This window comes from Anopheles coustani, unplaced genomic scaffold (genome assembly GCF_943734705.1).
Source record: "Anopheles coustani unplaced genomic scaffold, idAnoCousDA_361_x.2 scaffold_48_ctg1, whole genome shotgun sequence".
Classification (NCBI taxonomy): Eukaryota; Metazoa; Arthropoda; class Insecta; order Diptera; family Culicidae; genus Anopheles; species Anopheles coustani.
This window is the reverse complement of record NW_026525432.1, coordinates 268,389-340,477: the sequence shown is the minus strand read 5'-3', so window position 1 is coordinate 340,477 and position 72,089 is coordinate 268,389. Positions and strand designations below refer to the sequence as shown.

At 39.9% G+C, this 72,089-nt stretch overlaps 1 protein-coding gene across 1 annotated transcript; it reads right to left on the bottom strand.

The window, feature by feature from the left end:
- Window positions 1-19,100: 19,100 nt before the first annotated feature.
- On the bottom strand, window positions 19,101-34,160 carry LOC131271304 (uncharacterized). The gene is made up of 5 exons (XM_058272705.1): window positions 34,121-34,160; window positions 32,258-32,401; window positions 31,469-31,666; window positions 30,824-31,021; window positions 19,101-19,141 (listed from the first exon to the last, which is right to left on the bottom strand). Exons 1-5 carry the CDS (start codon window positions 34,158-34,160, stop codon window positions 19,101-19,103), a joined length of 621 nt encoding a protein of 206 aa, XP_058128688.1.
- Between the last annotated feature and the right edge of the window lie 37,929 nt (window positions 34,161-72,089).

Below are 72,089 nucleotides of genomic sequence, written 5' to 3'. Positions count from 1 at the left end.
TACAGTGGGAGCTGGCTCTTCTTGTTTGTTTGTTGTTTAACTCGGACGCGTCTTTTTCTGGTGGAGCGTCGCGTGCAACCTGGGCATCTCCAACTTGCCATGTATTGCTTGCTTTTTTTTAATAACAATTAATCAGTTCTTACAAATGGGTTAGTTGACATCATTCGGGTTCCTGATTGGATAGTTTTGAATTGCCCTACTTGCACTCCGGGTGCGTCGGATTATGTTCACTGTCTTGTGGTTCCTGGTTCCTGGTTCCTGAATTGCTGATAAATTTCCGTATGGGGTTTTCTAACTTGTCTGCAAAAGCATTTTCCTTGTCGCATCAATATGCGCTCGATTTCGCCTGGCGGTTCTTCCGCTTTCTGTTTATGTTATTCAAAAATCTTCCGCTTGAAGCATTTGCGGTGGTCACGCTGTTTTGTTATTGTTTGATCGTGGCTTTGCCTTTGCGCGTCGCGATGCGCTTGCGAGTTGCGCTGTTTCGGTTTCATGCATTGGCCAAAATCTGCTTGCGTGTCGTCTACGAATATATAGGTCAACTTGAATCGAGTATGGTTGAATTGACATTGTGATACAAAATTTGTTCGGTTTGAATCGTTCCGATTCTTCTTGTGACATCGGCATATTTTTTAGACTATATAGCATGAGCAGGCTTTATAAGTTTGCAACGCAAATCAATGTTTTTTTTAAACATATATAGTGTGTCTGTTAAATCGAAAAATTGTTCATAAGCTTAAGTGTGACCATTGAACGAAAAGCACATAGGCTTAAGTGTCGATTCTATATAATAACTGTCCGATGCGTTGTGCTCTTCGTAACCATGAAACTTTGGAGTGTAACTGTGTTTTACACAGTATTCGTCCATGCCCCTCTTGCACAATAATACAACGCATACTGAATCACAAAACAAAGAAGAAAGGTGCCACAAGGTATCTTCACATGGGTTTTTATAATCCCGCGACAATTATCATGAAATTCTAAAGTTGAATAACAACTGTTCCTGCTCAACTTCAAGTTTTGTTTCACCAATTTATTTAAAACCTTTAGTGCGAGCGCAGTTTTTTAAAAGTTTTTTTGGTATTGCTTCATTACGAAATAACTTTCTTCGATGCCTGACGGACATGAATGTACTCGGATCACGGAAACTTTTGTTCATAAACATGCCAACGCGTCTTGCTTGAGATAAATTGGTACATCAAATAAAGTTGTTAAGAACATGACACTTGAAAGATATGAGTTTAAAGTAGAAAAATGCTGTTTTTGTCCCGAAGAACAATCTGAAGCAATCAAAGCAAACCAAGCAAAATTCAACTCTTCTCTATTGAAGCAAAGTCGTTCCGGATTCACTGTAAGTATTACCCCAACCATGTTTCAAAATTTGATGATACAATCATTGAAATACTTTTCATCAAATGAAAATTTCAGACACTACTTGCACATACCATGTTAATGCATACTGCTTGATGGAGACACCAAGTACGTGAAAAACTACCTAAGAAGTAAAAAACCCTGCTATTTGTGGAGTTTTGTACCTCTCAGTTGAATTCGAACTAATGATCACAACCCACTCGACCAGCAGCGCTTATTCGAACTGTCTGCAGTCAAAATTTTTTATCTTCTCTGGCAGCACTGTATGAAAAATGGAAAAAAAAGGATTGACAGCTCCAACTTCCTACTTTTTTCCATCGTATGTAACCGTCGGCTATTATCAGATGGGCTATGATGTACAAATGTGTGTGTTGCTACTGAAAAGTGGCCTAAGTTAGTTATAACTTAAATTTTTTTTACTTGTAAGTGTTTCATACCTACCGGAGCAGGATTAGAACCCATTACTGCAGGCTGCATTGTGATCTGTTGAACCGTCGAGTTTCCGTAAGAAGCTAAGCCGACTTTACTGACGGGCTATAGTAAAACTGTGTTTTCTGTTACCATCTGTGCCATGGATCAATTTCCCCACAAACGAGTTTTATCTGAAGTAAACGCAAAGCAAAGTCATTCGCAAGGAATTACAGTTTCGGATTCTTCAAAACCAAGAAGTTATTCGAAGCGATTAAAAAAACATACAAACAGAATGTGTGCAAGTGATGTTATAAATTTATATTTAAGGGTCCTCAACATCAACGGCGATGAAACCACCAGTTGCACCAAAACCTGCATTTGTGATCAAGTAAAGCCAATTGTGTTTACTGAATTTAAAGGGTCATTCAGCAGCAAGTGGTTACTGGAAGCATTAAAAAGGTACGGTCACACGACACGAACCTTTCATGGCGAACCTTTCGCACACTATTACCAACGAATGCCAAAAAAAGGTTCGCCGAACCTATCAGCGTTCACACGTAACGAACCTTTGAAGTTGTTTTTTTGACAGTTGGTAAGAATGTTAACACCAGAACGTAGGAATGGCAGTTGTTAATCAAAGTAAGCGTTTCACAGTCCATAATCACCGTTTCATAACTTGTAGTTTGCTGTATCTCCATAAGTTTCGAAAATATGGACTCGAACAACATTGCTATTTCAAGAATAGCGCTTAAGCTTGCAAATACATTAAGATTATTTGTAGCATCCCGGAATGCACGACCAAAAGGAGTAAATCGTCGCTTTTGGATGCGCGAGTTATTCCTCAAACGTGAAAACATGGCGGAAAGGCTGGTAGAAGATATGAGAAATAATGGCATAGACGATACCATAAAAAAGTACATAAGGTTGCACAGGGAAGATTTTAACCATCTTCTAGATTTAGTCGCAGCGCGTATTACAAGAAAAAAATCGAATATGCGCGAGTCAATATTAGCCCTGGAGAGACTATGTATCACTTTACGGTTTCTTGCTACAGGTGACTCTTATGAATCACTTTCAGTATTGATTCCGTTAAGTGTGGTAATATTATTTATTATTTTGAACTATATTTGTGATTTTATCTATTTGTTTTTCAGGTGTCCAAACCATCATTATCAAAAATAGTACCTGAAGTATGCGAAGCAATAATTGATGTACTACAAGACTTTATTGGGGTAATGTATTGTATTTATTTTTAATTACACAAACGGTGCACGATGGTGTCTTTAAGGCTGCACTGGTCAACGTAAAGAACTTTATCTACACTGCGTCCCAAAATGATAGCCTCACGCAGTGTTTTCGCTCATATGATATTTTAAATGATCGCAAGGTAAAATAAACGACAGAAACATATTCCTTAATCTAAAAGAAATGTGTTTCACTTCTAATTTATCAGGAAAAAAATTTAATTATAACATTTTGGTCAAAAATTTAAAAAATGGAGTGTCCCATAATGATAGCCTCGCTTCAAAAATCAATCAAATTAACAAAGCAACCCAGTTCCTAGCTACGTTATCAGTTGTCAAAAGTAATTTTTAAGTTCTCTTGCTTCAATTTGTAATTTATTTTGAACATTGGAAGCAGAAAACAACTCTAGGAACGAGAAAAAAGTCAAATTAATGCTTATCGCTTTAATGGCTTGTCAAATCATGAGATTGTTGTGCTAATAAATAGATTCACAAACGACATTAACGATTATGTAAAATAATCCTGTTAAAATGGGCTTCAGAAGTCTTCTGGTCGTCTTCAAAATCTTTCCTCGCGTGATAATCGGAGGTTTTTTTAAGTTGCTTTCAATGCAACCAAAGGTTGCCGTAGGACAAAAAACGATTTCTGGTTTAATGTGCACAATAATGCTGTGTTGCGAGCTTTGAATTCATGTTCTGATATTGTAAGAGAGTCCATGAAGAAAGTTTCTGCCCTCAAACTTCACCAAAAAGTCGCTAGATTGGAGTTTGCTACAGAACATATGACATGGAAGAATGAGTGGAGAAACGTAAGTTGTCACTTTGTAGTCTTGTTCAAATTTTATATTATTAATTCATGTAAGGTGGTTTATAATGCTGAAAAAATGTTAAATCTTGATGGATCGGATGGAAACATCCATTACCGGAGAGATTTGAGACGAAAGCGCGATTTTTCTACCGTCGCAATTTTGAAGGTGAATCAGTCATGATTTGGGCTGCGTTCAGTGATCTTAGTAGAAGTGAATTGGCCATTATACCAATACGTATGAACAGCGATATGTTTATCGACATCCTGGACAATCATTTAAAGCCTTATTTGGAAAATCACAACACTCAACAGCTCATTTTTGAGCAAAAAAAATGCTGCCGAGCACACAACCAAGACAACAAGAACTCACCATGCACGATCGAGTATCGAAACAATGTCTTAGCCAGCCGTTTCCCCAGACCTTAATCCAATAGAGAATGTTTGTTTAAGGCTTGTCCAAGAGATTTATGAAGATGCGAGACATTACGAGACCCTAAATGACCTTAAACTTGCTATCCGAAATGCTTGGCGTTCCTTATCAGTAAGTACGTTAGAAAAATTATCGGAGAGTATACCATCAAGCATTTTTCAAGCAATATATCGTATTGGAGAACCAATTGATAACTAAATCATGGCTTTTTAGTCCATTTATGCTATTTTTGTTGATAATTCGATCAAAATCCTAAGTGAGGCTATCATTTTGGGACACCACTGATTTTAGTTTTTTGGACCGAAAGGTATTGTTCATTCGTTTTTTTCAACAATTTTTATACAAAGTAGTCGTTTTATACTTACAAATATTTGTGATTTTTTTGGAAAAATTTATTTGCTCGGTATTCGCCCTGCACAGAAAAAACTAGGTGAGGCTATCATTTTGGGACGCAGTCTATACACTGGAGGAAACAAGAATAGCACCACCCTGTTTTTTGACAATATTTTTTATATTTCCATAAAATTGGTGCTTTTTCGAGTTTGGTACGTTATTACAATCAGTTTCACAACTTTTAAGTGGATTACGGTCGCATGAATGAGGGCTAACAACGTTAAAACCCAATAATTTATGAAAACGGGGAGGAAATAAAAATAGCACCACTTTGGTTTTCTGTTCAGCAATTGAAGATATTCTAACAAAACCTGAATTAAAATATAGTTTAATGATTTTATTAGTAAATATAAGAGTATTTGCATCTAATCCCTTCAATACGCGGTGATTTGCAGGTACATAATACATTTTTTCATAGAGTTCTGCTCATGACGCTCCCAGCATTCACGAATACGAATTAGCACGTGAATGTTGCCTCAATTTTTTTTGCATTTGAAGTCAACCACGATGACCATGAAAAGGCCAAAGGTTTTTTATGAGATTAGGATACAAAGACCCTGCTGGCCACCTTGATTGCTCCATTCTTATGTAAGGAATCCAACCTGTAGTTTACATCAACTCATGGAATCCGGTATATTTTTATTAGAAAACGAAGTCTAAGCTCATCCAAGTTTAATTTTTTTCAATTAATCTTGTTTCTAGTACATCAAACTTCATTCTCAGTCAGATGCATGGCAAGGTAAGCTTTCGTTGCAGCGAGAGAGCTCCCCATAGGAATGGTTTAACACCACCAACTTTCCAGCAACCATTTCCAGAAATAAACATAGCAACCATGGAAACGGCAACACCATTTAAATTATTTTTTTGACTTATTACACTTAAACAAATAATCAGACGGATCGCCCTCTTAAATTACTGTTACACCATGCCATGAGCTTAGATAGCAATAGCGTGGAAAGCGAGCGAAGCGAGTACTAAAGTGAGATTCAGACAATTTCTACCTTGAGCTTCGATAGCAATAGCACAGTTGACCGAGCGAAGCGAGCACGCAAGAGAGATGCACAATTTCGACAATTTCTACCTTGACCTTAGATAGCAATAGCACAGTTGAACGAGCGAAGCGAGCACGCAAGCGAGATGCACAATTTCGACGTTCCGGTTATCCCACGCACTTGACGGTTTCCCCACCCGCTGTGCTTTCGCTAAGGATACTATGGATGTAGGATGGTAGGGGAAATTTTTCTTGCGCTCAACGAGTTTTTGGTAGTCGATGGTTACTTTCGCGAAATAAAACAAAGTAAAACGTGAACTTGCTACACAGGTTCTTTCATTCAAAGAGTTCGAAAGGAAGGGATTGAAACATTTTTCTGATGCGTTAAGAATATATTTCTGCGCATCGCCAAATACTTTCCAGCACTTCACATTGCAAACTGCGCGTGATGGTATTGCAGGATAACGTTTTCCTGCATACGACATCATGGTTACAATCGTACAGTTGTGTACTTTTATCGCAATCATTTAACGAGATTTATAGAAAAAGCTTCTTTTTTCCCACATTGACAATAAAATAGTGCATCACAATTAAAAAAATCTGAACTGACAAATAAATGACACTAATCCAAGCCACTATCAGGAACATTTTTTCTCTTCTTCAAATCGTTCTCCCGCACCTATATGCTTCCTGAAGGATTCCAAAGATTCCAAACCAAATCGATTGTTGTGGACTCTGAAATACTTTCCAGCTATTCAAATTTATATAAATTAAGAACTTGAAAGATTTTACTTGGTAAGAGTGCTACAGTTACCAATCGACAAATGCTCCATAGATCCCATTCACTCTCAGGTGGTGCTGATGCGGGGTGAAAATAACCGACGCAGAGCAAAACGACAACACAAATGCAATGTTTGCGCAACTGGCGCTTGCACCCTGGTATCAGGACTGACCAAGATAAGGACCAAAAATAAGAAATAAAACAAAAGAAAATAGTGTACTTTTTGAAGTTGATTGACCATTTACCATCTACTTAAGAGATCTATTTAAAGTAAAACTATTTAACAAGAATATTTTCGCTTAATTACATTTGAATATTTATTCAACCTCACATCCTTAGAAAACTACAAGAAAATACTAAAATGGTACCGGTAGACATTGCTTGCACTTCGCCACCTGTTTCCACGCCACCTTCGGGATTTCGGGGCTTAGGGATTTGCGCAGCTCCAAATACTTTTCAGTACTATCGCTAAACTGGAAGCTCTTCGTAATGGTGCTATATGACAACGTACTTCTAAGCACAATAACCAATACAGTATCGGTGTCCAGTTGGCTTCAAAGTATTCAAACCTGGTAACGAAGTTCACCGAACCCTATTTTACTTGAACAAATTTCGACCACCAATAAACGGTTTCTTCACAATCACCAAATTTCTGAGCATATAAGTACCGAACAGACATCTAAACACTGCAATGCACATTCCCTTTCCATTATACCCGCGCTTACATGCATCCTGTCCAGCCGCTATCATCAAATAAATTCACCACGGAATCAACAATCGTTTACATCGAAATACTTCCCAGCTGAACCTTTTAATTCAAAGATATCTATAACGGGCCGATCTGCTTTAATAGAATGTTCGCGAAATTGGTGCAAAAGGAATCAAAATCGCAATAATCAAATGTAATTGGTGTGCTTGCTGAAGTTGGTTGGTAAAGTAAGGACTTTAGTCAGGAGATCTGTCCTTTATTTTTGACTAATCATTTGAGTTAACCTCCTTTGATTCAGTGTTCTTGCAACCTCAATAAAAACTCAAATTTTGCAATAGAAGACGTTAGTAGCTTATTGCACTCAAGCCAGTATCTAAATTAAGGAACGTAGAACATTCAAAAAAGATTTTGTTTTGCAAAAGAAATTATTAGACTTTGACATTTACTCTGTGTCGCTAACCGTTCCTTATGCAGGTTGTCATAGTAGAAATCAACGATACATAAAACAAATGCGATTTCTACATTGAGTTATACTTCTGTTCAGTATCAGATCTGGACAGAACCTTTATTTATAGTTTTGAAAAGGTTCTCTTTTAGGCCAATTATTGCCATTTATCAAAAATCAAAAGAAAATATAAAATGCTTCGCGACTGTTGTATATTACACAATAATGGATAGGGAATAATAGATCATTGGTAACATTTTTCATGATTTTTTTAAGATATTTAATAGAGAACGTGCTTGCAGGTTATTATACTAATACCATATTAAAACATGCCCGAATTGAGTCGGACAAAGCACAAGCTAAAGAATGCCCTTTGCTGTGCCAAAACAAGCTGGCAATGTTGAACTGGCATAGGTACTGTTAAAGGTTTATAATTGGGTGTTCAAAACAGTATTTTCAAAAACATGGTGAGAAAAAGAAAAAAATTAAGATTTAATTTTATTCCGTTAGTAAAATGTTATACTAAACACAAAAATTTTGTTCTACCCTGACATCACCATTAACATTCCACCACCAATTTTATTTGCCTCCTTTTGTGCGCTAAAAATAAATCGCAATATGGCGTTTCTTACCCAATGCTATTACCGCGTGTTTGAAACAGTCATTTTAACAACCGGTGGGACTAAGTCTCAAGGTATTGTTTGCTTGGAATAGTTGTGTCGCGAACCTGTTATGTATCAACAAATAATTGACATGGAATAATTCTCATGGATTTAAAAACTGTGGTATCGAATTGTGCAACATGCAAGATGATGAATGAATATTTTCAAATGAAAGTGTTGGTAAAATAGTCTGGGCACTGCATACAAAAATCAAATATAACAGACGCGAAAATACGGTACATCCACAATTGACCGATCTTATGCAAAACAATGATCGTTAAATTGGTACAGGCTAAATCCATGGATCCCATTTACTCTCAGATGGTGGTTCTGTGGGATAAAAATATATAAATTTAATTTTTAATTGTGTAATTGATAATTGTCTATGGAAGTTTGCACTCTGGTAGCAGGATTGGCCAGGATGACGACTCAAAATTGCAAAAAAAAACAAAATAAAATAGTATGCTTGCTGCAGTTGTTTGGCAAAATCAAGTACCATCTACTAAAGAGATCTATCTAAAGGAAGAATATTTAACATGAATATTTATGTTTGACCTATAATTAAACTCAACAGCCTGCGTGCCAGTGTTCTTCCCAACCTCCACGCCATATGAAGTATTTGGAATAAAATACTGCAACAAAGCCAAACACCAAGAAAGATGTTTTTTACTGTCTGTTGCAAATCGATCCTATTGCCCATTATCATTGCAGAAAATATAACGGGAATTAGAAATCTAACAGAAAATCCTAAAATGGTACCGGTTTACTATGCTGGCATTTCTAAAAATACAAAAGTATGCTCCGCCACCAGCTAAATTATCATTGACGTAAACAAAAAAGTGTGGCCATTAGTTTTTCAACTAAAACCAGTGATTGTACTAATTTCGGGGCTTAGGGATTTGCGCAGCTCCAAACACTTTTCAGTACTATTACTAAACCGGATATATCGGTTACCGGAAGCTGCGAGCGTGATCGTGCTTCAGGACTATGCTCTCCTTCGCACAACCAATACAGTATCGGTGTCCAGTTGGCTCCAAAGTATTCAAACCTGGTAACAAAGTTTATCAAATTGTATTTTGTTTGAGCAAATTTCGACCGCTAACGAGCGTATGACAGTTTCTTCACAATCACATAATTCTGAATATATAAACGCAGAATAGGCATCCAAACACTGCAATGGATAATTTTCCCTTTCCATCAACATTATACCCGGCCCTGTTCGACCGCATCATGAGATAGATTAACCACGGAATCAACTGTCGTTCATCCCGAAATACACAAACTTATAAATTAAAATACATGTATATCTAGAACGGGTCTACCATAATAGAGTCATCGCGGCATTGATGTCAAAGGAATCAAAATTGCAACAATCAAATGGAAATGGTGTACTTGCTAAAGTTGATTGGTAAAGTAAGGTTCCAACCACTCAAGAGCTATCCCCGGTGTACAAAAACTTGCGTGCAATCACTGAACGCCATACATTAGAATTACTGAACGCCATATACTTGAATCACTGAACGCCAAGCAATAGGAGTCTTTTTGATATCTGGCGTTCAGTAATTCGAAAAATGAGGGGAAGGCACTCACTCCCCCTTCTGTTATGGGTTACCCCTCCTCGTTCCTCCCTTCTCACATTTTTCCCCATACCCTCCAGGTCTCCCAATGCCCACGAGGGAAATGTCATCCGAAAATGTAAACAACTATTTTGGAATTTACCTTTAGGTTATGTTACCGTTTTATTAATTTAATTTCTCTTTTAACACTTCACTGGCACTACTCCTAGGTGAACTTCTGGCAAAACCTGCAAAAGAAGAAAGACTATATCACTTATTATGTACAATTATGCACAATATGAAGATGGAATACTTATCTTCTTTCCATTGCCAGCAACAAGTGGAAGAGCGTTGACAATACTGAAGCACGATCGATTTTCATCTGCTTTACATGTTTAAATGAAAGCAAACACTTTATTAACCAATCTTATCTATTAACGAGCTTGGTAAGATTAAAAACACAACTATTTTTCACACTTATATTTTTACTGCACACGACGCACTCCAAGTGCTGCTGGCAGCTGTCAACACTGAACTAGAGTTGGAACGTCGGAGCTGGATCGTATGTATTCATTTGCTCCATATAAGAAACTTTTCATTCCAACCGTAAATTAGGTTTTATTGGCTAATAATATTGCATTATGAAGATTCATTGTGCTTAAATATTGACCCACTCGTTGGTAAGTGGCAAGTGACTGGCATGCAGACAATTTGACGAAAGCTGTTCGCTCCGGAGCAATCATGTACCGGTAACAAATTGTTTGAAAGCTTGTAATTACATAAGCTGTTAAATCATATAGCCACCTGAATACCAGCTTCTTGCTAATACGGGACATGTAGACTAGCATTAACCACTTGCCAATTTCAGGCCTTACTGCGTACTTGCCTGAGCAATCATGTTATCTTACCTACGCACGAGTCAACTATAAGAAGTAATATTTGATCGAGCAGCGAATAAAGTTCTAATATTCGTTTTGTCCGTGACTTAATCAGCAGCACGAAATAATGAATAAATGAATAAAGATTATGGTGTTATAACACCATATTTTTTTATCTACGAAAGGACTCGCTCCTTTGCTGGATCGGATGCGAAGATGTCGTTCTTTTCTGGAGCTATCCCATCACTACACTGATTTGTCTTTAGACAGCAGGAATGCTGACGGCTACTATGGAAAAATACGATGGTCAAAAATAAATCTAATTGGTGAGCAAAAAACGTGTTTGCGAAGAAATAAACCATAAAAAAATATGTTTGATTGGATACTATTTATTTGTAAGTGCGTCCGGTTGTATATATTAATCAATCGCACTAAAAATCGGCAGTAACGTTGTAGAAAAATATCCGGAATAAAATTTTGACCAGATGTAAATCAAACCTTCCTACTGTGGCAAATGTAGTTTGGATTCGAGGGGAGTGAGAGATATTTGAACCATTGATGCCATAGGGGGTGAAGCAGGAAGACGGTGGGTGAGCACTTGTGTGCAAGCAGCAGTTTGTAGGGTAGGGTGGGTAAAACAGTCAGTGAAACGGGTGGAAATTGTGTGCAAGCACTCATTTTGTACCGCGGGGATGTTACTCTTTTATTCATGTACTCTTTTTACACTTCACTAGCACACATCCCAGATCTACTTCTGGTGAAACCTGCAAAAGAAGAAAGACTAAATCACTTGCTTGCACAATTATGCACAACATAATCAAGGAATACTTAGCTTATCTTCTTTCCTTCGATGAATTGGAGATGGATGGACGCCAGCATCAACGAGCGGAAGAAGCGGAGAAGCACGATTTTCATCTGCTTTACTTGATTATATGATAACAAACACCTTATTAATCAATCTTATCCATGCAATAATCTTGATAAGATTGAAAACACAACTATTTTATGCACTTATATTTTAACTGCGCTCGACGCACGCCAAGTGCTGCAAACAGCTATCAACACTGAACTAGAGTTTTAAGATCGGAGCTGGATCGTATGAGTTCATTTGCTCCCTATAAGAAATTTTTCATTCCGACCGTAAATTAAGTTTTATTGGCTCCTCATATTGCATTATGAAGATTCATTGTGCATGAATATTGACCCACTCGTTGGTAAGTGGCAAGTGACTGACATTCAGACAATTTGACGAAAGCTGTTTGCTCCGGAACAATCATTTAACGGTGACAAATTGTTTGAAAGCTTGTAATTACATAAGCTGTGAAATTATATAGCCACATAATTAACCAGCTCCTTGCTCACACGGGACAGGTTGACTAGTAGTAATCACTTGCCAATTTCAGGCTTTACTGCGTACTTGCCTGAGCAATCAAGTTATCTTTTCGACGCACGAGTCAACTATAAGAAGTAATATTTGATGGAGCAGCGAATATAATTCTAATATTCGTTTTGTCCGTGACTTAATCAGCAGCATAAAATAATGAATAAATGAATAAAGATTATGGTGTTATAATACCTTTTTTTTTTATCTACGAAAGGACTCACTCCTTTGCTGGATCGGATGCGAAGATGTCGTTCTTTTCTGGAGCTATCCCATCACTACACTGATTTGTCTTTAGACAGCAGGAATGCTGACGGCTAGTATGGAAAAATACGATGGTCAAAAATAAATCTAAGTGGTGAGCAAAAAACGTGTTTGCGAAGAAATAAACCATACAAAAATATGTTTGATTGGATACTATATATTTGTTAGTGCGTCCGGTTGTATATATTAATCAATCGCACTAAAAATCGGCAGTAACATTGTAGAAAAATATCCGGAATAAAATTTTGACCAGATGTAAATCAAACCTTCCTACTGTGGCAAATGTAGTTTGGATTCGAGGGGAGTGAGAGATATTTGAACCATTGATGCCATAGGGGGTGAAGCAGGAAGACGGTGGGTGAGCACTTGTGTGCAAGCAGCAGTTTGTAGGGTAGGGTGGGTAAAACAGTCAGTGAAACGGGTGGAAATTGTGTGCAAGCACTCATTTTGTACCGCGGGGATGTCCTTTAATTTTGACGAACTGTTTGAATCAACCTCCTTAGAGCCGGTGAGAAGAATGTCCTTTTATGAGCTAAAACAGATCGCAACATAGCGTGCCCTGGCTAGCTAATGTGTCTAGAATAGAAATGTCGCGAACGTAAGTTATCCTAAATTAATTGGTTCCATTTTGTGCTTTAGGGTGAATGAAATATTTTGTTTATGCCTCACATCATGTCTACATGGACTACATGCCACGATAAGGACATTATTATTAAGTGTCGCTCCCCTTCAAGAAACCACCCCCTCTAAAAAACCCTGCAGGAATCAGCATAACACATAGAATTACTGCGGGGACCGGTGTGAACGAAAATTTTACCAATTTAGCACATCTTCTATAATTCAAAGCTTTAAAGAATGTGGTATCAAAATGTGCAACATGCAAGATGCTGAATAAATCAATCAATGATATCTACAATTGGCCAATGTCATGCAAAATAATGATTGTGTAATTGGTGCAGATTAATATTTGAATGGGTTAGCTATGGAAGCTTATCTTCGTTAAACCGGTCTTGCCAGCATAAGGATTAAAATCTGCAGTGTGAATTAAGTAAATGAAAACGTTGTATTGAGTGAAGTTTTCTAAATGAGAATTGAAAACTTAGTACCATGTACTCAAGAGATCTGTTGATAGCAAAAATATGTGAAATGAATGTTTTCACGCATTTATGATTGCCAGTTGGATTGACATCATGAACTACAGTGTTTACAAGAGAATACGTCTCTAGATCTTTCCATCTAAGCTAATATTAAAGACATTAAGAGCATAGAAAATTGGAACCAGTTGATATTGCTGTGCGAAGCAGCTGATGTAGGATTCCATTGCAGAAACTCTCAACATAGCAACAAACCCTATCTACATTGGGCTATATTTATGTCCCCATCAGAATCCAGCAGGAACAATAAATGTCTTTCAAGATTGTTGTAAAATCTCAATGTACGAGCGGTAGACATTTCAAATTCATTGCGTAGCCCTGTAACCGGGCCGTTTTAACTAGTCTCTGGTGAAAGTTTATTCATTATCTGTTACTGTACATGGTGTAAACTACTTTCCATACTTTCCTGAAAGGTTCTTTAACTTTTGCAAGCAATACAATAATTTGTATGAAAAAGGCAATCCCTTTTTAAATATTTTTTTATGCATGAGAACACTTATACAATTATTTAAACATAGTTCTGGTGTATGTTTATTCAATATAAGTTACTTAACATTGTGTGAACTATGCTACATACATTCTAAAATTGTTCCATAACTTTTTACTACGCACGAACAAACGTAAACAATACGCCGATAAACGTTCTAGCGATTAAAAGTGCTTGCCTACGAACGTGTTCGATCCTGCACGGCGCAACGCAACAGATCACGCAATTTTGATTTCAAAACTTTGCATTCGAGCCTCGCGATAGCGATTAGAGATGCTTAAAACGAGCAAATCTCATCACGCGCGTGTAACACTTTACCGTTAGTTTCACCTGCTGCGAGCGAGCCAATCACAGCGCAGCAGCGTTGCCGCGGCCTTGAGATTCCAATTTGCCGAACGCACGAAGCTGCGCTCGGGTCGCCTGCAGCGGCACGAAGCAAGATTTTGCGGCCGCGGCTATTAAACCGCGACGCAATCGGCTTCGTTGTCTCAGTAGGTAAACGTGTTTCCACGCTTGTTTATCTCAAGTCTTGTTTGCAAGTTAAAAGTGTTGTGTTTTGCAATGCCGCGCAAGGTGTATTCTGCTACGGAGATTGGCCATGTCGTCCGGATGTCGGAGCAGGGACAAACTAACGTGAGTATAGTGTTTTAAAATCAGTGTGCGGTCACGAAATGACTTGTCTCGTCTGTTGCGTCACAGGCGCAGATTGGTCGTTCGCTCGACATTCCGCGGACTGATGTGTGCCGCATGCTCAAGGGTTACGCTGAGCGTGGCTCCGCCGAGCCTCGCTGGAGCAGCGGTAGGCCTCGGAAGACGACGCTAAGGGCAGATCGAGCCTTTGTAAACACGGCTAGGTCGTCGCCGTTTACTCCAGCAACGCGCATTGCAACCGACCTGAACTTGCCAGTCACGTCACGCACGGTCATCAACCGGCTGTTGGATGCCGGTCTACGGGCCTATCGTCCGGCCAAGAAGCCGAAGCTAACGCTCCAGCATCGGCAGGCCAGACTTGCGTTCGCTAGGCGGTACCGTCACTGGAGTGTAGACCAGTGGCGGAATGTACTGTTTAGCGATGAAGTCAAGGTCAACCTTCTTGGTTCGGACGGCATGAACTACGTGAGACGGCAACGAAACCAGAGACTGAACCCACGGTACTGTCTACCCACGGCACGCCACAGTCAGTCAGTGATGGTTTGGGGTTGCTTCTCTGGTGAAGTCGTAGGTCCGCTACACCGGATAGACGGAATGCTGACCGGGGCAGGCTACGTCGAAATTCTACGCTCGGTCATGCTTCCCCATGCCCAGGAAACCCTGGCAAACCGGCGATGGCTTTTCCAACACGACAACGACTCCAAACATACATGTCGTGTTGCTCGTGCTTGGATCGGGGAGAACAATATTGGCGTTCTCCCTTGGCCGTCGCACTCTCCGGACCTGAATCCCATCGAGAATCTTTGGTCAATTGTGAAGACGATGGTCCGAGAGAGAGCCTCCTATCTGACCACCGATCAGTTATTTGAGGCAATGAACGATGAATGGAGAAGGATTCCACCATCCACAATTCAGAATCTTGGGGAGTCAATGCCAAGAAGGTGTCGCAAGGTGATAGAGAACAAAGGGTTCCCTTTAAAATATTGAACCACGACATGCTGGCGACTCCACAAGTAGGGAGTGGAATACTTAAGAGGAGAGTTTTTAGTGCGGTCCCACGGCTTAGTTCCGTGACTCCCACACAAGTAGGCTTGTCCCTATTGACAAGAAGCCGAAAGCCTTTAAGAAAGTTGTGTCCCCTCTAAAATATCAAGAAAACAAAAAAAAATTGGTTGGGGAAAGAAATTTTCGCATTGCAAAGGGAATTTAAATTGCACGAAATGTGCCTGATTTTAATTGTTGCAGTTGCATTAAGATGCAACTACATGTTGTAAGATACACCTAGAATTGAACAAACAAATTTCGTGGCATTCTGTTAAGTAACGGATCCTGTTGGGTAAACGTGCCGTACATTGGATCGTTCGCAGGCAGGTTTCTCATAGAATATTGGGTTTTTTCCACTAACTTCTTTTGAATTGAATCATTTCTCTGAACATTTCTTCGGTGGTTGCTGTTATTTTTTTTTTGGATATTTGTTTTATTTGCTCAGTTGTTAGTATTCTTCAGTTTCAGCTTTCGATTGTAAGTATACATTGATGATAACTCCGGATGTGAAGAACATTTGTTTGCAGAATTCATAAACTAAATGCCTCGCCACGAAATAGAAACGGGAAAATGTTAACATTCAGTTCTTTCATTCTAGGCTTCACGTTTGGACGAATACACTTGCTACGATCGCAGCATCTTAGAGCAGTCCATAGTGGTGAGATGCAACATTCAAATATTGTTGTTCTAATATTAATATAATCTCTTCTTAGTTCAGAAATGTCCAGTGAAGATTCTACTTCAACGGATAGTGTCGCCGTTCCAGCAGTCGCAAAGCTGACACGGCGCACTTTTAAAAACGAAGACCGCGAAAGAATCGTGCAGGCTTATGAAATCAAGTGCACAATTAAATCGATCTCCGAGATGATGGGAATTAAAACTGCAACGGTGCATGATGTGATTGCGAAATACCGGAAGACGGGTGTGGTGTAAGCTGCTCAGCGTGGCGGATTCAAAGAATGTAAATTAACAGGAGAAATGACAACTGAAATCAAAAGATGGATTGATGAAGACTGCACGGTTACGCTAAAACAACTTTCCCAGAAAGTACACAGCGAGTTTGGCATAACCGTGAGCCAAACAACTATAGCCCGGGAAGTTAAGAAGTTCAACTATACGTTAAAACGATTGAAACTGGTGCCAGAGGGCAGGGTAACGGATGCAGCAATACAAACTCGAAAAGAATATGCAATCGAATTTTCGGCGATTCATATGAGGGTTGGCGGAGAAAAGATAATTTTTGTGGATGAAGTAGGGTTTAATGTAAGTTTACGTCCAAATAGAGGAAGATCGAAAGAAGGCACATCAGCCGTAACAGTGGTTCCGCAGCTGCGTTCGAGAAACATTTCAGTCATATGTGCCATGAATCGAACTAGAATTATTCATTATGCTTTGCACATGCAACCAATAAATCGAAACTTATTTTCGATTTTATAAATGATCTTAAACAGATTTTAAGAAATGAAAATATCCCAAGATCAGTTATGGTTATGGATAACGTAGCTTTTCACCGTTCAATAGAAGTAAGAGAGGCAATTGAAGAAAGTGACCAAGTCTTGTATTTACCCGCGTACTCACCATTTCTTAATCCGATTGAAAATTTATTTAGTAAATGGAAAAATTTTGTTAGAAGAGCGAATATTCAAAACCAAGCTGGCTTGATTTAGGCTGTAGAAAATGGAAGACAACGCATAACAAGAGAAGACTGCGAAGGCTACGTAAATAACATGCTTAGATATATCACTCGATGCCTTAGAGTAGAACAAATATATGATTGAGGAAAAACTTACAATTTCAAAGCTACGTTTAATTACTTATGACTTGCAGCATTAACAAATATTAAGTGTTTCTATAAAAATATAATAAAAACTATAGTTTGGTCGAAATAGCAAACCTCAAACGTGTACTTTCAATTGCATGCCAAAGAAACAATACAACAATGTAACAATGCTTTTCAGTGATTTGAGATAAACTGATCCTCTGAAAATGTTTTGAACTGTGTATGAAAATGTTTAAAATCTAGGCCCTGCATGATTATTTGCATGGTATGCAACATTTAAGCGTGGGTTTTAGGAATTCATACACAGATCACCACAAAAATGAACAAAATATAAATAGCTTTCTTAGCCTCGTCTTCGAACAATGAGGGCTCATTCAGAAAGCGGTAGGTTTGTTCGTTGATTGTTGATTTCATCAAATGCCGTCGTTGCAGTGTTGCTGTTCATCGTCTTGAGCTGACACCATGTTTGTTTTCACATATGCACCCAGCAGGACCAGTGCCTCCAACGCGTCATTCTTTTCTAACACTTCTTTTCCAGTTTCAATGGGGAATAAAAGGCAAACTCACTACTCCTCAGTGAGCAAATTAATCCTGTTTCTCCTTCGCTGAACTTGTTTAACACGGAATCTGAAATTCTCACTTGCAATTACCTTCACCACAGCACATCTAAGCTTACTAGATTATTAAGAATAAATTTTACATTTCCGTTTCTTTGGGCCCTGCTATGATTTGTGTATAGCACAATATACCATTTCCATAACAGATTTTCAATAGAACCGTTCAATAGTTTAAAATAATTGATTCACAGCGTGGATACAATTTGTGAACAGTAACGTCTTTTTCGAATTGTTGACTATATATGTATGTGTACACAATTTGCATCTATGAAACCCAAAACAAACCGGCCTCCAATCTGACAGGGCGATAATGAAGTTTACAAATATCTTATTCGAGTTTAAAGAATCATTAATGACGGTGACAAACGCGATGAAGGATTGCAAGATGTCATATTCCGGTTTCCAGACGCGGTAACGGAGTTTACAAAGTCGTTCAACGCGTTTCAACTTATGCTATCCATCGTAATAGGCTGTAATAACCACCACGGCAGAACAGTTTGCTTAGATTTGAGCTGTCAAAACATTTTCACCCTTTTTTCGTTACTATTTTCGCGGTCCATCCACAGATTTTGAAAAACTTTTTCGGCACTCACAGTCGCGAAAAAGAGAGTGCCGAAAAAGTTTTTCGCCTCTCGTGGTTGTGAGGCTAATGGTTCTAACGAATCATTTTCATTGTTTATTTCAAAAATCATAGATTAATTTTGTGGATCAGCTTTTCTTGCTTTGTTTTGTGCAATCCTTTCAATGTTTGTGTCACGTAATTTCCAAATGTAACGTTCCGGCTGCTGTAGTTGTTCATATTTGCAATTATTGTATCCAGGCTTTGTCCTACTGAGGAAAATATTGCAAAAAAATCTTCGTCCTTATGGTTTGGTGTCTTTCGTTTCCTAGTGTTTTGTGTAACAGTTTCATTATTTTGATTTTCGGGCTGGAGCAAAGCAATGTCTGTGTTGTTTTCTGCTGGTTTTGACTGATGGCGCATAATATCTTGGGTAATTTCGGTTGGTGGCTGGTGGTGCATAGTTACGTTGGTATCGATTGGTTCAGGTGCTGGTTGGTGGTTCTGTGATCTCGAATGTTGTTGCTGCAATTAGAAAAAGATTTGTTTATTAAGAACTTTTTTTTTATTAAATATCGCTATGTAGAACATGAATTTGTAATAAGTCTTTGGTTTCTCTTTTGTAGCTTCCGTCAACTTCTGCACAATGGAAGGATATATCTACAGAGTTCGAGCGAAAATGGAACTGTCCACATGCTTTCGGAGCTTTTGATGGCAAACATGTATGCAAAACAGCTCCGACGAATACTGCAGCGGAATATTATAACTATAAACTTTTGTATAGTATTGTTTTGTTGGGTATTGTTGATGCAAACTATAATTTTTTATACGTAGACGTTGGCTGCCAGGGAAGAATTTCAGATGGAGGAGTCTTAGCTAATAGCTATATATTTAACGATTTAGAAAACGATTCTTTAAATATCCCACCACCAGAAATTTTGAGGCTTTCAGATAGCATTCCTTTACCTTATATGCTACTAAGTGACAAAGCTTTTTCCTTATCTAAGTATATGTTAACTCCTTTTGCAGGAGTTCCTGGCAGAAATACTCCAGAAAGGATTTTCAACTTTCGAAATAGCAGGGCAAGAAGAACCGTTGAAAACGCTTTTGGTATTCTAAGTAGCGTTTTTCGTGTTCTCAGAAAACCTTTGTTATTAGAGCCAAAAATTGCTGAAAAGATTTCGCGGAAAAGAAACTCTTAAGATATTTACATGCCCGCCGGTTCCATAGATCGTGAGATTCATGGAGAAATTATTCACGGCTCTTGGTGCTCCGAAGAACCTACAGCATCTATGCTACCCCTCGTGGGAATTGCGCGTAGATCAGCATCAGATCTACAAAGAGTACATTCCCATTTGGCTCACGACTTCACAACAAATAATGTTTTAGCTTTTCAATATCAACAACAATAATTGAATAAATTAAAGAATGTAAACGTATTCAAAAATCATTAAATTATGTTGTAATTTGCTACTTTTTTGCCAATCGCTTTTCATAAAATTACTCTTACTGTAATGTTGTAGAGATAATGGATCAAGAATTGTATACGTCACAGTCTGCATGTTTTCTGTTTAATTATTTTTCGAATATAGAACAAGCAGTTTTGTATACACTGCTTAGCTCAAGTCTGTCAACAGGAAACTAGTGTGTTAATTATCTTCAAACCTTTGCTTAGCCAACTAATTGCTTGTTTGCTACACCTATTGCACGATCTGAATGTAGCTCCAAAGGAACCCAAGGGGAGATGGAAGACAACCAGAACTGTAACGACGTGGAATTGTCCGATCAAGCGCGAAGGTAGCTTGACCGTGTGCGTCAGTCATCTCCAACGCGAACACCTTTTGCTGTGCACTCGATTCCTTCGGCTTTAGTATCAACGTGTTCGGTCCGGGCCGTGACTATGCCGACACCGGAGAAAACAACGCGTGATACTAAAACCTGAACTTCACGATAACCGAGAATTCGGTCCGCGACGTGACTACGCCGCCAACGGAGAGAGATTCTGTCAAATTATCGTTAAGTCTTTCGGATAGGGTTAAGAAGCTGGCTTTCGGTACGATCGGTCCGCGCAGTGACTACGCCGACGACGGAGAAATCGCGACCGAGGATGGGATAGAACCTTGGATCTTTCGAGAGTTTGGTCCATGCCGGGACTACGCCGACGCCAGAGGAGACGCTCTCGAAATTTCCTGAGTTTTTCGGACTGGGATAGAAAGGTTGATTCGGTACGATCGGTCAGCGCCGTGACTACGCCGACGACGGAGAAATCGTAACCGGGTTGGAATTGGACATACGGATTTTCCGAGAGTTTGGTCCGTGCCGTGACTACGCCAACGCCGGAGGGGACGCTCTCGAAATTTCCTAAGCCCTTGGGGTCAGAAGGGAAATGAACTTGTGGATTTCCTGAGAGTTTGGTCCGTGCCGTGACTACGCCGACGCCGGAGGGGACGCTCTCAAGATTTCCTAAGTCCTTAGGGTAAGGTTGCTGAAAAGGTAAAAAATGATTACACCGAACTTCCTTTCCTTTGAAGCGTCGAGGTTAAGATGATGAGAACATCCACGAGCCTCGTACCAAGACGGTCAAGGTGACCGCGTCGGATGGATTCCCATGAAAGTCTGAATTTATTCCAAATTTGTCCGTCTTATATACCTAAATGGTTTCTATGGACTAAAGAGCGCGAGCGAGTTAGAAGATCTCACTCCAGAATCCAGATTTGTTTGCAGTTGCGTAAATTCCTGTTCCAACTTGTTCATTCATGTTCGTTCGAACATATTCGCAGTTTTTCTGTTGAACTTGAAATCGAACATTGGCCTTTGTAACTACATTGTTGTTTTGGTTTAGATGCTTATGTTTTGGCCTGACTCACTGACTTTCGCATGATTTGGTCACGTATTGATCTTATGCTGGCCATGTACTTGAACTTATGTCGATCGCGTAAACAATTGAAGATTGTTTACGAGGTCGATCGGAGCGCACCGTTCGTCAACGCGCTCTCGCCACGTTCGATTGTTCGTTCTTTATACAATGTTGTATCGTTGGAATTTGGTTATGGTGAATTTTGTACTTGTAAAAATATTGTTAGATCGCGCCCGCTCGCGATCGTTCGTTCTACAATGTTTTATTGTTGGAATTTGTTTATGTGAAATTTGTTTCGCGTACGCATACGTGTGGCGTCTTGACTTTGTAGTCTTAAGCGATCTCGCTTTCCCGGTCTTTGCTCCCACGCGTTGAGCAATCCATGTTTTGATTTATCCATTAATATATTTCGCGCCAAACGTTTAGCGCTGTCGTTGCACGCATGCTTACACATCTCGTTCCCGATGAATCGTATCCGGGAAGTCAAGTGTATTTTGGTCCACGATTGTACTTGGTACTGAACGTAACAATCGTTGCCTTTACCGTGATCTACAAGCGAGTTTGCATTGGTGCAACGACAGCGGTAATCGCTGTTTCTATGCTATGCGTTTCTCCTTAATTTTACTCGCGGTTGTTCTCTGTTAAACCAACAACCTTTTCTGGCCAATCCAAGCATTTTATGGCCATCTTTGTTGGCTATTTGTTCCTTCCTTTACTTTTATATTCTTGTCTGTGTGGTTTGTGTATAAATTTTATATTTTGACATGCCAATTTGAGAACCGATTTTTCAACTCGAACGAGACCTATCGTCCGTCCGCAACAAGAACTTATCAAGTTTGTCGAGGCAAAACGTGTCACCCTAAGCTCAAGGATACCTAGACATAGAAGTTTTTACTAAACTTACCGTGGATTACTTCTTCCGTGCTTTTGCAGTATTGCTGACGAACTGCATACTCTCAAAAGCAAACCATTTCGAAACGTAAAATTTGGAGTGCGCTACAAAAAACAAAATAATAAGTTCCATCTTTGAAGAGAACATGTTTTCAAACGATCTACGTACCTGAACCCGTTATCATACTTTTTTTAATTTTGGCATTTTCTTTTCTAAAGTATGCGCACAATGATTGCCAGTTTTTGATGACTGCATTTTCGGGCTTCTCCAGGTCCGTTGCGATATCTCGCCATGCGCTCACCTTTTTATTGGCGTCCATTTCAGGCTTGGACGATACCGACCAAAGAACTGGGTGCATCTTGACTAACTCTATTAGTTTCAGGCTAAGAGCCTGATCTTTAATGTCCTAAAACAGAATAAAAAAAAATTCACAGTCACATATTTTGAACAGCAACAATACTATACTGTTGTTTTTAACAAACAACTACGGCTCCAGCTCAACCAAAACATGCTTATTAAGGGCTTGCTTGGTTATTATTTAATCTGGCAAATGCCAACAAATCATACTTACATTCATTTCGCACGGCGTTTGGTTATGTTCCATCTTTTCACTTAACACGACCGTTGCTTATAAAACCTTACCCTTTTTATAAACAAACGGAATGTTCCAGATATCTGTCAAAAAGGTTCGCGACAAAGGTTCGTGCTATCCACCAAAATCGGTGAACCTTTTCTGCTCGAAAAAGGTTCGCGAACTCTGCTCGATTCACTTACACATTCAAGAAAAGGTTCGCCGACCGTCGAAATTCGAGCAGGGTTCGCCTCGTGTGACCATACCTAAAAAAATATACGACAATATTGTGTGCATTTATTTTTCATCCAAGGCTCGTCTTTGCCAATTACGCTGAAACCACCGGTTGATCCTAAACCTACAACCGTGGTCAACAAAAGCGGTCCAGTAGTTTGTTCGGATGGTGAAATAGCGAAAAGCTGGTGGAAATTCTTCTTTACATTTTATTGAAACATGATTATTCTACAGGGATGATTTGATAAAGATATGTTACATTTTTAGCTTGATTGGAAACCGAGTCACAATACCATAAGAAACGCAAATCAATACACATAGAAGTGACAGCAATCACTGCTGTATCGACTTCCAACATTTCTCATCGAAAAAACAGTAAAACATTGAGCACTTTTGTATCATATTGTAGATTGAGCTGTTGGTTAACTATTTCAGACACTTATGACCATAAAGCAAAAAATGACCCTTTAGAACGATTGAAAGCTAAAATAACGGCAACGGCAACCAAACTTCGATTTTAAAATAATTAGGTCTTCTGAAGATCTGCATGAAACTGATAAAAACTAGAAAATTAAAATAACTTCAGCAAACTGATTGAATGGTTATAAGCTTACTAAACTACAACGGATAGAGGCAGCAGAATGCACGAAACTATAGATTTAATTATCGATAGAGAGTTTCTCCCTTTAGAAAGCTGGACTGGATTAACAAAAACAGGACCCAACAAAATAGAACTAAGAGTTTTGTATAAAATAAAAGAATTTTTTAGCAGGATAGCATCATCAGAACTTGTAGCGATGCAAAAAGAATATTTAACAAAATTCTTCCTTAAAAAATACGTTATGCTAGTAAAAGGGTTCATATGAAAGATATATGAAAATGATCTTGTCGTTATCGTTCAAGTTTGCTTTGAAGTTAAGATATGTTATAAGAAGTCATCAATAATTCACTTTCACTTTTAATTTAACCATTATATTACAAGTCTCTGGTTGACATTATTTTTCTTTAACTATAACATTCAATTTACAAGTGTATGGAGTAATGGGATAAATATACATTTGTTTTCTTCAAGACCAGTAGCCAAACAAATCAGTTTACTCTCTGTTGCTTCGCATATTTCTTCAGAGGCTGAAACATGTAACAAACAAGTTACCGAAGAAAATGCGCTTTCACATCACCATATATTTCAGATTCAGTTGATTCTTTGGCTATCCTATCTTTTCTGGCCATTCTTCTACGGAAGCTGCTTCGTTTCGTAAACTCTTCTTATTTGCCTTTCCCGTCAATATACTTATTTGTACATTAATCCGGTTTTTTTTCAATTGATGAAAATGTTTGGGAATGATTGCTTGATTTCATTCAGTTATCAAATAGATAATTTCGAGTGCTCAAAAGAAGCAAAGCACTTTTTCTTTACAGTCCACTACTCAAAGCCATCTGTTAGAGTTTGCTCAAGACTACTTTTTCCGCCATTTGTTAGAGTTAGCTCAAGATAGAACAGTCAAGAATGAGAAATAGAAAGGGATGATAGACTTTGCTTTGCTGTTTCGATCTGAAACCGGATTGACGAAAATATTTCAAACTTACGTCTTCCATTAGATTGCATCTAAGTTGAACTCGAACCGTACAATGTAAATGCATATGACAACTCGAACTAGAGAAATTTTTTTTCTTGGGTATAAGCTTCAGATTAAAAGAATGTGCGTAAGGTTCACATATGACTCCACTTCTTGGAAAGAGTGAGACACCAAAAATTATGCAAAACCTTACTTTTCTATGGGACAACGCTGAACGCTTATCCCATTCCATTGCATTGATTGTCTAAGATAAAAGCACGCTTTCAGTGAACCAGAACAATAGCTACAGCAAACTTAATATGCATGAGAATCAATACAACAAACTTTTTAAAGGAAACGGGAGGATCCCTTAAGCAAGCAGCTTTACTAAGGAAACTATTCCACCTGGAGGAACCTGCCTGCCTAGAGAAATTATGAATAGGTGTTTTGAAAGGGTTTATAAAAAATTAAGGCAAAAATATTACAATTACGTTTCATTTAACATAAGTTAAAGGATATCAAGAGACCACGAATGTCACTCTCAACATGGTTGAAGAAAACCAACGTGCAAAATTTAAAACAGATACACAAAACATATTTTAAAAAATTTGTTCGATGGCAATTATGTGATCGAATCACCTCACTTGTGCATATTATTGCATAAACAACACGCGCTAACCAAGCGGTTGGCATACAAAGGGTTTACCAACAAGCTAGCTGGTAAACATGAGGTAAACGCACTCAAAGTGCAGCGTAGGCTATGTACTAGCTTGCACCGGAAAACCACCCTTTACAACCTCGACCAATTACAGCACAAGTTGACATCATCTAGCCGAGTCAACTATTTCGGCAACCGTCACAAACACTTTTCCTAAAAGACGTGTAAAATCGTACAAAAAGTTGGTATAAATAAAGAACCAATAGTTTAACAAAAGAGATAGTTCATTGGAGATAACGATAAATTAAACCTCGTATCTATTTATTGATTTCTCCTAAAACGTCGAAGTCCCCCTACCCGAGGTAAGGCCCGTTCCGTACCGTCTATTTGGGAAAACACCTTAAGTTTTTCCTTGCTGTCTGGTCAGCAGAGTCCGCCCGCGACTGTGCGCGTAAAAGTTCTAAACGGTTAAAGTTTGCGATGCAGCAAGTCCACCAGCTCCACCATCTACCACAATTATCAGGAAATTGTTGCAATACTACTGTGTAAAAAAAGTAAGGTGACTGTGGTGCTCAAACTGGATGCGTCAAAGGTATTGGTGGATTGTTATTTTTTTATTGTTGCTATATGTGTTTTACATTTTTACAGCAAGTTTCATGTAAAAATATTCATCCAATTAGGAGATACGATTTATTTTGTGCGCTACTACACGTATAACCCTCGTTTGGTTAGTTTTTTAGTTCTGGCTTATTCCTTGCACGGTATTTATTCGATTGATTGATTGTTTTACAGTCTGAAGCATAGTTACAAGTCTCGTCTACAGTAATAATGCATATCGTCTTGTCAATTTAGTCGGATAGCGTTGTTTCATCCACTTCAACGCTACGTCTTTTTTCAAAAAAATTCAACGATTTTGGTACCAGTCGAATTCCAGGCCCAAAACCACCTCTAAAAAGTTATTTACTGATTCTTTCGATAATTTTATATTATCGGTGAAGTCTCTAATCATCAATCGACGATTATTTAACATTCTTCTTCTTCTTCTTCTTGGCGTAACGACCTCTTGGTCATGCCTGCCCGATAAGGGCTTACGAGACTTGTTTCCCTGTTGTACGTGGATAGTCAGTCCTCTCGTACAGGGGAGGGTCCGGTCTCGGTTGGGATTCGAACCCACGCCGTCGAGGTGGTGAGCCCCGGCGCTCATGGGCCGATTTTCTAACCGGCGCTACCGCTCAGCTGTCGCGGACCCCCATTTAACATTAATTCCCTAATATTTTGAACGTGAGCTTCGTCGAATGAGGAATCGTTGAGAGTAATGTGTCCCATGACGCCCTTTTGGCCATTGTGGCCCAGGCGGCCATTTCGGAATTCACTAAACCCCTAGCAAAATTTTTTTTTTCGACATTACTGCATCACCAAAAGCTATTTCAACGAATCCGCAGCTAAAAATTAGTTACGCATACAAAATTTTAACCAAATTCTTTGTTCCACAGATGTGGCCAGGGACGACAAACAAGGGTCATACGTGTAGTAGGCCACAAAAAACATTATATCTTCTATCCTGATTAATATTTTTACATGAAATTTGCTGAAGAAGCCAAAAACACATATTTCAACAATTAAAAAATTATAATCCGCCAATACCTTGGACGCGCACAGTTTGCGTACCAAGGTCACCTTACTTTTTGGACACAGTAGTACCTTCTCCATGAACGCCATAAATAAGAAAACTGTGCAGCACGTCACCGCTTTGTTTTTTTTTTCAGCAGCCTTGAAATCGAGTTAAAAAGACCTTAGGTTCTAGGCAAATATCCTCTTCCATCCTGCATTGCAACTATCCTTAGCAAATCGCCTTGAGAAAGCCTAACCGTCGTCGAAAATCCAGAGCGTAGAATCGTCCCCCGCACAATCTATCTCGCTTCGCTCGTTAACCTTCGCTGTAGCTTTGAATGCTCAAGGTCAAAACTTTTTAAATTATGTGCATATTGCTTACTTGCTTACCTTTTGCTATCTTAAGTCAACGTAACACCCTAACGCAATTTGATAGGCGATACGACGGCCGAAATTACTTGTAAAACATCTGCCTAAACTATAACGGAACCGCTATCGAACAAAATATATTTGAAAAACTATTAGAACTTGGATGGTTTTCCGTTTAAGCTTTCAATCAGAAAAGCCAAAAAAGTGGTTAACTGATACCAAGAAACTTTAAGACGCAATTACTGACTAACGATGGTTCAAAATGTCTATAACGTTAAGATTCATGATAGTTGCGTTATATAAACCGTGTGACAATGCGTTTCTCTGGCACAGCTTCAAATGTCCTTAATTTTAATTTTTCTGTCCGTTAATTAAGAGCATAACCACAAGCTGTGGAGGAAACCATCCTATTGACTCGGTGACCTACCAACCTGGCTGAGGTTATGGTAAGACAAGTTATTACGGCCTGGTTGCACGATCTAATTTTTGCCAAACAAATTGTAAATAAATCTTGTAAGATTGTGTTAATTTGAGTTTATTAAAGCTTCAAATCAGAAAGAAGATGGTAACTTTTTCAAACTGTTTGAACCTTATTTAAATAAGGGTTATTCCGATATAAGAAAGGCTTATTCGCTAGCTTATGATATACTCATGGCACAAAGGTAATGAAACATTCATCGGGCCTCACAAAAGAATTGTTGATCAATGAAGACTTTACCTGAGGGCAGTGCTAAACTCTGTCACGATGTAATAATTTTTTGACTTTCGTAATGCCAAATTGAGTCAAATTTAAAAAGCAGGGCTAATACCAATGATTTGTCAAAAACCAATAATTTTCTGATGTTGCGACAAATGTGTCCATTCTTTTAATACAGCTTAGTCATCGCGTTTGAAAAGCATTATCTCAATGGGGAAATACGTTAAATGGCTTATGGCATAACGTGTTCGACCTTTAACGAGACCACTTTTCATTCCTTTTAAACACTTCTTAATCGAGAAGTCGTATTATGAATAACAAAATTTTAACCATCGAAGTACCGTTTTTGCTGTAAATCTTTATCTTATTTTTACTCACTTCTTCCTGTTTGATAAATTTTTATTTACAGTCTTTTAAAAAACTGATTATTTCTTCTGAATTAAAGCCTGCCGATTGCAACACGTTTGTTAAATAAGCAGTTTGTTTTATCTCGGATTCATTAACCGGTATACGAAAATAACGCCACTTGCGTTCGAATATTTTAATCGCCATATTGAAGTCAATGTGATACGCATACCAGACGATACTTTTACCTTCCGAGTCCAGTTCACTCAAGCAATTAAATTCTTTATGTTTGTCAATCATGTAGAAAAGAAATGAAAAGATATCCCGCTTATTTAAAATTTCTTTTGCCCCGGCTGATTTGATGCAATAAAAAAAAGCTGCATAGTTTTTCTCATTACCGATTTCTGTCACAGCTTTAAAATTGAAATGTTTCATCAAGCAATGTGCAAGAACTATCCATGATTTTTGAATTGCGATATGTAAAAGATTTCTCCCGGTTGAATCTTTGTAGTCTAATTTGTTATTTGATTTCAAAAATTTGCAAATACTGATACACAACTTAGAGCGTCTTAGATAGTGTTTGCCATAATAGCTCAAAAATATTACTGGGTCTTCAGGTATCTGAAAAATGTGACGAGTTACAAGACATTCTGCTATATCAAAGTTGCCAGTATAAATGGCAATTTGTAAAACATTTCTTGCATTTGAGTCCGTATAATCACATTTCTTGTTGTTCACCAGTATGTCGCAAGCTTTTTCGCAAACTTTTCTGGTGGTGCACCTAATTTTTGGAACAAATTTCAAAATATCTTCGGCATTAAAATCATCAATTTCAAAGTGGCTTAATAGTTCTAAAATATCCGTTTCATTTAAATTTTTGAGAGGCTTAGAAAACTGCCTTTGTATAATTTGATATGCAATATCTGGAACATTCTTGACCGCATGATAAAAAATACTCTCGCCTTTCTTATCTTTATGATTGAAAAAAACTTCTGGTAAATCCTTATAAAACTCTGCTACCATATCGAAAATTTTCGCTCGAATCTTGCTTTTAGCTGAATTCTTTTTCACGCAACTAAAATAAGCATCGTAATGTTTACCTGTTGAATCTATTTCTGTTGTATTGCTTTCCAAATCAAGCAACATCTTAACTATATTGAATTCAGCGCTTTCAATGGCAAGAATTAAAAGATTTCTTCTTAAATCATCAGCATTTTCAAACTGCTTATTGCCTTGAACCAGAAACTTCAATGTACTCTCATGCCAGTGTATGCGATTGTTCAGAAGAAGATGTTGAATCCATGTATTGCTAAGTTTATTCTTAAATTTCAGAAATAAATGATTTAAAATTGAAAGGTTTTTGGTGTGTATTGCCAAACATATCAGCAGCTCGGTACCGGAATCGATACCAAGTTTGGACGGGAGTCTTAAATCGTGTGGAATCGTGTGACATAACAGATCGCTCTGCATTAAAAAGCTCTTTTCCAGACTTTCTTCAACAAGTTTTTTCTCTAATGTACCATCCTGAAGATGAGCGATTTTGTGTTTTTCACAGTATTTTTGGAAAGCATCTTGAAATTTCATTGGATCCTCTTCCATAAATGCCACTAACATCAAAAGTTCACTCTCAAGTCCAAGGGTGTCAGGAATATCGGTTTGGCATTTTACAATTAAGAACTTGAGAGCATTGATTGACCGTTTCGCTTCTGCTTCTTTCAATAAAGTTGCTCCTTTTGATGATATGTCTATGCCTGCCTGCTCTACGACAATTTGAAACAAAAGAGAATCACGATCAATACATTTCAAAAGAAAAATCAAGTCTTTCTGTTCAGATTGCGATTCGGACAAATCAGTTGTCTTAAACCACGGATTCCAAACCCATTCCCTTGAACTAGCTTTCTTTTGCTGATGGATAAGAAAAGACTGATGCACAAACTTTGAAAATAAAAGCTTTACGAATTCTGCCCTGCGATTCCGTCCTACACTTGGTGGTACCGTAAGAATCTTGCTTTCAAATTTGAACAGCTTATTTAACCCAGCTCTTGTTCGATCCTCGTTATCAGTAATTTTGATTCGTAACATTTTAAATGCAAAATCAAGAGCAGTCCAGCAAAAGAACTGGTCCTTTCGATACTCATAATCTTTTCTTTCCATCGAATCAAGAAGTAAACATACTATTGGTTCCCTACGGTAAAGCAGCGCTAAGTGAAGTGCAGTTCTGCCCCAAGCATCTGTTTGCTGAATCAAGTCTGGACATTTTTTCAGTAACATTGTAACCTTCACTATCGATTCATCTAAAACAGCTGCATTAATTTCGTTGCTTTCGCAGATCTTTGTTTCCAACATCTTCCTCACGTCTGCAAAGTCTTGTCTTTCAAACATGTTATTTTTCAAGAAGTCCCTTACTTTGGAATTACCAGCATTGTGGAAGAACCATAGAGCTGCAAAGTAATCGACAAATATTCTGTGAACAAAAATTGGCACATCATCAACCACTCCGTTAATGACGCCGGACTTTTCCGTTGAATTTTTCAATTTTAAAATATAACTTTTGCCAGCCTCCTGCTGTTCTGGTGATAAAAGCTCCTGAACTTCCTCGTTGAGAGCTAAAATTGCTAAAATAGAATGTGTTTCATTCATAATTTTTTTGCTCTGCTCAGCAACATTTCTTGCATTTGGAGTTTTAGAGCAAGTGCCATCCTTCTCCAAAGTGATAGTAAGCTTCTCACTGATAAAAAAAGAAATCAAACACAAAGGAGAAAACAATTTTTCACATTCGCTGAGTGTTTGCTGCGGATTTATATAAGATTCGTCGATCAAATTTTTTTTTACTATTTTGCTCAAAACAGTCATTCCCAGCCATAAGAACAAAGGAATGGTAGCCATGTTTGAAAGAAACATATTCAAAAGTTGTATGTGCAATTCCAAAATATTTCCTTTAACTTGTTCCTTGAAACTTTTATAGCCTTCAAACATTTGTGAAAGAAATCCAAAAGCGAACCCATAAATTTGCTTCTTTGAAAAATTTGGCAAGTAAAAATATCCATCTGCCCCCAACGCACTATCCATTTCTCGTTTGAAATCGTAAGGACGGCTAGAAACGAACAGTTTACAAACTCCTTGGAGACTATGAAGAGTTTCTAACATCTTAAGTACAATATTTTGGTAATCCGGAGCGATTTCATCGAACCCATCCATCATAACAATGAGCTTGCGGTGGTTGAATTTACTCAGAAATATCCGAAGCATAACCAAATGTTCTGCAGAACATACAAGTTTGCTTTCATTGAGCACAAGACTTTCCTCCGTGAATTGAAAATAATTTGAAAGTGTGATCGCAGTTTTTCGCAAATCGGTTCTTTTGAGAGCTCTTTCCATATTTTCATGGCAATCCAAAAAAACAAGCAAGAAAAGCAGTCTTATTGTTTCAATTTGAATATTCTCTTGACCATTGAACTGCGTTTCTGAAAAATCTGTAACATGGCTTATTAAATTTATTTTGATAACCCAAAAATCTTTCAGATCCTTCCTCGATTGAAGAAAATTTGCAAGCCACGTCATAAAATATGATTTTCCTTGTCCGGCATGGTTGAAAATTTTTACTGATTTAACTTTCAATTCAGGCAAACTTGGTTCGGGTAAAAGAATATTTGGAGTGTGCAAATGACTTACTGTCTCAAACTTTTCGGCAGACAGCTCCTCCGTTTTGTAGAAACGCCCTCCTAATAAAAACCTTTCTATAGGCACTCTTTTCTGCGTTCTACTCTCTGTCGTGAGTTCATCATCCATATCAGTGACCAAATTAAACTTTCTGTAGTAGCATATTGATCGACTTTCTGGTTGCGTCGCACCATATTCGAGCAGCTCACGGTGAATATAAAATTCCTTTATGAGTTCGTACCGATCTTTGTTGATGTTACGACGCAAGACCGAGTTCTGTTCAAAGCTTAAAACTTCGGCAACGTAACTAAAGACATCTTTATCTTTGAATATATCTTCACACGGAGTCAAGGTACCTAATAACAAAAAGTTTTTACAAACTATTGTGTCTTTGCAATCATCCGTCAAATGTTCAAACAAAAGCGGTGAATCAGTTTTATCAGATTGACTGTACTCATCGAATGTTATAATCATTTTTTTATAGCGGCTGTTGTTTTCAAGTGAATTCCAATTTGAATATTCGGTGAAAAGTTCTTTTGTTGACCTTTTGCTTAAGGCGATAACCAAAATAAGTGGAAAATCTATTAAGCTGAAGGCTTTTTTTACTTTTTCGTTATCTTGAGCAAATTCTTGTTCGTCCAAAAACAGAAAGTGCAATCCATTTTTAATTACATTTCGCACGTGTTGACAAATTTGATCAATGAACCACGAAGGGTAAAAGTTTCTCGACACGTGTACTTTTTCTAAAGTTGTTTCTTGAGTTTTTTTATCTGAAAACCACGTTATGAGTTTTTTAAAGAGTTTGGACTCCTTCAATCGTTCAATTTTGCATTTGTACCCTTCGTTTCGAAATGATGCGCAGTTTTTTTGGGTCAACGAATCAAGTTTTAGGTAATGCAATGAAAATACAGAACAATCGTAAAACTCTGATACATTCTGTTCGTTTACTTGTGCTCCAGTGTCTCCCATGTGCTCCATAACCCAGGTTGAAAGTCTTTCGTAGATAAACTCCTGCGACGGTTTAGATAGATTTTCATCAATTATGTTGGCAATGTAGGGAAGCTGGTTTTCCTTCTCTAGATTTGTGCTACAGATCAGCCTAAATGAGTTATAAAACGCCTCTATGTCATCTAGCTTCAATACTTCCGGGAAATTATCCACTTCATTGTCTGGGTTTTCTAATTTTCCATCAATTTGTCTGAAAATTTCTTGAAAAACAAAGTCAAATTCTTTGTTTTTAGGTTCGAGAACTTTCAAACATTCAGCTTTAAAATGCTTCATAAAGGGATGGTCAGCAACTTCAGGTTTATCGAAAAATTGTTTGTTTAGTGTATAAGACTTGTTTGTTTTGGTATAGCCGGTGATCATTTTTTTGATAAGTGGTCTATATTTTTTAAAAACAGGAACATTAAAAATGATTTGTTTTTCGCTGAGCACACTTGTGGCTAAACGTTTTGCCAGAATTTGCAGATCGGAGTTTTCCATAAGGTAATTTATTATTGGATCATTTGTTTCTGTATCAAAATTCTTCCATTTGAGTTTATACACTGATCTACTTATGTCCGTCAGAACAGATGACAAGATATTATCATGGGAACAGGTTTCTAAGTATGGTTTGAGATCTTCCCCAATTCCAATGGTGGAGCAAATAGCAAATATATTCGTTGCCTTTGAATCTTTTTTAAGTGACCGATAATCATTGAAATACTGATATAAAGCATAATCTTTTTTTTCGGTACATAAAAGGTGTTTCAGCTCGATAGTTTTTTTAACATTTGCTTTTGTCTTTGCTTGTATAAACAAATTAAAAGCTTCACTACCAATTTTACAACGAAGCACGACATCGTCAAATTTTTCTGTTTTTTCATCATCGCTGTTGATTGTGAATTTAACTTCCTTTTCAGCACGCATTAGCTTGACCATAGAGCAAATCACCACCAAAACTATTTGTTTATGAAAAGTAATCCCTCTCAGGTTTGCTGCAACACCTCCTCTTTTGCTGCAATCCGATTTATCAGAGGAGTGTGGCGCGGTAACTTTGTTTTCGTTCTCACCTTTGCCGATGGGACTCCTTGTTGAGTTGCTTGAAGCCATTCCAAGAATTTCGGAATAAAAACTGTCGTCGTCCGGATTTTCTTCGTTGAAGGAAGAAAGGGAAGAATTGATGATCTCGGGCGTCCGCATGAGTTTCAGAAGCGGAGGTAATCTCGAATGAGGCTGATACAAACACCTCGTTGCCACAGCATTCTACAACAGAGTGAAAGAGTAGAAAATTAATTTGTTAAACGAATCGCTTAAATCATCCTACATAACAAAGTATGTAAACTGTTGCAATCTTCCCCATTTGTTTTAAATAAAACTTTGACGTCTGGCTTTTATGTTGGCTAAATTCTCTTGCTTCTGAATTGAAATATAAACCGTATTGCTTCGCAAACTATCAAAAGAATAAAATCCCGTCAAGTTTGATTGTGATTGAACTCTTATATGATATTAGCTTATAATAAGAAATTCTCTTGTCAAGATGTAAATTATGAAAATCTTCAAAAAACACTGAACCATTTTTTATCAATCTTTGTACACACATTCCTTTGGTATGAGAGAAGGTTTCTACGAACACTTTAAGTCCTGAGTCTTTAAACTTTGTTTTGTTTACCGATTTCCTATTGCTAAACTTTCGTTTGTTTGTTTAGTTTACATTCAGCAAAGAAATTCCAAGTGCGATTTAAACGAGCAAGTATAAACGGTCAGAGCTCCATGCCTTTCGACATACTGGAAGATAGAACAATCGGCCCCGCAACAGGAGCCGCGCTCCGGAACAGTTGATGTGGAGCTGGCTGCGGAGCCGTAAGTGCACTCTCGAGTGCACATCGCTTCTGTAGAGTTAGCACTTCACGATGTGAAAACGAAAAAGTTAATTTAATTAATAGTTGCAAGCACCGATCATATTTTTGAACGTGCAAACATTGAGTGATTATGTATGTGACTGACTTTATGCGATGCACTGCATGTTCCGTGTTGCTCAACAGTTTTCGGGTATTATTGCCTAGGTATTTTCGAATTCAGCGTTTACTTTCGCTAAGCAAATGTTTCCGAAAAGACTGTTTGTAACGTAATACTTGCGCGTAAAACTGTGAAAAAAATACCTTTAGAGGTCTAAAAATGAACATTTATGTTTTTACAACGGTTGCAACACGGGTACGCATTATGAAAAACTCGTTGATCGTACAGGTAGTATCGGGACAGCGTTTAGCCAATTTCGAAAAAATTATGCCTTTTTTGCGATGGTTTTGCATTCAGGTATGGTACAATGGTCCTCACACATGGTCGCTATGCTTTTTTTGGTCATTGTAAAGCTATGGTGTTGATGAAATGTGAAAAATTTCCTGCGGCATCCAAGGTGTTCTTTGACCAGTGTTTTGCGTTCTTAAACACTGGTAAGGACTCGGGGAGGTTCAATGGGCACTTGGTTAGATCAGGCAGGGAACTGCGGGACCATTCAAGTAGCTGCTACGTTTCAAGCTAGCCAAGGTTGTGTTAGCCTCAGAATTGTTTTGGTTTTCGTGTAACAAAACAACAAAAACTTTAATGCCACTGTGCTTGAAGGTTTTTGAATATTTAAACATGAACATTATTCTTAAAACTGCACACGTTCAGTTATTTTATGTTATGTTTATTTTTACGGATGAAATGCATTTTTTAAAACCAAATCATAATCAATTTATTAATTCAATTGCCTCTTCAAAGGGGTGTAGGAATGCTTAGAAAACCCTGCATTAATTTGATTTTACTTAAATCTAAGAAAATAAAAACTCAAATTCGTGGCATACTGGCAGACAAAATAACTTTTGATTACAAATTCACTTGCGATTTCCGTTTTTAGCAAACAATGTTTCACAGCGACAAAACAATTATTCTTGTCATTCACATAAGTTTAATTTCTCAGAAGGATCCAGCTCCGGCTAACTGACTGTTTATTAATAACTCACTTGCGTTCACCGTTTTTCACAATCTTAGTATCAAAGCAGGCATTACAGTGTTTCTTGTTATCCCCGGTTCGTAACACTAGTTTTAATATTCAGATGGATCCAGAATCGGCTTTTATTTTATTTTCCATTGAACTTTGATACGCTTTTGAGAAAAGAAATAATAATAATAACATGCCCCACAGCTTAAGCGAAACAAGAACCTTAAACTTATGCTTGCATAATTAACATTCTTTTCATCTCATCTTTTGTGCACTCTTTAGCTCTGATCTTCCACACACCTCTCTGAATGAACGTTTGGCCAACAACTGGCGAACAATGGTTTGCTTTTGAACACGTCAAAGAACATTCAGCATACAATTTGGCAATTCGTTTTCGGTATTCTTCATATCTTTGCCTCGTTTTTACCCGTGGTAGGGACAGTAGCCTTTCATGTGTGGTACTGAAGGGAATGAAGTTGTTTGATGTGGACACATACCATCTTACGTTTTCGTGTGAAAGGACTCGACAGTCGCAAACGGGTTTAAAGTGTCAGTCGACATTTTAACATAACGGTACGAGAAGATCATTCTGACATATAGCTCGCAGTCCCTCAGACACAAACGTTTTAATGCTTAACATTGCGTTTGAAGTATAGATTTGGACTTGTGATCTTAATTTTCGTTGATGATCAAATGGCCTTGGGTTTGAGAACCCTTGCAAGTGATCTTCATTTTCTCAATCTTATCGGCTATGGCACTTTAGCAATCATACTTATATAAACTGTTTGATCTCTCCATTTGCATACAAACAATGTGAATGAAGCAAAAGACACTTGCTCATATTGAGCTTCAAATTTGAATCTTAGTCAAGAAACTATTAAAATAAACAAGTTGAGCATTGCCTTTTTGCCGAAGGAAAATCCAATCATTGTTAGGAATTCTAATGCACGACCCTTAAAACCCTATTTTGAATGTGAGAGCAGCTTTTCTCGCTTTGCAAAACACATCGGAGAGTGGTTCTTAAACAAAACGATTTTCGAGGACAAAAAAATTAACTTCTTGGTATTTTTTCATATAATTAAGCTGGGAAAGTCCAGACCCAAGGAGAGAAAAAATGGCGTTTCGACCCGAACCCATGAAAAATCCATACAAAAAAACCCCTCCACAAAGGGAGAGTTACCCCGCAACCATTCTTCCACTGATTGTCATACCCCTCACTTCCTGATGACAATCCAAATGCTGTCTGCTCTATCGTTCCGTCCTTTTCTCTCGCGTTATGTTCCCAACAGCATAGGCTTGTGCGTGTGAGCAACAGCCCGTTGAGGAATTGTTTACATTTTGAAACAAACGGTCATGCTGTGTGCTGTAAATACTTGGTGTATATTTAATTCCATAAATCCTTTGAAAATGTGGCGGCAACCCGAATAAAAACATTTGCGAAATAGTGGCGTTTTCTATCGGCGATCCGATAATCGTGAAAAAATGTTCGCATCGTAGCAATCTGCAGCAAATATCGAAGCTTTAGTTGTAGCTGCTGTACCTGTGGAAGCAATTTCTGCCAGTTGAAAATCGAGATGGAGTTTATGATGAAATGGGGCTTTCAACACTACTTGATATCGTAGATAATAATTTGGAGCGCAAGCGCAAGAACATTATTAGGAACCAACCGTAAGCCATCGATAGAGATAATGGAAATAAGCGGCGGCCTGTATTGGTATCATGGAATAGAAAATTTTTTATCTGTCCAACTATAAAAAGTTTGTTTCAAACAGTGCATTTTTGAAGCATTATAATTGTAAGTGTAAATAGCAAATTTTTATTTCTTGTTTTTTAGCAATGCAACACTTATTCATGCCAACATATATCAATGGATGGATTACCATTGCATAGAGGTGGCAGCATGGAGTTTTGGCCAATATTATGTAATATCCATGAGATGCCGAAAGTACCAGTGATGACGAGAACTATTTTCTGTGATAGAAGGAAGCCGACGAACGTTGAGGCATCTTACGTCTCATGGTCATGGAGATGAACAACCTCGTGGAATATGGAGTAAACATCAACGGGAAACATGTGTCGATACATCTAAGGGCCATTATTGCAGACACTCTAGCAAGAGCATTCATAACAGGTTGACTACAAAACTTATCGGTAGTCAATTTCACATGTATTTAATTTTTCTTTCATTTAATTTTCACAGGTCACAGCAGTTGCATGAAATGTACCGTCGTAGCTCAATAAGTCAGCGTTGCTCGCACCATTGTATTTTCTGGGACACAAGCAACACAACGAACTGATGGAGGATTCAGGCAAGGCGCCTATCCAGGGCACCTAAGAACGATGACACCTCTTTAAGATTTAATATTTTTTTACATAGTCCGAGGATGTCGTGGTAGCGGATCGTTTGCATCTTATCGATTACAAAGATTATCATCATGAAGCGACTGCTGGTGGGCTGGCGAAATGAAACAGTGGTAAAGTAATAATGCAAGCCTTGCAGACTACAAAACTCATGCAACTAATGAAAGAAGAGTTGTTCTCTGATTCACTTACCAGAAATCGATGGCTGAGATGCTGTATAATATGTAATCGTTTTGAAGGTTACCGTTGAAAGCTCGTGCTAAAAATAAATGATACACAGTATATGTCTTATAAATGGCACAAACAAAAAGTTTTATCTTTCTAACATGATTACAATAATTACCGTTATTTGTCGATGCTAGTGGAATTTGAAACGGTACACTGTGACGATGGAATGTCCTGAGCCGGTTTTCAGTTGTTTCGGTTGGTTTCTCATGGATTGTCCCGGTGGATGTCGTAGCATGAATACTTTCACTCATAACACTTTATTGGCGGGTGCTTTCTGAGAAAAACATGCTGCAGTCACTGTCAATCAAGTGTTAAAACCTAAAAAACAGCACAATGGAAAAATCAAGCACATTTTTCAAATGCACAAGAAAATTTCGTCAAATTTTTCAACTACCAACTTCTAGTTTCATGATTTCATACTGCCTACTTTATTCCGCGCGTGCACTTTTGAGAAAATGTAACCATCATTAAGTAAAATAAAACAGACAATCAACAAGACACTTTCCAACATCGCCGATGGATCAACCGGTCTGCGCATCGTATGGTATGTATAACGATAAGTGTTCAATCCTCACTAACCAAACAATATAAATTTCTCTTCAACAGCTACCTCCAATGTATTCACGACCACTGTTAACCATGCCCGCGACAGTAAAAACAGAAAGAATATCGAATCAAGTGTGCATTACAGGAAGAGGCTGAGAGGAGAGTGAAGAGGGAAAGATAGAGGAATGAGGAGGGAAAAACAGACCTAGAGAGGATATTATTTTTGAACCTAGACGGATATTTTTTTCGAACCCACCATTTTGATTTGAACCCCCCATAAAACTTGAATCTGACAGCTCGTCAATATCGCCGTCAAATCGGGTCGAAATTTACTGCGCATCGTGCCCTGGACCGACCCGTTTTCGACGCGAAAACGAGTCGGACCAGGGGCCGGAAATATTTCAAAAATCCCCTTGGGGAGTATCAAACATAACATCTAATTCCAAGAATGTAAAACAAGACTTGTGCGTAAGTCTGTTAAGTGAAAAGTGAAATTCCTTGCAGACTTACGTTAAGCTAGTTTTTTAAATTGATTGTCTTTGTTAAAAAAGTATGCGGATAACTTACCAAGTGTCCTACAGGCTGATAACGCTAACGGGTTGAAATAACTTGGAACTGTCGGGTTTGAAACTGCACTGCTAAAAGAAGATGAAGAAAATGTAAAAGATTATAACTACAGTTAAAAACTTCCTTCCATAATGTAAATTATCTTAATTGTCCTCAAAACGAGCTGTAAGGAAGAAATACGTCGTTGCAAAATACGCATTAGCTAGCATCATTCGATTTTGCTGGGGCCGCCAGGTACAAAGATTAACGTTTATGTTTTTGCTACGGTCGCAGCACGGATACGCATTTTGAGAAACTCGTTGATCGCACAGATAGTATCGGGACAGCGTTCAGCACATCTCTGAAAAATCTATTAAGAAATATTAGAATGTGTTGTTTCTGAGCGATGCTTGTATCGCTAGCACAAGGAAACCGGGCGTGCAAGATGTAGTGGTGGAAGAAAGCCAACCGTCAAGCGGAGGGCAATCTCTAACCCTACAAGCAGTAGAGTTGAAAATGTGCGCACTGATTGAAAATGTAATGAAAAAGGGACTAAAGGAGATAAAAGAAGAAGTGTGTGTGTGTGTGGAGGTAGAGCGCGAAGTCAAGTTAACGTTGCGCGATGCTAACACCACCACTTTGAGAGCCCTCAATAAGCCGAAGGTTACCGTTGAGAAGCCTTCACCGGTGAGTGCCAGAGAAAAGGGGAGTGAAAGCTTTGCTACAGTAGTGGCCAAAATAAGTGGGGTGCCTTATATTTTGGACAATAACGTTCTAAATATTATTAGCAATTTGGACATAGGAAGAGCTGTCACCAAGCCCGTAGCAACCAAGAGTGCTGAGGAGGGGGCTGGCTCTGGGCCCAAAATTTTTTAAAAGGACGTGGCGAAAATAGTGGATCAAAAGCTCTCCAAGTCCTTGGTAATACACTGCGTCCCAAAATAATAGCCTAACTCAGTTTTTTCACTCATATGCTATTTCAAATGATCGTCAGTTAAACCAACCGACAGAAACATATTCCTTAATCTAAAAGAAATGTGTTTCACTTCTAATTTATCAGAAAAAAAATTTAATGACAACATTTTTTAAAAAAATTTAAAAAACGGAGTGTCCCATAATGATAGCCTCACTTCAAAAATCATTCAAATTAACAAAGCAACCCAGTTCCTAGCCTCGTTATTAGTTGCCAAAAGCAATTTTTAAGTTCTCTTATTCTAATTTGTAAATTAACTTAAACAATGGAAACAGAAAACAACTCTAGGAACGAGAAAAAAAGTCAAATTGATGCTAATCGCTTTAATGGCAAGTCAAATGATGAGATTGGTGTGCTAATAAATAGATTCACAAACGTCATTAACGATTATGTACAATATTCCAGTTAATATGGGCTTCAGAAGTCTCCTGCTCGTCTTCAAAATCTTTCCTCGCGTGATAATTGGAGGATTTGTTAAGTTGCTTTCAATGCAACCAAAGGTTGCCGTAGGACAAAAAACGATTTCTGGTTGAATGTGCACACAAATGCTGTGTTGCGAGCTTTGAATTCATGTTTTGATATTGTAAGAGAGTCCATGAAGAAAGTTTCTGCCCTCAAACTTCACCAAAAAGTCGCTAGATTGGAGTTTGCTACAGCACATATGACATGCAAAAATGAGTGGAGAAACGTAAGTTGTCTGTTTGCAGTCTTGTTCAGATTTTAAATTATAAATTTGTGTTAGGTGAATTATAATAACTACAAAAAGTTTAGTATTGATGAATCGGATGGTTATATCCATTACTGGCTAGATTTGAGACGATAGCACGATTTTTCTACCGTCGCAATTTTGAAGGTGAATCAGTCATGATTTGGGCTGCGTTCAGTGATCTTAGTAGAAGTGAATTGGCCATTCTACCTACACGTATGAACAGCGATATGTTTATCGACATCCTGGACAATCATTTAAAGCCTTATTTGGAAAATCACAACACTCAACAGCTCATTTTTGAGCAAAAAAATGCTGCCAAGCACACAACCAAGACAACAAGAACTCACCATGCACGATCGAGTATCGAATCAATGTCTTAGCCAGCCGTTTTCCCAGACCTTTAAAGATTAGAAAATGTTTGTGGAAGGCTAGTTCAACATATTTATGAAGATGGGATACTATACGAGACCATATAGGAGCTAAAACTTGTTATCGCAACTGCTTGGCGTAGCTTATCACTAAATACGTAAAAAAAATTATCGGAGAGCATGCCATCACGAATTTTCAAAGCAACAAATCGTTATGAGGGACCCACTGATTATTTTATCATGGGTTTTGAATCCATTTGTGCTATAGTTGTTGGTATTTAAATCAAAATTTTGAGTGAGGCTATCATTTTGGGTCACCACTGATGTTAGTTTCTTGGAACAAAAGGGATTGTTAATTCGTTTTCTTCAACAATATTTATGCAAAGTAGTCATTGTATACATACAAATATTTGTGTTTTTTTTTGAAAAAAATTGTATGTTCGGTATTTGCCCTGTACAGAAAAAACTAGGTGAGGCTATCATTTTGGGACGCAGTGTAGTACCGAAGGTGGATCAATCTTGCGACAAGAAAAGAGTCGAACTACGCGCCCGGTTGAATCTGAGGAAGCAGCAGGTGTCGGACTTCCGCAATGTTAGGAAAGATCAGGTTTTTGTGCAGTGTCCTGCAGTCACGTTGGATGAGGTTAGGAAGGAAGTGCAGAACAAACTTGGGGATGCTTATTCCTTTCGTTTGCCGTTATCTAGAGTAAGGATAATGGGAAAGACGGAAAAGTACTCCGACGAGGACGTGATTGCACTTCTTAAGGAACAGAATGCAGGGATCCCGTTCGTGACACTTCAGCTTGTTGGAATGTACGAACGTTGGTTCTACAAGTACCAGAAGTACAATTTCGTGATCAATGTGGACAGGGAATCGGCACAATGTCTAGAGGACCTCAAAAAGGTCAAAATAGAGTTATAGCTGGTATAACGGGTAGTGTCAGGTGTGACCCGAGTATATGACGTCTACTCTCCGTCAGCACCTGTCTCTAGAGATCAGGAAGATCGGTCCCTTCGAATTGGAACGTCAAGGAGAACGGACGAAATATATCGAGAACACAACACATTATTATAGGTTTTGACAGTAGTGCGATAAGCACTTCTGTTCATGTATTGCGGTGTTTCCGGTGCGGGCAGTTTGGGCACAAGAGCACCGGGTGCAATAAGGAGGAAGCCTGCTCTAGGTGCAGTGGTGCACACAGGACGTCGGAATGTAAGTCGGCGGCCTTTAAATGTGTGAACTGCGTGTCTGCGGGTTCTAGGGGGAGCGCGGAACATACCGCTTTTAGTGGCGTGTGCCTCATATACAAAAAACAGGCGTCGAAGATTGCTAAGCATTCCCAATAGCAGAGATTGCTGAGGATAGGACAGCGATATGAAATCATGTATTGCAATGTCGCTGGCCTATCGTCAAGCTTTGTTCTGCTACGCGACTCTGTAGAAAGGATGCAACCCGCTTTGGTCCTTCTATCTGAGACGCATACAACGGAGTGTGAAGCATTTGATCAGTTTGGTATACCGGGGTACAGGGCCGTGTCCTGTTTGTCCCACTCACGATAAACAGGAGAGGTTGCAGTTTATGCTGGGAACTCGGTTGTTTTGAAGGTGATTCTAAACGAATCACTGGAAGGCAACTGGTTTTTGGGGTTCACTGTGACTCGAGGCATGGCGGCTGCAAACTATGGCGTTCTGTATCACTCACCTAGTTCAAGTGACGCACGATTTGTCGAAATTCTGGAGGACTGGTTAGACAGATTTCTAGATTTTGGCAAGCGTAATGTCGTGGTTGGTGACTTCAACATTGATTGGTTCAATGATGCGAGGTCCGAAAAAATGAAGAAACTTATTGACTCGGTGTGCCTGAGGCAGAAGGTTAGTGCAGCTACTCGTATTACGGATAATAGCAGGAAATTGATTGACCATGTGTACTGCAACACAGACTCAATAAGCGTGGTAACAGATGCTTGTGCAAAAATATCTGATCATGAAACTTTGCTTTTAAACTTGAATGATGAACGTTTCAAGACAGTTCAAAAACAAGTTGATTGCTGGAAGTGGCACTCTAAAGAGGGTCTTTGTCAGGCGATCACATTGGGTCTACTACAGAGGGAAACTACAAATTTCCATGAAGCTGCAAATCTATTGAAGGACAAGCTCATCCGACGAACTTCACGCTGTCCACCAATTATGCAGTTTTTTATGTTTTAAAATTTGAAATTGAGTAGGGTAACTGTACCTAAATTGGTGCACTTAGTACTGTCAATACCAAATAGGTGTAATTTATGAGTCTTATGGACACAATTTTCTACATATTTGAATCAACTATGATCGAAACATGATTTTTCTTCTGGAAAACATCTATTTTCACCGTAAACCATACAATTTCGTTCGATCTCAAGGGATTTCTAGGAGCTAAACATTCGGTCCCCTAATAACCTCATTTCAAAATTCTTGCCTCTGTGACATTGTCCATAAGCAGCGTCACAATCAATCGTGTTCCATTAAAACGTTTAGGAGCTTGAAGGTTTTGAATCATAATAATTACACTCCCTACTGTAAATCGCAAAAGATGCGGCGGCATACCATGCAAATCCAAAGAATTCAGAAATTTCACTAGTTAATTCACGGCTTCGTGTTCAATTTCCACACGGTCGATTGATTTGTATGATCCAAAATCTCCCGGAATTTGGTTTAGATCTGTTCAGTTGAGGTAATTTACATCTATAGTTTTCGCAGCTAATATAGCACGTGAGCTCAACCAATCGTAGTTAGCATAATTTCGTTTTTTTTTATAGAGCATTTATATTTAGTGAGCAAATTTGGATACACATTAGTTATGAGATCCTCTTTAGTTGAAGTGAATTGGCAAATGGTAGTGGGAATTTATATGAATCCACTGGAAATACCAACCAGAATGTTCTATGCTATTGCAAGTGCACTCGCATATTCATAGTCAATCGTATGGTTTTTACGTATTGCCACATCCGAAGAAGCAATATATTCCTTTCCGTGCGCGTGTCATGCAAAGGGAATGGGTAAGCTGGCTGAGTGTCACTGAACAGCTGCCGAAGCATCGCTCAATCAAGTAATAATTATAAATAAAATGCGGTATGGTGGACCAGCAAACCAGGATCAGTCATCTCAAATATTTGCCTGCCTATGTGTGACTGCAAGGCCACCTACTCTTAACATTTTAAATCTGAATTTGCTTGATAATTTGAATTTGATCGATATTGGCCATGTTTTTTATTTTCAGTGCGGAAACCGAAAAATAATTTAAAAAAAAGTAGATTTTTTGTGGAAGTGGTGGATGTGGTGGACGTGGTTAAGCTGGATTTTTTCAGTGATGTAGGTTGTTGGAACCGCTGTAATGTATCGGTCCAACGAAGCTGTCAGAACGGAAACGTCGCCGCGATGGCGATGTTTTGGAAATATATAAAAAGGATCGAAGGATGCGCCTTCGTCCTCTTAGTAAAAACGTAAGCGAGAAAGCCAGACAATTTTTTGGCTATTGCGATTACAATAAAAAGGTGTTTTCACAAAGGCAAGAAAAGCTGGACATTTTATATTCTCGCTCCACGTAGAGGCCGTTAAAGATTGTCTTTAACATTCCAAAAAATTAGTTTGGAACTAACATTCCGTGAGTTTCTGTCGGAGCTTTCGCGCCGTAAATTCGTTCGTGAAACGGGAACGTGCGCGTAGAAATCTGCTTATCGACGACTCATTTTTTCGTGATAGCGTGCGTTATAAGTAAGCCGACGTTTAGTTCGCGAGTACAGCGGAGTGAAGATGAACATTAATACTCCGGTGCAGGGAATAAGTGATGTAGTGAGGTGTTACTTTGTTTCACCCGCGAGGAGCCCAACGACAGAACGCGATGGCGTCCACAGCAAACCGTTCGGCCCGGGACCATCTTATTCGGCTGCGGAAGGAGTAATGCCTCCAAAGGGCAACGCCGGGTGCATTACGTTGCGTGATGCGAAACCTGCGAGTTCGGGGCCCAGTTGGCAAGTTTCATCAACATCCTTCGCATTGTCGTCAAGCGACACGTCCGCCGAAGCAACGACGCGCAGTGAGACGAGTCGAATGGCTCGTATAGAAGAAAGGAGACGGAAAATGCTCCTTGATTTGGCGATGCTGGATCTGCAAATTGCCGACGCGAGAAGAGCGGAGGATGAAAGGACGAGGGCACATTATGCACCTAACCCAACCGAAGTGCCCGTTGCGGCGCATGATCATCCCGGTGCGACCCGATTAGAAATCGTAGCCGAGTTCGATGCGAGCAAGGAAACCCGGCCGGCCGGGTTTGATCATCGGGGGACGCGCGAACAAGAATATCGCGAATGGTTCCGGACCATGGCGCTAACACTCGGACAAGGTGAGGCAGTAGATGACCCGACGAGAGGTCATCAACCTTGGATGTTTGGCCACGCGAAGGAGTACGGCACGGGAGTTGACGGGGGAAAAAACATTTGCCTCGCATGGGGTCAACCACCGCAGACTCTCCCGACACCATTTTATGCCATCAACACTACCACACGCGCACCAAATACTTCTACACAATTATGCTGCACCACGGTTCCGAACCAAAACAAAGTGGTTGGTTGGCAAAGGACACCGACAGAATTTTCGGCGACGCGCAGACCGGGGAATGAAACGGCACCAACGGAGTACGATTCCACGAAGCTTCGAACCGCACACCGTTTCGACACGACACACACTCTGGAAACCACAGGCACTTTGGAGGTTTCGAAAAAAAACGAAACTGACGAGAGCACGATGTCATCATGCTCCCAGGAAACGACGATGGTTGATCGGAATTTGGCGCGGCTGATCGAAGTGACCATCTGGGTCCAGCGACGCTTCCGAGCGAGACGGATGTTGAAGCTGCTCGTTCTAAGCGGACATTCGAGTCGCCAGGGTAATACACATCCAAACGGTCAACGCAAAAATCATAATGTGTGCATCACAAACGACGATATGAGCATCAACGCCCGGCCGATCGCGAGCGCTGCCGACCTGGGGCGGACGTACGATGTCAAGCTGCTGGAAGCGAACGGCCAATACGGTGACACCGAACGCCACGACTCTCTACCTCACATTCTCGTCTCGAACTCGGTGTCGCACGTCATGCTCATCCAGATCGGTTGCGGGGAGTTTACCAGGACGATCAACTGCTTGTCGTTTAGTTGCTCGGACAGCGGGAACGTTCGGGCTGCGATCGACAACTTGCCGGACAAGATCATCTCTTCTTGGGACGAACAGACAGCGGAGAGGGAACGAAAGATCACCGAGACGCGGTGCTTGATCGATAACTCGTTGGCGGCGGTGTTCCATCCGATCGAGGAAGGGCAGATCATCACGATCGGGATTGACCATATCACATTTCGGTCGCTGAAACAACACGGCATGCAGTACAAGCGAATGGATGCGTTCTTGGGCAGCGAAAAGTCGAAGACGGCGATCTCGTTCACGCAAGCGAGCAAACCCAGGTGCTCCAACGTTATCGGCCGGTTCCTGAAGCAGGCATACCCGGGGTCACTATCAATGATGCGTGCGCAGCGTGACGGTGAGTTTGTAGCGGGTGTCAAAGACGGGTTGCTGCTGTTGTTGCTCTTTGACGACCCACTCCACATGCAAGCGGAATTGGGCGTGGAGGATCGTTTCGGCGCAATGAAGGTTGTGACCCATTGCACAGGCTTCAAGCTACTTATCGCTGCTGTTGCAACTCTACTTGTGACCGACGGCAAGCACTGGCGGCTGCAGATGCGGTAAGGGGGCGTGTACGTAAGACCTGCAAGTAAAATTGCAGTGTTAGATGTAGGTAGTAACTAGTAAACTTACCTGTGAGGTAGCTGATACTTAAGTTGAAAAAACACACGCGGTTTGATGCGTATCACAACAGCAAGTTCGACAGCTAGGTTAAGTGCGACAACGGTGACAGATGACAGAGCTCTATGACAGGCGATTAAGCTGCGTGTAGACACGAGCACCTGTTTCATACGTTAACAAAAGGTAAGCCGTCGCCACACTAGGAGGGAGAATGTTGGAACCGCTGTAATGTATCGGTCCAACGAAGCTGTCAGAACGGAAACGTCGCCGCGATGGCGATGTTTTGGAAATATATAAAAAGGATCGAAGGATGCGCCTTCGTCCTCTTAGTAAAAACGTAAGCGAGAAAGCCAGACAATTTTTTGGCTATTGCGATTACAATAAAAAGGTGTTTTCACAAAGGCAAGAAAAGCTGGACATTTTATATTCTCGCTCCACGTAGAGGCCGTTAAAGATTGTCTTTAACATAGGTAATGTATGTAAGATAAGATTCGTATTTCATAATTATTAATTTGCACACTATTTTAATGAAAAAAGCCTTTTTTCGAATTTTCTGAATTTAAAGCTTGTTCTTTAAAATTTTCACTCTGTTCATTTTTCTAAAACCTTTAAAGGACCAATAGGAAGAAATCGGCAAAAGATTTCGTTGGAATAAGTTCGGCCGTTTTGTGTTTTCGTAAAAGACTGATTTTTTTTTACATGGGAAAAAACCGTTTTCACCGAATTTTGTCATTTTTCGGCTTTTTCTTAGGAATTTTAAATTTCCGTAACATTCCTTGGGTAAAAAGGAACAAATCATACGAAGACTTCATCATGATTGATCCAGCCGATTTAGAGTTTTAGCATCACGAACATAAAAACATACATTTTTATACATATAGAGAAGAAGAAGAGATACACTACAGAGTGCTGTCAATAGTTTAGATTATGAAAGGACCGTGGAGACTTGATACTCTGGCAGATGGTATACGTAGGCTCTGGAAGGGAACATCCAAACGTAATAGTAGGGAACTTCGGAAACTTCTTAAAAGCATGATGAAACCCGACAAGAATACTGCTTCCTACGTGAAATTCGATAACTGTTTCGAGTCCGATGAAGCGGTGATCGCAGGAAGGTTCAACAACTTTCTTGTGAATAGCGTCACGCTTGTGAACAGCAACATTCCGACGGTAGACGAACCAGTAGACCTGAGACAAGTTGATGCTCCCAGGCATAGATTTTCTTTTCAACCAATAGACATGAGCATGCCAGGGCAGATATGTTTTGACCTTACCAATACGGCAGGAATAGGAAATGTAAATGCAAAAACATTGCAGGAGTGCTTCCATGTGGCTGGGGAGACGCTCCTGGACTTGATTAACCAATCGATGGAGAGGGTTGTTTTTCCGGATACATGGAAGGAGTCATTGATTGTACCTATTCCAAAGCTGACTGGAGCTATCAAGGCGGAAGAGTTCCGCCCCATCAACATGCTTCACACTGTCGAGACGGTCCTGGAAGTTGTGATCGAAGACCAATTGGTTCAATACCTGGATCAGAACGGCCTGCTCGCCCGGAAGCAGTCGGGATATCGGGAAAGACATTCCTGTGAAACCGAACTTAACCTGGTGCTTGCAAAGTGGAAGCGGTTGATGGACAGTGGACAGCCGGTGCTTGCAGTTTTCTTGGATCTAAAGCGGGCATTTGAAACAATATCGAGACCCTTGTTGCTCACAACACTTCGACGATTCGGTATTGAGGGGAAGGAACTCAGTTGGTTCAGCGATTATCTGACAGGTAGAACCCAGAGGACAATTTTCAAAAAATCTGTTTCAGATCCCATTGAAAACACCCTTGGGGTTCCACAAGGAAGTGTTCTTGGACCAATTTTGTTTATCATGTATATAAATGACATGAAGCAGGTCTTACGTTCCTGCGAGAAAAATCTTTTTGCTGATGACACAGTAATATTTATATCGCGAAAGGACGTGAAACAGGCAGAGTCCCTTTTAAATGCAGACTTGGTGGCTCTGGATGGCTGGTTGAAATACAAGAAACTCGCATTAAACATTAGTAAAACACACTACATGGTGATGTCGAGGAGGGAGTGGATCGGCCAGCTTTCCATTGCCATCAACACGGAACCAATTGACCGAGTCTCCCAGGTGAAATATTTGGGAGTCATTCTTGACGACGGACTTACATTCAGTGCACATATTGATGGGGTCATCGCTAAGGTGGCAAAGAAGTGTGGGGTGATAAGTAGACTGGGGAACAACCTAAATTTTTTTGGGAAAGTTCACCTCTACAAATCCATTATCTCACCACATTTTGATTTTTGTCCATCAATATTGTTCCTCGGCAATCGGACACAGCTCAAAAGGTTGCAAAAAGTGCAAAATAGGGTAATGAGGTTAGTGTTGTGTTGTAGTCGGTACACGCCGTCTGCTGTTATGCTGGATGTCCTGCAATGGATGTCGGTAGAGCAGCGGATAGTGTATCAGACTATGATACTAATATTCAAACTCCTGAGGGGCTTGTTACCGGGGTACCTTGGAGGAAGAGTAGTTAGGGGTTCTGACGTTCACCGGTACAACACTCGAAGGGCTCATGATCCTAGAACGTCGAACTTTTCAACAGTATTTGCCAGAAATTCTTTGTTTTGTAAAGGTATACAATGGTATAACAGCATGCCTAGAGAGATTGCCGAGGCTGCAAACGTTCGCGAGTTCAAGCGCTTGTGTGCCGTGTACGTTAAGCAGGTTGTTAAGTAGCACCCAGTAGAATGTGCAATGTCTCGTAGTTGTCTATTGTGAAAATTTAATGTTTGTAAGCATCGCACTTGTCATCACGATCTCACAGATGATGATGATGAGATTTTTGTTTTGCAAATTTAAATGTAAATAAAAAAAAAATGGAACAACATATCTTTGAGACACGCGCGCGTAAAAGTGGAAATTTGAAGTTGATCTTTCTGTAGGAACTGCATCAGTCGCTCTTGTGCAATCACGTAGCAGGCGCCTCGAATTCATCCATTGATGATATTTTCGACGTGACCAACTGTTTCACGGATAAGGTTTGCTTAATTTGCCAATCCTGGAAAGTGGTAACTCCCCTCCATATGTTGGATAAGGGAGATACCGGCTACACGAATAGGAGAGAGCATTTTTTGGCCGTGCACTCCGGAGAGCGGTTCCACGACTCCTGTCTTATGGAAGTTGTGCTAACCGCTGTACGCAAGGAAAAGAGAGCTGACTGGTCTTTTTCGTGAAGGGTCACTTTGATCCCACCACTTCGTGATTTGCCTTGGATATTGCTTACAAATATCTTATGATAACTCCGCCATTCTCAAACCTGTGTTGGGGTAAGAGGTGGGACTCATCATCATCTTCCAATGATTGGTTGATCAGTGAAAGAAGGACCCCCCCAACTACATGGAAACAGTCACGCAGTACCTAAGCATTCACTTTGCTAATTCCAGCCTTGTTCTCTAAGCTAAAACAAATCGATTTGAGCTTTACAATCGATATTGTTTCGAACCTTGGGTTACTATTTTTTCTCAATGCCAAAGGTTCAGCCACGGAAGGAATACTTTGATGAATTGAGTTGACACTATCAACAAAAAAAGTGTTCGATCTTTCAGCAATGGTGCTTTCCTCAAAAATGGCGCATCTTTCAAATGTTACACTTAAACCAGTCTTATCCTCTGGCTTAAGCTTACAACCGGATATGGTTCGGTTCGTAGAAGACTTGGAATACCCAATTTGGTAAAACCACGTAACCCACCAACTCTGTTTAAAAAGAAATTCAGGTGTGTATAATCCCAAATGAAGCCCCCCCGTACCCGCTTCGTCGTCATTTTTTCCACATGTGCGCCTGAAAGTATGCTATAGGTGGCACATCAATTCAGTTTGAATATTTGAACCGTTGAATTTCCGTTAGAAACTGTAATGACTTGAACTAATCGGTAAAACTGAGCAAGATGGAGATCATAAACCAATGAGATGGACTGAAGAAATAAGTTTGAAACGGCGGCGCGCCCGCAGCGAGCGCAGCGAGCGGACTGCGCTAGGTCTACCGAAAAAGAGTGTTTGTTATAAATTTGTGAAATAAGGGCACCCCTAGGTTGATGGCGTAGCCGAATTTTGATAGACTCATGTAAGTGATGCATGAGGGAGTTTATGTTGTACATCCTTTCCAGAAATCATCATCTTTAATTTAACGAGAATTCAATTCAAACGGTTCACACAACGGCACGGTTCACCAATTGCATACCTTTACGGTGCATCCGCTCACAAATGGTGTAGCCACAACAGCGATTTCGGCTGGGGGGGCTTCATTTGGGATTCTACCCTCAGGTGTTTTTCGATCAGCTTATTTATATGAAAAAGATGCTCGATAACTAGTCCTATCCATAGTAACTTAAGTGTTGAAATGGCAAATTTTCTCTAAACACTCGTTTGGCCATCGCATGATGCATTGGCGACATAACCGGTATTTATTTTAGTTCTTTCTTATGAAAGCTTTTTAATCCACTCCATTGTTTAAAATGTTTATTCTTTTGAATAGTTCCTCTGAAATATCGGCTTCCCTATTCATATTTTACAATAAAATATCTTGCGCGGAAGATTTGTTTATTAAACAACTTCCATAGACACATCATACACTGCGCCCCGAAATGTTAGCCTCGAACAGTTTTTTCACTCATATGCTATTTTAAATTATCATAAGCTATAATCAACGACAGGAACATGTTTCTTAATCGAAAAGTAATGATTTTCACCTATTTTTTATCAGAAAAAAAATTAAATTATAACATTCTTTTAAAAATATTAAAAAATGGAGTGTCCCATAAAGATAGCCTCACGTCAAAAATCCTTCAAATTAACAAAGCAACCCAGTTCCTAGCCACGTTTTCAGTTGCATAAAGTAATTTTGAAGTACTCTCACTTTAATTTGTAATATAATTTAACATATAAATATAATTATAATATAATATATTATAAATATATAATATAATATAACATCGAATGCGGAAAACAACTCTAGGAACGAGAAAAAAGTCAAATAGATGCTAATCACTTTAATCGCAAGTCTAATCATGATGTTGTAACTACAACCGGTAGAGTCACCGAAAGAAGAAGATTTGTAAATGCTTTTGGACGTGATCCACTGATCAGTCAAAATATTAATTTATTTTCTCCTTCTCACTATTGCGACTGGCGCATATTTCTTCGGCGCTGCTTTTTATATAAATCCTCACTAGCGCCCTCTTTTGGTAACGATCCTTTGCCCCCGGAGGCGTATGACACGTCCCCACAAACACTCCCACGCAGGTGTCCCCATACGGCCCTGTCATTTCTGACATTGTCTCCCCAAATAATCGATCAATTGATCGGCTTATTTTCCTTTGGCCGTCGTAAGGACCTCGTGTTTGTTTTGCTACCGTAGCGGGTGAGTGTTTTTGTTTATGGGAGCGAAATTTACTTTTACTTATAATTTTAGGGTTACAATATCTCGTGGAAATTGGAATGGGTCTCCCCGTAATGCCTTCGCTCTCTTTAACGCGCCGTCTCTTCACTGGGTCAGTCTGTATCTTCCTTCTTCGCACGATTGGCATCGACAAAGAAGCTAACCTCGCCTTCTTTGTTGCGACGTCCGAGCTGTCCGTACGTACAGCAATTCCTCTGCCGTCCGCAATCGTTCCGCCACCACGAGCCACAGGTAAACTCGCTAACGCCGCCAGAGCCGGATCGTTTTGGGCATCGGGGCTGGATGATTTTTTAAGTGTCCGTTGGCACGCGGTGTCAGCTCTGGGACCGCAGGCAACTGTAGTATCCAACGTTTTAACCGAATGACTCGTTTTCAGTAATTTGGAGGATTCCGGCATCGACGACGGTGCTGATGCTGCCAACACGGGCGTTGCTGGTGGATCTGTGTGTAATGGGACAGTTCTCACCGTTGGAGCTGTGGTGTCATCGAAGCTGTCTTCCCTAGCCGCCTTCACCTGCCGTTGAAGATTCACGCGCTCTACGTTGTTGTACTTCCACGATGCTGAATCTGGAATGTTGTCACCGGAACAGATGTGGTAGCCACAGTAGATGCTGGCTTGGACGCGTCTCCCCGTGCGAGGACCGAACACTGTCCAGCCGAGACGTGATTTTGTTGCAACTGGCTCGTTTTCCTTGCCCTCAACGCTGCAAAGCGGCTGTCTTACGAAACAGTTGTCAATTCCGATGAGGATCCTTGGCTTCACCTTCTCATATGACCTCAAAGGAAGCCCATGCAGATAAGAAAAGCGCTTGACCAGTGTCGGCACCAGGAGGGTCTGTTCGGGCAGTGCCAAATTGCGCACAGTGTGTACCGTTTCAAGTACACATGACTGACTTTGTTCCCCTAGGCCGGACAAACGTAGCGAGAGTCGAACTGACTCCCTTTCTACCCGCGTTGTCTCCCCGGTCCAACGAAGGCGAAGAGGATCCGGCGTACCTACGATGCCCAATTCGTCCACCAGCCCCTGCTCCACAAAGGCTGATGACGATCCATCGTCGAAAAAGGCGTACGTTTCGATCGACCCATTCGGCCCGTGCACCACTACCGGAGCGTAGCGAAACAGGACTTCCTCGCAATCCGCTGTGTGCGTGTTGCAGTTAACCAGCGTCCGGATGAGTGCGGGTTCGGTTGCCTCGTCATGCAGCAGTTCATGATGACTTGATCTGCATCCGTCCTTGCCGCAGAAGGTACTAGAACGGCACTGACCCGGGTGCCGACCCAAACATCGTCTACATAGTTTGCCGTCTTTCACTATCACCCAGCGACTTTCAACCTCCAGTTGGCAAAACCTTTCACAATCCGCAAGTTTGTGATTTGTCCCGTTGCATGCGTCGCACCGTCTTTTTCCTTTTGGTGGCGCAGGATTGTGTGTCTGCAGTGCCGGTGTTTCTGAGGGAAGTGTAGTGATGTGTGTGAAATTTCGGCTTACCTGACCGCGCTGACTTTGTTCGGTTTGTGTTGTGTCGTAAAGCGGAACCGATAAGCTTGCCGCCCGTACAAGTCGATCCAACCAGTGCTCAAGGTCCATGAGCGTGACTGCTGGCAGGTCCAGACGGTGATCGTTCCAGCGCAATCGTTCGCTCGGTGGCAGCTTTTCTACGATCTCATGGAGCAGTGTTGCGTTGCACTGGTACTCCCATAAGCCGCACGCCTTTACGGTAGCACACATGTTCAGGACAGCTACTCCGAAATCCACCAGCGTCGCGGGTCGTGTTGCATCGGGCGAAGGCATCCTTCTTAATCTTTGGACGAGTGAGTTCGCAATGATCTCCGGTCGCGCAAACAGCGTACGAAGCATGTTTATCGCTCCGTCCAGGCACGATGGCAACAGCAGCCCCGGTAGTTGATGTAGTTACAACACATGAGATTGGTGTTTTAATAAACAAATAAATCCGAGTTCTTCGCAAACTGCTACGACTGCGATCATGACGTTAGCATTTAAACCAAAACATGGCTCGATGGCCCAATTCCTTCGTCGATGTTTTATGATTGTGGTCGTTGAAATGTTTACCGTACTGATCGCTCACCAGCTAACAGCTCTAAGACAAGAGGAGGAGGTTTTCTAACTGCAATTTCTCCGAAGTTCAACTCATCTGAATGCACTTGGAACTCGAACAGAATAGAATGCATATGGGTCCGAGAGGGATCCTATTCTTCGGCTTTGTGTATAGGGTGTATTTATATTCCTCCTGATCTCGCGAATGATCCACATACGGTCCACTCGTTTTGTGCAAACCTTCGAGCCATGAGATAAAATTCTTCCAAAGCAATGCTCGTGTTTGGTGACTTCAAACAACCTCATCTACGTTGGAGCACCCTACCGAACGGTGTGCAGAGCATAGAAAGCATGCTGTCTCATATTTCAAATTCTTGCTCGATGCTCTTGGATGAAATGAGTTATTGTTATCTACATTAGCTGAATTCCGACAGCAACGCTCGGGGTGCTATCATGGATCTAATTTTCGCCGAGAAAAAATTTGCCAAAGCCCGGCTGTGACTGATATTTGCCTCGACCCATTACCACAGCTAGATGCTTATCATCCAGCTCTCACCTCAAGCTTTTCCATACAGTTAGCTCACACTTAATTGAATTCTGTCCCATCTATTCTGTTGCATTGTCGTTGGAACTTCAGAACAGCTTATTTTGTTGGACTATGCTCTGCTTGCCGTTGGCTGGGATAGCGTGATGTGAAGCTCAGACATCAATGAAAATATTCAACAGCTCAACAGCCAGATTGTTGACTCGTTCGATCAGCTGGTTTCACTCAGACGCCCCCCGGTGACACAACCGTGGTACAACCACTCTCTTCGGCGCTTCAAAAAAAGGAGAGCCAAGCACCACCGAAAATACGGACGGCATCACTTTGAGCGAAACCGGTAGATGAACTTCAAAGCTGCGCGCAAATTCAAATAGCATAACAAGCAGGCGTATAAAGCTTACTTCAATAAGACACAAAGCAATCTGAAAAGCAACTCGAAGAGTTTCTGGAGTTTCGTCAACCGTAAACGGTCTGCCGATGACCTACCATCTACGATGCATCTTTGCGGCGTTTCATATTCTGGCAACGAGAATTTATGTGGTGCGTTCGGTAATCACTTTGCTTCGCTCTACAGATCGTACGTTACATCTCCATCTGAAGTTGTCAGTGCAATCAAGGGTCTTCACGATTCTGTCGACATATCACGATTCTGTCGACTTTGCCAACCCTACCGGAAGCTGAGGTCAACGCGGCTATAAAATAGTTGAAGCCTTCCTTTGCTGCTGGGTCCGACTACATACCCAGCACAGTCATAATTCGCTGTAGAGTGGCTCTCGTTCCATTTATTATGAAATTGTTTGACAAATCTCTGCAGTTAGGAAGCTTCCCACTCATCTGGAAATCATCGTAGATGTTCCATTTGTAGAAAAGGCTAATGAAAAAGACATCGCTAACTACCGGGGCATCTCTATGCTCTGCGCAATCAGCAAACTGTTCGAAGGGCTAGTCAGTAAAAGTTTGTTCTATGGATTTGGTCAGTTCATCACCCTGGATCGACATGGATTTATCCTAACCCGATCGTTGGATTTTAATTTTGTCAACCTGCTTAATAATTGCTATTACTGTCTCGAAGAGAACATACAGCTAGACTGCGTTTACACAGATTTAAATGCGGCATTTGATAACGTTGACCATTTTGTTTGATTGCCAGTTGACCTGGCTAAATTTACCATGTATGGTGTTAACAGTGATATTGTGCTCTGGTTGAGTAGCTTCCTTTCTAGAAGATCAAAACAGGTAAATATAGGTAAGCCATACTCTGCTACATTCACAAACGCTTTTGGTGTCCCGCACGGCAGCGTTTTAGGGCCTTTGCTCTTCGTTTTATTTTTAAATGACTTTGAATTACCTACCTGATGCTTGCAAACTATTGTACGCCGACGACCTTTACATTAATTTACCAGTTCTAATTTCACCGGCTACCATATTATTAAAAAGTGTTTGGATGAATTCAGCTCATGGTGCATTAGAAATAATAGGTGGAATGGCATACGAAGTTGTTTGATGTTAACCACGGCTTAAATTAAGCGATTGTCTATTTTAGCCGCTCGAGTTTGGTATCGCGTACTTTTTCAATGGACCATGGTTAAAAGTTAAACCATTGATACAAATCCTACTTTGACGCTTCGATATCAAACAATTTGAATTGAACGTTTTCCAAACAATTTTTAATAAAAAAACTCCTTTGCTGTTTTTCATTATTAATTAATATTGTTACTAGTTTTTTTCTTGGCATTGGAACATTTTTATCAACTACAAATGAACAAATAACAACACGATTAGGAAAACACAAACTTGTGAAAACTTTTACCTAGTGTAATTCGTAAAAACATTGGCCATAGGCCCACAAGAGGTGGGAAATTTTACAACGGGAATCAATGCAAAGTAAATCTTCTGCCATTCTGCCAAAATTAAAACGACTGATTCGTATCGATGCAAGGCATTTGGGTCAACAGTTAATTGCATTCAAATTATAAAAAAAAATAAAGAAAGGTTTCCAACGCTGCAACTTCGCCCGATCACGCGCTAGGCGAAATCAGGCAACACTGCCTTGTTCCTTGGTTCCCCCACTACCACTTCGCTGCTGGCTGAGGCTTCCCCGACCGCTCAGTCTTGGCTGAGCAGCCGTCAATGATGGAGGTACCCCTCGCGTCAGCGTCCAAGTGTGAATTGCGTTCTGTAATACGTTTTTTTAGTGCAAAAAAGGCGACACCCATTGTAATCCATCGTCAACTAGTTGAAGTTTACGGGGAGAAGTGTATGGACATAAAAAACGTGCGTAAGTGGAGCCGCGAGTGCAATTCCGGGCGCACTAATGTTCACGACGAGGAGAGAAGTGGCCAACCGTCAGTCTCGGATGCAATTGTTGAAGCCCTAGTGGTGGCAGAAATGCTCAAAAACCGCCGTGCGACAATTAGGGACTTGGAAGAGAAGCTTGGAGGAGTGTGTAGCGGCGAAACAATCCGTCATATCCTTGTGAACAACTTGCAGTATCACAAAGTTTCTGCGTGATGGGTGCCGAAACAGCTGACCAAAGACCACATGAAGCGGCGCATGGAATGTGCGACCAAAGTTGTAGCCAACGTTTCCCTTGACCTGCTCAAGAAATTTGGCTGGGACATCATCGATCACCCTCCCTTTAGTCCCAACGTGGCCCCAAGTGACTACCACATGTTCCCCACCCTGAAAAAAACATCTCTGAGGGAAAAAAAAGTTTGAAAGTGACGCGGAGGTTCAGAAAGAGGTCAACACCTGGCTGCGCGAGGAGGACGGAGAGTGGTATTCTGCCGGCGTAGACAAGTTCATCGTGCGGATGCGCAAGGTGTTGGAAGAAACTGGCGATTATGTAGAAAAGTAGCCAAGACCGTGGCCTTTCCAACAGTGTAGCGCTTTTTGTAAATAAATGTCATTTTCTATGAAAACAAAAATTGGAAACCTTACTTTATTGTCAGCCCTCGTATCAACTTTTATTTGCAGATTATCTTTATTCAGGAGTTTCTTTGGCATGCCGCTAGTCCCAATTGGGTCCGAAGGCGTACCGTGGAAACGCGAATTAGTTTTGCGGATATGGTTTATTGTTTAGGTTTGGGACTGTTACAGTACAAGGTAATTTATAATGTTTATAAAAGTGTACAGAGCCAGCGGTAATTTGTAATAAAGATAAAAAATTGAGAATGAAAATATTTTGCGGAACTGGGGGAATTATGTTTTTATGATGACCATCACTACACAGGTTACTCGGTGGCCGCCATTACTGACCCATGCGCATGCGCAAATCGCCCACGACGGTAAATCAGACTGTCGTCTCGTCCGATCGGATCCGGTCAAGGAAGATCCGAAGAACGGCCGCTGAAAACCGCCGCACTACATCTTTCACGCGATGCTACACATTTCTGCCGGTCGGGGCTAGGGTTTAGTGCACTATTTTGATATAGTCTTTATCTTCCGCACACCTCTCTGCATAAACGTTTGACAAACAACTTGCGATTCATTTTTTGTTTTCTTCAGGTCCCGAAAACTTTCGGCCTTATAGATTGTCAATTATTTTCGAATGTCGTCACATCATTGCCTCTTGTTCACCTGTCCTTTCGACATCTGACTCTTATGTGTCGTACTGAAATAAAAAAAAAACTGTTTTATGTGGTCGCATACCGTTTTTCATTCTCTTGTAAACCGATTTAACAGTCACAAAGGACATGAAAGTGTCGGTCCGCATTTTGACATATTGGTACGAGGAGACCGTTCTTTAATATTGCTTGCTATGTTAATCCAACAATTTGAATCAAATCGGTTAAAAGGTCCTGTAAATCGGCCGTTTTAGCAAGCACTGAAACCGAGTCCTGTAAACGGGTCCTGTAATCCGATCTTGTTTTCGGGCCCTTTAAACAGGAAATGTTGCCGGGGCTTAAAAATTGGATATTTACCCAGGCCTTGCAACCAGGTCCTTTCTACGTGCCCACTTATCGAGCCCTGTAAACGATTCGCGTTATCAGGCTGCCTAATGGGGCCCAATGAGAACAAGGAAGAAGTTAAATTGCAGATTGCAAGTTAGCAAAAACATGTTTTGCAGAATCGTCTACCGAGGTGCAAACATTGCGATCGAAGCTTTATTCAAATGATGTAATAAAATCGATCCGCTGGGGTTCGCGTCAGCCGAGCGGTAGCGCCATTTTCAAAATCAGTCTTTGGGCGCAGGTTTTAGGAACAGTCTGCATTACTTACGCCAGCTGACAATTCGGCTCAGAAAAGATATTCTGGCCGACGATGAAAACAGTGAAAATGGAAACTTCGGCGATCAGTTGAGAGCCACAATTATGTACATGACAAAATGTGGAAAGGAATTGCATGATCGGATGCACTGAGCTTCGTTGCGTTGCAGAATTTTACAAAACAGTATACGGTTTTGAAAAAAAACTCGATGGAAGAGAATAATAAATATCGAAGACGGTCAAGGTTTTCAAAAATTTTAAATGTAAAAGGTTGAATTATACATTAACATTTTTTTCTACTTAACAAGAGCTTTGAAGCTACACTGTCAGCACGGGAACTCGTTTCTGACCGTTTGCTTCAAATAGCTTCGTTCAGATCGTGAATTAATGAGGATGAGTCTCTCATGACAACTCCGGCTTTTCATTATCAATATTTACATTTGATTAAATGGAAAGCCCTAAGAAAAGAAAACTAATACCCTTCTCAGTAGATAACTTTTTTTTTCTTAGTTGTGAAGTTGTGGGCAAGTTTTTTGGAGTCACTTAACAACTGAATATGACTTGAACCAAATGATAGATTTAAACCAAGCTATGATAAATTGAACGATACTTGTTAAGTTACTTCTGGTAATCTCGCGGCAGATTATTTCCTTACTCAATTTTTTAAGGTATTGCAGAATTTTTGGCTTGGAGTGTGTTATCTCGGAAAATAACTAAAAAGTCAAGTTTAGTTGATGGTTCGAAATTGCATGTGTTTTTAACCAATTTTCCTCAATTTTGATCAAAAACTAAAAATAATATTATCGCCACAACCTCGTCTCTGAAAGTGCTCAATGGAACAGCCCTATTTTTTCTAACCTTTTTCATATCATTTTTGTAAGCCTTCGTTGATTATATATTCCACTATTTTTTTGGCAGCGTGAACAGAGATTTTATTTTTTTTAACGCTTACATGAATGTTTAACACGTTTTTTTGATTTTTTTTAAGTGAAGCCGTTGGTTGTCCATTTGTTAATTTTCTGTTGAATGCACTTCGTTTTTGTTACCATTACCAGTATGGAATATTGTTGACAAGGAAGTAAAACAGTGTCTTTTTATGACGCATATTTTTTGCTGCTTCATTTATATGTATTAATTCGTTCTGATTTGTATGGCCGATCACCTATAGCAAATAACGCCTGCTTGAAAAATTACGCTTCTTTTCTTTCGCTGCTCTGTGATAAGCGACAATCTTGTGTAACCATTTTTCTTCATTGGCTGCTTACTTCAGGCCTTCCTTTATCGTTATGGTGTTACTGCTGTCAATGTTTTTCGTTTGAACAAGAAAAGAAGTTAGGAAGGGGAGCATACACACCTTTCCATCGCATTTTCCCGAATTAAATTTAAAAACGCAATTGGCAAATTTAAATCGGTTTTGAAAAAGGTAAGTTTTAGAGCATGAGTGCATATAGCATATTAAACCAGCTTTCACAAAAATAAAAAGCATCGGACATACACATTAAGTTTTGTCCATAAAATTATACAAAAGCTGTTTTTTGACAGATGTTGAAATAACACGAATAAACATCTGTAGTACCATTGCTTTTTGATCACAAACTTAAACTCAAAGAATAAATATGACAATTACGATCATATACTTATCAAACATATTTTGCCAACGAGACAGCTTAATTCAAACGCATCACTACGACGCACGTCAGATGTTCAGAAAAAAGCATTTTATTTCAGTGAGGTTTAAAAGAAAATCAATCATCTGATGTAACAATCCATATCAGCGATTGAACTTTAAACGAAGCTTTGTTTATATTTTTTGATTTCTTACTCTCAACAACGGTAAAGGATAGAATCCAACCTTAGCTATTTTTAAGAGGTGCAGAACGATTTTCTCGTTTGCAAAGCGCACTTTCTTTAAAATGGAATCTACTCATGCGCCCCTGCTTAAAAGACTTTCTAATCCACACAGCGGGCCATTAGAAATCGTTGGTCTCAGATTGTATCTCAAATAGCATCAACATCATTTTAGATAACACTGAAAGTCTACGAGCAGTGCTTCTATGATTGAGTTACGGTCTTTATCGGAAAAGGTAAGCACCACGCGCTATACCGGTTCTCACGGGCAAGCAGAAGACGCCAACTCAGCAGAACCACCGAGACGAGCATCACCGGTTCCCACGAGCTGTACCAGACGCCGAATCAGCAGTTCACGCACACTCACAGCTGAGGACAGTTAGGCAAAGCAAAGTTAGGAATAATAAGTTTTAGTTTAAAATTCAAGAGAAGAGGTCATGCCTCATAAGCAATAACGAATATTGTTTTTTTTTTTTTAAATTCAATTCTTCGCCCTCGACTCATCTATACTTCTAAAATTCTTGTGTCACGGTGTTAGTGTTCAAACTCCTCCTAATCGACTGAACCATTTAAACTCAAACTTTGCACACACGTTCCTTAGGTATGAGAATAGGTTTTTAACTATTTTTCATATCTGAAAATTTTATACTTTTTTAATTAATTACAATTATCGATCGCCATACATTGGTTTGTTTGTTTTGTTTACATTCAGCAATGTCACATAAAGGAAACTTTAACAAGTATAAACGGACACAGCAACATGCCTTTTCACAGACTGTGGTGGTGAGTTTAATACGTTGGTGGTGAGTTTAATTCAAACAAGTCGTTTCATATAAGTGACGATAGTAAAATCTTTGTAAATTTTTGGTAATAATAACTAATGTTGTTAATTGGTGATAATAGAATATGTGTGCAAATTATTGATGCTTAGAGCATTGAGAAAACCTTCTCATTTACCAGTGTTGTGAAAACGAATTTCAGTATAGCTACTACAGCGAGGCTATGAACTCGCGAATAAGGACGAGGATGCTTATTCGTCACGTTCACATGGAATCCAACGTGGCGTAAGTTTTACTGTTACCAGGAAAAAATGCGGCGCATAGTCATGATATAACAAAACGTGTGTTCACACATTAATGTCGCTGATAAACTCTTTTACAAAACTACATGTATTTAGTCCAACACGCTATGATAAGTATCGAGGATCTTTGCATGGTAATTGAAAATTTGGCGCTAAATTTAAGTTCGCCAAATCGTTGTGCATCTAATTTGATGGACACTTAAATAAGTCGTGAACTGCAGCATAATATTGCAGTCATGTTGGATGTCGTTTCTCACAACAATGTTGACTGATGAACAAGCATATGTTAACGATCGCATTATCAAGGCAGTATCAACGGGACAAAGTGGTATCTTTTTTTGGATGCCCCAGTCCGAACTAGCAAAACATTTCTCATATCGCTCTTGCTTTCCAAAATACGAGCAAACAATGACATTGCAACACCAGTTGCTTCATCTGGAATTTTAGTTGAAAATGGAGGTAGAACGACCCATTCATCATTTAAGCTACTACTTAACATCAATAGGAACCCAAAAGCCGTATGAAACATCAATAATCAAACACTCATGGCCTAGGTCATGGAACAGTGAAAAATAATTATCTGGTAAAAATGCACCATGGCAAAGAAGCATTCTCTTGAGGCGCTGACTCAAAGACGTGAAGTGTAATAAAGATTGTTCCAGTAAAACAGTAGGTCCGTGCAGTACACTATTCTCGATATACGCGAATTCGCAATATGCATTTTTTTATAACTGACAGCTCATAAGGTTGCTCGACTTCTGATTAGTCAATTTGACTTTATTTTGGTAGAATGAAGTTTTTGATATGCACTTTTTAACAGAGATATAATGATACAATAGAAAAAATGGAACGCTTATTAGTGATTTGGATTGAAGATATGTTAAAAAAGCGGTTCCCACTCAGTGTCAACTCTTCAATATGAAGTATAAACGATATGGCAAAGGAAATCCGCAATACGCGGAAATTCGATATACGCTATTGCGTTTGGTCCCAAACATTCGCGTACTGCGGAGACCAACTGTACTGTGTTTCTTCTCTCAGGTGATTTCAAGCAAACTCTTCCCGTAGTGCCACGATCCACCTATGCTGATAAGATCACCTAAACTTGTCTTACTCATCGGTGTTGTGGAGCAATTTCGAAAAACTTTAGCTAAGCATAAACAGGCACGTCCAAATGCTACAGGATCCATCAGCTTCTACTTTCTCCAAACAATTATTAGACATCGGCAATACACCTTAGCAGATTCTTAAAAGCTCTAATAGAAACCCGATTTGGAAAACAGATATGTACGTCATACATGGCTTACCAGGCGTACATAAAACATCGTTCATTCAATTGGTCTGCTTGATTAATAACAAAATAAGGATGATAATCATTAGCAGCCTCACTATAAGCTTATTACGACGTAAAAAGTGTAAATACAATGAAATTAATGTACTTAAGAAATATAATGTGACCTTTAAACCAATTTTTAACAACATCAAACGGGTCAGCTAGTAATTGTTTATTAACAAAATATGTGGTTTTAAAAACCTTACTTAGTTGGGCAACAATCTCAATTTTTTTCTGAAAAATTTAGCTCCACAAATCAAATTGATTTCTGTGCATCAATTTTATTTCTCGGCAATCAAACACAGTTACAGAGACTGCAGTTATTGCAAAACAGAGTAATGCGAATGATTTTGTATTGCGGCCGGTATACTCCTTTGATTGTTATGCTTGACGTCTTACAATGGATGCCGGTCAGACAGCGGATAGTGTTCCAAACTGTAGTCTTTGTGTGCAAAATTTTGTAATGCCTGGTACCAACGTATTTGACTTCCCTGCTATCAGTCTGAAATACAAGACTTCCCTGCTATCTGTCTGAAAAAGCCCGAAATCCGTTGTTTTTTAAAGGAGAACAATGGTACAACAGGATGCCGAGAGAGATTAAACAAGCGCGAAATCTAAGGGAGTTCAAACGCCTATGCGCCGTTTACGTCAAGCAGGTAGTCTGACGCTGTGCTTGTAATGTATTAAGTAAATAGTGTAGTTTTTGAGCCCCGTAGTATTGCATTGGTCAACACGGTCTTTGACTATGGTGATGATGAGTAAAAAAATGAACAGGGACTTTTTATTTTTATTATTTAATTTAACTTAATAGAATGAATGAGTCTATATAGTTTCCAGACACGCGCGCGTAAATGAGGACAATTGGTGGACATGGCTGTACGAAAAGAACTAGTAGTATCTACATGACTCGCATTATCAACCAATGGTAATGGGCGGTGTGAACTACAAACAGAGCAGAAATACCCTTTTACACTCCGGAAGGTGGTGCCTCGTTAACCTTAGGGGACTCGGCGATTTGCCTTTCAAGGTGATTGCTCGGGACCGTTGTATGCAAGGAACAAGATCAGGTCCCTTAAGTAGTACATGTGGGTTTCACCACACTATCAACCATTGATAGCTGGCGGTGTTAACCAAATCTGTGCAAAAATAACTGCCCTACTCCGGAGAGTGGCCCCCTTTTGCTAGTTGGGAAATCTAAGATGTACCTCCTTGTGCAATTGATGGCGACCGTTGTATGAATGGAGCAGAGATGGATGCGATTGTTCTGGAGAGTAATGCCCCAATGCCCCCTCTCGTTTGATGATTTATATTCAATATCGCAAGATACTTTCGTCCTTCTCAAACCTATGTAGGGGTTAGTGGTGGGACTCATCATCATCATTATCATCATCACTGCAGGCGCAGAGCAGAAAGGCACCGCGGTAATTTGTTACTGAAGGAATGTCCCTTTTTTTGTGGATGGGGCAAATCCAAGAATTTTACAAATATGGTTGAAAGCCCCGCTGGATATCGAGCGCTCAAAAAGAGAGCTATGAACGGGCACCAAACTCGACTGGCAATGGGAGCTATCGGATACGTTTTGCTCTATCGATCGATATGGTATATCGACCAACAAGTGTTCATTTTCGGGATACTTGGTTCACTTGGCAATCGCGAACGTTGAAAGTTATCTATCGATACATCAGTGGATAAAACGGCTGTCAAACGCGAACAAATTTGTCGAGCAGTTGCTATATCGATAGATACTGCTATCGCGAACGCTAGAAGATGAACCCTATCGATCGATATACTATCCACTGCTAGGGACCAGTCGATAGCTAGTTTAAAGTTCATTTTTGATGGTGGTACACTACAAAATCGACGCGAATCCACAATAACTAACACTAGTGAGCAACACAATTCGTTATTTCCACCAAATTCACTGGTTTTATTGATATTTCTTTTCAATTATTTTCTTCTGTTTACCAAATGTATCTCTTGAGCAGTATGAAAAGAATACTTGGATCCAGCTGGATGACGATTGTCTTCCATGCGATTTTTACATCCATTGAAAAGTAGCTAATTAGCAGCCAGAAAACTGGTTGCCTAATCGACCGATAGATTTATATCGACCGATACAGAAAAAGCGTACGCGATGCAAAATTCGAGTAGATAACTTTATCGACCGATAAAAATTCATCGATCGATTCGTGAAACCTACTTCGTTCGCGATAGGCGTCAATGTTTCAGAAAACAGACCGGGAGACCATCCGCTCTTGGTGAATATGACATCATGAGCCAACGGATGGATCGATCAACCCGATCGACTCCCACCGGGACCTATGTGACATATAGAGCGCCGCTATGGGTGGTCGATAAGCCCGGCGCCAAATCAGCCTGGTTAGTGACTGGTGTGGTAAACACCTCCTTAAAGTGGGCAGACAAAATCGACGCGATACCAAAATTATCGTCCGCAAATATGTCATCGCGGAACATGCGAGACGGGAGTGAGCTCGAGTTTCGGCGATAGTTGACAAAACGCCAAAAAGGAACGCGGATTGGAATGGAAACGGGATTGTAGATGAATTATATTGCCCTTAGACCGAACACGATTATAGCCACGGTGCGCCACGGATGCGTATTTAAAAAAGCGCTTAGAATACGACGAGTGGTGTAGCTGATAAATACATATTGTCCGAGCCCAGAGAGCGCAGAATGTGGTCAGACCAGGGAGGGGTAAGGCGGGGTTTAAGGAAAGAAGTGCAAGGCGAAATTTCCTGAACTAGTAAGGCATTGAAACACTGCACCCCTTGGCCGATCGTCGGATCTTAAAAAAACAAAAGACCAATCGACGCGGGAAGGGATATCGTTCAACTTGCAATAGCAAGTTTTTGCAAAATTAAGGAGCCTGAGAGTATTAATCAAGGGTCGACTAGAAACACTAGGTTGCGAGGTGCAAGTAAAATTAACTGCTGAATCAAACGGTGGGTGAAGTGGGTCAACGGGCAGAAGAGGTTCGACGGCCGGAAAAACGCGGCAGGCGGCGATGGCCGCTGTGTTCGCCAGCACAAGGTCCAGTTGGCGATCGTTCACATTGCGAATCCCACTCAGCTGGTGAAGATCGTGCATGTGCAGTAGATTGATGAGGCTGAGGGCGGCAGGTGAGGCGGCGCACGGAGTGAAGTACAGTACCGTTGAGTTTTCGATTGATGGGAGGTTGGTGCAGGCATGTGTCCAGGAAACGAGCGAATGGTTAAAATCACCGATGATGATAAGCGATACGTCGCGGGATGGTCTACTCGAAATTGCGCCAATACACTCCAATAGGTTGCTAAGCGTCCTGCGATCATTGTTGAGGTAGGGCGGGATGTAGACGGTCCCATTAACGATGTGTTGTCCGCTGGTATACACGTCGATCCAGACAGTTTTCAGTGAAGGTTAATAAGACCGCAGCTCGTGCGAGGGAAGCCGATGAGAGCACGCGATCAGCACTCCTCAACCTCGTGTGCGTGTTGAGTTTACGTTATTACGATCACATCGGTACACCGCGTAACGGTCAAGATCGAAGAATAGGCTGGTGGGCAATGAGGGGTCAAGCTAGGTTTCAGTGAGGAGCACAGTATCGAAGTCATACTCCGACATCGCCAGTCGAAAATCGGAACTCTTCGTGCGCAGGCTGCTGTCGTTCTGATAGAACCAGGCGCAACGTTGTGAGCGGGGGTCGGGGACAATCGATCGGGTTAAAATTTGGTTTCGTTGGTCGGTAATCTGCTATTGTGTTGGAATGGTGATGGGAGTGGTAGGTGAATAACTCCTGCTGGCTGGTACTGGAACTCTCGGGTCGTGCCCAGAAGTGCCCACCCCCAAGCCAGAACGATACTCCGAGCCGGACAGTATACCATGGTTTGTGTTTCTTCGATTTATGAACTCCTTGAAGACTGTACCCACGGGCCACGTGGTAAGTGACAGAGCATTCAGTTTATGCATATTATTCAAGGTAAATGAGAAATAATAATTAATTTTTGAAATAATATTCAAAGAGCACGTGAGTTATGCATCCCAACTAAGGTTAAGATTTTTGGGAAATCATAGGAACAGATTTTCACTTATATCTATGTTTTTTTCTGTCAGTATTCATCGTTTTAATGCTTAAGACTCAGCAAAAGTTAACGGTCTAGGCCGAAAGCTGATTAACTGGGTAGTTTTGAGTCCAGGTGCACATCTTTCTTCTGGTCGCTGGAAGAAGTCGCCCTCAACAAACGTGGTTTTGATACCTGAAAATTTCGGGGCTCTGATACCTGAAGATTTTGAAAAAAACTGACACTTTTCTCCGCAGGTACAGTTTTCTGGTTCGTAAAGCACCAATGGACTAAGAATACGCCTCAAAGATCAATTTTCGTGGGTGTAGTGGGGTATTTTCCATCGTTTTCACTACGGGTAAAAGAAGTTTAACATTTGTTCCAAGAATGCGGAGTATCAAACCAGGTCAAAGTGGGTTTTCAACAGGCAGGCTTATTTCTGTTTCGAGCGGGGGAAGAGGTTTTTTTAAAAATCGTTGGGTATTTAAGCAAAAAACAGATTTAATATAAGCTTCGGCGCAATGTTTGTAACATTTTGTGTCAGGCAAACTTCCCGTTGATTATATCACTTTGAAACCAAAACGATATGATTAAGCAGATCTTTTTGCAAGGCAAGCGATAATTGACTGATTATTTCACTTCGTTTAAACTGTTTAAAACCGACTTCTGCAATACATTGCGGTTTTTCGTTTGGTGCACATGTTTGTTGGTGTTTTCTTTAACTTTGAAAAGCAGAGTTACGTTTAAGAAAGAGAGTATTACGCACTCGTTGTTTTTAAACCAGAAAAAAACCGTCTTTAAGGATTTTTTTTTTAAATCGTACCTTTAATGTTCACTGCAATACTTTTACTTTGTTAAAAACCTTAAGAAATATCTTTAATGTCCCTTCATAATATAATGAGGCTACAAGGATTAGAAAATGTAACGTGCATTCACGAAGAAGGTAATCTATGACTTTTAAAGTCTTATACTTTCAGAAACTTCAGTTCTTGGTTTCTGAGAGTTTTTATTTACACTTTCCCCACTTCTTGCTTTCATCATCTTGGATTTCTAGGAAGAGTGGTTTTGATCAAAGGTTTGTCAAACTATTACGGGCGTTACCGTCTGCCACGACGAAGCCTTTCTTTGCTCCGTACACGTCATTTTGATTCGAAGAAACCAAAAGAGCGAAATGGTCGACAAACTTTTTGAACAAAAATGAGCACGAGTTTTGCCACGTCGTCCGACAGCCTAACATGCAATGTTTTTCCAAGCACCATGCAAAAACTTGATCAAAACGCCGCCAAGTTTGTTACGCTGACTTTAAACGATTCTACTTTGCATTTCTTTTTAAATTATACTTCTCTGGCTGAGTCATTAGTTTTGTATCAGCATTACCTAGCAGAAAGTGCATCAGAGCAGAAAAATATTCAAACGGTAGGTATATCATCCATAATGAATAAGCTTATTTTTTATTTTTAAGTTAATTTTAAGGCTGATTCATACTCCAGCCATGAAAGTACATATTGCTTGTGTGCAACGTATCCGCACAAAACCTCGCACTCAGCGGAGATCATATATAAATTCACGATTTGAGTGCATGTTTAAATGCTGTTAAAGCGTTGTTCGTTGTTTTTCAGCTACCACTTCTTTAAACTTGATATGCAAAAACAAATTTTTTCCACTGGTGTACGCTTCGCGGTTCGTTTTGTTTATAGCATTGTTGAGAAAGTTTACATAAAGCACAATTTTCCATAAATTTATTTTAATTTAAAACCGTACTATGCGGCGTTCCAAAAATTCAACTGCGGTTTGTCGCTTTTCCAACAAAATAGGAGCGATGTTTCCTTGCGACCCTTTTTTTTACGGCTTTTCTTCCGCTCCTTCTGTTGGACTCATTTAACGCGATCCTATCTATCTAACCCTGAACCCCCCTGACTGTCACATTTGCCATCAATCGTGATCATGTTGTTAAACGAAGTTTACAGGCATCTTTGATTTTTTAATACAACAGCTTCGGAACAAGTAACCAAATTCCATAGCTGTTGAGAAACATATGGTTAAACGTCATATGACCCAGCGAAGGATATAATTGCTTATGTCGACAGCCCATGCTCTAAAAAACACGATTTATTTGAACATGTTCCCTGACATGTACAAATAACATGTTCTCCACTTAATTGTTCGGTGCCGACAAGTAAACTTTTTGCCAAGGAAAGACCAGTGCTTTGAGTAAACATATTACTATACTTTAGGCAAAGAAGAAAGATGTTCTTATCGAACTATTTAGTAGATTCTCAAGAATGTGTTACATGTGTTAATAAAATCAAGAATAGCTGTATAAAACATTGCTTTGATCTCATTCCTCTTATATCCTTATCCACAGGATGAGCAGCAAAGGGAAGAAATTTGCGGAAAGGTTCGTGTCCATTAGCTAACAAAACAAAAATAACTACAGTACATCACGAGGGCTAAAACGGCGTTGAAGAAAACGCAAACGAGTACGACTTACGCTGGAGAATCGAAAAAAAGAAACTTTTGGAGACAAGAAAAGATCACATACTTGCTTTTTTTGCTATTAAGCGTAAACTTTGAGCAAGTTGTGTGTTGCGTATATCGAAGGAAATAAACATAAACAAAAAACTATTTTCAAAGAGGTCAAAGCGTTTAAGCAAACTCCAGGAATGTTATGAGACCATCAAGTAAAACATTCAATCCGGTACAATGTAGAACTGTTTTTGTTTGGTTGCAGTATGTTCTTTATTCATGCTACGTTGAGTTCGTCAATATGATATCGACAACGCACTTGTTCATCCATCATCATACAAGAATGCTACCGTACATGACAAATAAGTAATGGCTGTTTCAAACATATGATAACTTTTCAATTTTAATCAAAAATAAGGTTAAGAAATGCTCGTGAAGCTCTAAGAACTCATTGAAGTAAATAAAAACGCCAAGTTTCCCTGCTCAGAATACGCTGCAAAAATTTTTTAAATCGTTTAAAACAATACCGGACTTTTTTGCAACGATGGATAAAAAATTACAACAAAACCCATCGTATGGCAGAGCCTTTTTCATTTAAAAATAATTTTTGAGTTAGTTTGCGTATTATTTCTACTTCTTCTTGTCGTAACGACAACTTTGGTCATGCCTGCCCGTTAAGGGCGTACGATACTTGTTTCCCTATTGTACGTGGATAGTCAATCCTCTCATACAGGGGTGGGTCCGGTCTCGGTTGGGATTCGAACCCACGCCGTCGAGGTGGTGAGCCCTGGCGCTCATGGGCCGATTTTCTAACCGGCGCTACCGCTCGGCTGTCGCGGACCCCCAATTTTTTATTAATTGCGTATTATTTGAATAAGTTGTTTTCGTAACGATGCTTTGGGTAGAATAAATCTGTTATTAAAACATAGCGCAAGCAGCTTCTGTTACTGTTCATCGACTAAATCACACACATTTCACTCTTTTAAGTCGCTTTTTTAACGTTAAAAAGTAACACCATCATGCTTACAGTTTCATACACTTTAAAGATTGACAAGACAAACAAAGAAGATTGTTTTCGAATGATACTGAAAGGTTCAATCAAAAGACTTTGAATTGTTTTGTCGTTCATATTTTACATCACAACACACTTAAAATGTTCTAAAAAGCAACACCAGTCTCCGTTTCATTACTAGCACACTTACATTTACGAGCACGTTTAGATCGGTCACATAAAATATGCTATTTGCTTGAACATTCAACCAAATGAAAAGTAACACCAAAATGAGACGAGAAATCAAACAAGGTAATAACTTCAATGTTAATCATCAAAACAAGCCAAACATACCCTGTTTTCATATGGTATCTCTCAAAACATGAATGTTTTGATCGTTTCACTTTCCAATTATGTTACTTGTATAGGATGATCATA

Bases quoted from the DNA above. Each gene is read 5' to 3' on its own strand.
- LOC131271304 (XM_058272705.1), bottom strand. From the start codon at position 34,160: ATGGCTTCAAGCAACTCAACAAGGAGTCCCATCGGCAAAG. The intron at 31,667-32,257 runs GTGCGACGCAAC...TATGTTCTGCAG, and splicing joins CCGTGAGCTGCTCGAATATG to AACATTTGGTTATGCTTCGG. The intron at 19,142-30,823 runs GTAATTCCAAAG...TTCTAATTGCAG, and splicing joins ATGGTTCTTCCACAATGCTG to CAACAACATTCGAGATCACA.